General features: G+C 36.7%; 1 long non-coding RNA gene across 2 annotated transcripts; it reads left to right on the plus strand.

Annotated features, from left to right (window-relative positions):
• The first annotated feature begins 33,467 nt into the window (after positions 1–33,467).
• On the plus strand, positions 33,468–42,040 carry LOC130710008 (uncharacterized). 2 transcript variants are annotated; one of them, XR_009010254.1, is made up of 6 exons: positions 33,468–33,803; positions 33,883–33,946; positions 36,577–36,813; positions 36,986–37,415; positions 38,186–38,300; positions 41,356–42,040. It is a non-coding gene; the product is annotated as an uncharacterized LOC130710008 (long non-coding RNA). The 2 variants fall into 2 exon arrangements; XR_009010253.1 differs by having other exon boundaries at positions 33,471–33,946.
• Positions 42,041–72,089: the final 30,049 nt, after the last annotated feature.

A 72,089-nucleotide genomic window follows, 5' to 3' on the forward strand; every position in this document is an offset into this window, starting at 1 on the left:
GATTTGATTAGGATTTATGTTGTTTATTTCATGATTTTATCTTAATATAAAATATGTGATAAGTGATTTAAATCAATAATACATCCCAGGGCGGATCCAGACATTATATATTGGTGTGGCTAAATATAAAAGAAATTTTAGGCTAAAATACAAAGTAGAAATTATATTAGGTAGCAAGCAAGAAGTAGCTATAATCTCACATGAAAAGCACAAAAGTTTATTCAACCATGAAAATTTAAGACTAATTTGTGTAGTAAAAAAGATAGATTTTGATTTTTTGGGAGAAAACATTACAATGCTGCTAATTTAACATTATAAAATTTGCGGGCACGAATCAACAATCAAAACAGGAAAACCCATCAGCAAAAACAAACGGAGGTAGCTCCAAACCCAACATGGCTCCAGATTTTTACTTACCTTATTTCTCCTTAATAAAAAAAATACATTTTTAAATTTTAGATTTGATTAGGATTTAGGTTTTTTATTTCTTGATTTTATCTTAATTTATTTTTGATTTATTTTTAGAGTATTAATTAATTTTTATGGTATTTTTATTGAATTTTCGGATTTTTAATTAATTCCGGATTTTATGAGTTCTTATTGTGATTTGCTAGATTTTGATAGTTTTTATCTATTTTTATTTAGTACATTTTTAAATTTTAGATTTGATTAGGGTTTATGTTGTTTATTTTTGTATTTTATCTTAATTTATATTATTATTTATTTTTAGAGTATTAATTATTTTTTATGGTATTTTTATTGAATTTTTGGATTTTTAATTAATTTCGAATTTTATGAGTTTTTATTTGTGATTTGCTAGATTTTGATATTTTTATCTATATTTATTTAGAACATTTTTAAATTTCATATATATTAGAAAAGAACAACTTCTAGCATGACGTGTCGTTCTCACATGCCAAGTTAGTGACGTGTCGCTCCCAGATTAATTCTCACCTAATATTTTACATGTAAGCTCTTTCTCCTTGGCCTCACTTGCCACATGTGCCCTGATTTTTACTTACCTTATTTCTCCTTAATAAAAAAATACATTTTTAAATTTTAGATTTGATTAGGATTTAGGTTTTTTATTTCATGATTTTATCTTAATTTATTTTTGATTTATTTTTAGAGTATTAATTAATTTTTATGGTATTTTTATTGAATTTTCGGATTTTTAATTAATTCCGGATTTTATGAGTTTTTATTGTGATTTGCTAGATTTTGATAGTTTTTATCTATTTTTATTTAGTACATTTTTAAATTTTAGATTTGATTAGGGTTTATGTTGTTTATTTTTGTATTTTATCTTAATTTATATTATTATTTATTTTTAGAGTATTAATTATTTTTTATGGTATTTTTATTGAATTTTCGGATTTTTAATTATGTTCTAGCAATGAACATTGAGGAGAGGTATAGTACCTAGAGGTAGAGAGATTGTGCTAAGAGAGAATGAGAAGGAGAGAGAGAATGCTGAATTTCATGTATGATTTCATCAAATGAGCCAAAAAAGTCCCTTACAATTGGTAACTACCTCCTATTTATAGAGCTTGGGTACTACCTATTGGGCCAATTGGGCCTCCGAGATCAAGGCCCAACTTTAAGGCCAGGGCCCCGCCACAGGGCGGGCTACATGCTGGGCGTTGCCCCTCTAGGGGCTCGCCCAGTCCACTAGTCCACAAGACACCGAGCTCGAAGTATGAGAGCTAAGTGTGTCTTTTAAATGCCTTTATATGTGTCCTATTGTACACCGGGATCTAAGCTGTCAACATGACTTGAGAAAAGTGTGGTAAACTATATCGCCAACATGGCGTGAACAAAAGGAAACTAACATCTTTAGCCATCCAGTCCACTGACTTGGCGAGCAACCTGAGCCGGCAAGTCCACAAGTCCACAAGTCCACATGTACTGACTTGGCGAGCACCCGAGCCGGCAAGTCCACAAGTCCACATGCGGCGAGAGCGTTCACTTCGTCTTGGCGATTAATTGGAACAGGTGTATGATCGTTCGCCGGCGGGGAGGGTAACAGGCGATGGTGTTTGGTTTTTACAGTGGCGGCCTTTCGCGCTTTCCCTTGTTTTGAAAACCCTTTCAAATCCCTAAATGCCCCACGTGACTGCCCCACGTGATGTGTCAGTTACATCGATTTCCCTCTTTCTCCGGAACCGTCACTCCACTTTTCATAACTGTCCCATCGTGCGCAGTAACTCCCCCTTGCACGCGACCCACCTTCCCAAAACCATCATGACTTCCAACCTTCCACACGCGTCCAACACGCGTCACCCTTCCAGCTTTCCCCCTTCACCTATAAAAACCCTTCTTCCCCACGAACATCCCTTTCCGCGACCTCTCTTTACTTCCTTAATCGCTTACCAAACCCCCTCTGCCCACTTCCGTTCCGGAGCCGTCGCTTACCACCCTTTCCGCTACCCACTCTTCACCTCCCACTCCGGTGAGTTCTACTGTCTTTATCTTTGCATCATACACATACTCATCTTTTCCTTTCTTTCATTTCTCTGTCTTCTAAAAATGGCTTCAAACCCTACCTCCCCTAATCACTCCTCTTCCTCCTCCGAAAGCGACCCTGATTCCACTGCCGCCGGCGGCCTCCGTTTAGAGGTTCCGGAGATCCCTGCTTTCCGACTAAAAACCTACGCCACTCTGCCCCTTCCAGTCCAAGTAGCCCCCAAACACGAGGCTATAGACCAACCTTCCATCTTCCAAAATAGCGATCTCATCGTGCAATTCGTGAACTCCCTGGGTGGCTTGTCCTATGACGATGAGTTTAACGCCAAACTCAGGATCTGGATTTGTAGTCCCGGGGATCGCCCCTGGCTTCATAAGCCGGACGGCGACGTAAAGAGATCCCACTTTTTCTTTGCGTACGAATACATGTTTAGCGAGCTTGGAATCAGGCTTCCCTTCTCGCCCTTTGTCCAAACCGTCCTCCGCGACATCAACGTGGCTCCTTGCCAACTCCACCCCAACGCCTGGGCCTTCATTCGGTGCTTTGAAATTTTATGCGCCGCTGTTGGCATCGCCCCCTCTCCCACCAGTTTCTTCTACCTCTACGATGTTGACCCCAAGTCCATCAAAAACAAAGGATGGATCTCCTTGAAGGCCCGAGCCGGCCGGAAGTGCTTGCATCCCCACAAAAGTAACGCGAAGTCCTCCTTCGCGCGGAAGTACTTTCGTGTGGCGGTTCACCCTGCCTACCCAGAAGCATTCACCCTTAGGGACGGGACCGCCCTTTTCCCTCTTTACTGGACGGAGAAGCCCAATGGGATCACCGATCCTTCAGAAGAGTCTTTGTCCGCCAACGACAAAGCCTTTCTTAATCTTCTTGCCCCACTTCCCATCCTTGACTGCACAACAGTCCTTGAGGGCGCTGACCTCTCAAGAACTCCCAAATACTTAGGTTGTCCATAGCTTACTTTTTATTGTCAACATTTGCTTTCTTGTCTCCTATGCTGTCACTGATGTTTTTTTTTTATTGCTGCAGAAGATATGAATTTCACGAACGCCGAGCTCCTAAAGGCCCGCGAGAGGAGAATGGCTCGCTTTTCCCCAAAGTTCAACACTGAGGGCGACGTGAAAAAGCGAGGCGGCGCCGAGAATCAAGCTGAGGGCGCCAAAGCTCCCAAGAGGAGAAAATTAGTCAAAGCCTCCTCCAGCTCCGGCACCTCCAACCCTGGCGCTCAGACCACCGCTGCTGCTGCACCTAAGGGCAAAAACGTCGCTGAAGCCTCCGTCGCCGTGGCCACCGAGACAACCACCGTCTCGGCTCCTACTTCTGCCACCGTCGCTACCGAGCCTACCGCTGGCGCCGAGTCCACCGCTGGCGCCGAGTCCACTGCTGGCGCCACAACCACCTCCTCCGGTGCCGTAGCTACCTCTGCTGACACAAACACCAACATTTTCCAACCTCCAGCTGTTGAGAAAACCGCTGCCACCAATGCCGCTGCGTCTTCCGATACTCCCGCCGGGGAGAAAGAAAAAGAAAATGAAACCCCAAGATCTCCCACCCGCCAGGACGCACCTCCTAGCCCACCTCCAACGAATGATGGGGGCCCTATGCCCTCCCCGCCTCATCAAGAGGAAAGATCCTGCCCTGGCGCCACCATTACCTCTGAAGCGGCCCGGATTGAGCAAGCTCCCGCTCCCGAGGTCGGCTCTTCAAGCTATTACAATATGCTCCCCAACGCCATCGAACCCTCAGAATTTCTGCTCACTGGCCTCAACCGCGACGCCATAGAAAAAGAAGTGCTGAGCCGAGGCATCAACGAGACTAAGGAGGAAACCCTTGCCTGTCTTTTACGCGCTGGGTGCATTTTTGCCCACGCGTTTGAGAAATTCAACTCCACCGCCGTTGAAGCTGAGCGGTTGAAAGCCGAGAGTGCTCTGCACCGAGAAGCCGCCGCCGCGTGGGAAAAGCGTTTCGACAAACTGGCGACGCAGGCAGGAAAAGACAAAGTCTATGCCGACAAGATGATTGGTTCAGCGGGAATTAAAATCGGCGAACTGGAGGATCAACTGGCGCTGATGAAGGAAGAAGCGGACGATCTCGACGCAAGTCTTCAAGCTTGCAAGAAGGAAAAAGAGCAAGTTGAGAAGGACTTGGTCGCCAGAGACGAGGCGTTGGTTGCGAAGGAGTCAGATCTCGCCACATTGCGCGCTGAGCTGGAGTTAGTGAGAAAAACGCTGGCGGAGCAGGAGAAAAAATCTGTTGAATCCTTGGCCTTGGCGAAGTCTGACATGGAAGCGGTGATGCAGGCTACGTCCGAGGAGATCAAAAAGGCGACCGAAACTCATGCCGAGGCCCTCGCCGCGAAAGATACTGAGATTACCTCCCAATTGGAAAAGATCAAAGGGCTGGAGGACGAGCTGGCGACGGAGAAAGCCAAGGCCACTGAGGCGAGGGAACAAGCTGCTGACATTGCCCTTGACAATCGTGAGCGCGACTTCTACCTTGCCAAAGACCAGGCCCAGCATTTGTATCCGAACTTTGATTTCAGCGCCATGGGAGTGATGAAGGAGATAACCGCTGAAGGACTGGTTGGTCCTGACGATCCTCCCCTGATTGACCAACACCTCTGGACAGCGACTGAAGAAGAAGAAGAGGAAGAAGAAGAAATAGGGGAAAAAGATAAACAATGAACAATGTAATTTTAACGTCACTTAGCCTTTTCCGCCTTCTTGTAATGCATTTTCCCGCCATTTATGTATTTAAGCAACCTTTCGCCATAGCTTTTATATCGCCGTCAGATATTTTGTAAATCATGTTGGAGTACCTTCGCCAAATATTCATCCGCCGACCTTATATCTTGCGCCATTTTTTCACGCATCATGTGATTGAATTACGCCTAACGATTCTGTGCGTTAATTTTAACTAGGACTTGTTGCTTGGTATTTCCCCACCAAGACTTTAACATTTTCCACAAAGGGATAAATGGCCTCCATTCTCGAGGGCTTCGCCCGGGGCTTTGCCCGCTCGGGGCTTACAATGCTTGGGTCCCAATGGCCATTTGGGGATCCCAAGACTTTTGCCTAGTTAACGGCGCTCGTCGTATTCTGGCGAGACTTACCCAGCACATCGCTTACGGGACCGGCGATCACATCAGACTTTCCGGGGGGTGATTCCCAGGCGTCAAAGGCCATTTGTGGAATCGCCGCCTCCTTCAGGGTTCTAGCAGGCCCCTTTGGGGATCAAGCTTGTCCCACTTAGTGATCGCCGTAATTCTTTGTGTCGATCGGCAATTCCGATCGTCAGGGAATCCCTGGAATTTTTGGACATGAATTTCATGAATTTTCGTTTTATTTTATTGATGGAGCGCCTCATTAAAAAACTCCTTTCGGAGAAAAAGAGCACGCTTTGTTATTGCAATACATTGAAGAATTTGAAAACACTTCAAAAAATTTTAAAGATATCTGGCCCCGGCGACTCCGTCTTGTCCGCTTTCCCGCTGGCGATCAACTATAATAGTAGCGCAAGTTCAAACCATTGAACGACCGAGGCAACCGCCTTCCGTCAAGCTCTTCTAAATGATAGGCCCCATTACCAAGAACTTTAATAATGCGGTAGGGCCCCTCCCAGTTAGGAGTAAGTTTGTTTCCCGGGGCTCCCGATCGCCACTTGAGGACCAGGTCGTCGACCTGCATGTCTCGGACGCGAACCCTGCTGTTGAACTTTGCCGCCACGCGCTGCTTCATCGCTGTTTCCCTAATGTGCGCCTCGTCACGCATTTCCGACAAAAGGTCCAACTCCGCCGCCATATTGGCCTGATTCTCCCCTTCAAAATCTGGCTGGGTTCGCCATGTGAAGTTGTCAATCTCTACTGGCAACATAGCATCAACCCCATAAGTCATTCTAAAGGGAGTTTCCCTTGTAGTGGATTGCACAGTGGTGTTGTATGACCATAGCACCACCGGGAGTTCCTCCAGCCAAGCTCCCTTAGCCTCCTTGAGCCGTCGCCGTAACCCACGCAAGATTACTCTGTTTGCAGATTCCACTTGCCCATTTGCTTGCGGATGCTCCACAGAGGCAAACCTCATCTGTATGCCCATTTCCTTGCAAAATTCTCTAGTTTGATTGCTTGAAAACTGGGTCCCGTTGTCAGATACGATCGCCCTTGGAATCCCGAACCTGCAAACAATTCGCCTCCAGTAGAAGTTGACTATTTTTGCAGAGGTTATTTTGGCCAAGGGCTCGGCCTCAATCCACTTAGTGAAATAATCCACTGCCACCAATATAAACTTCATTTGTGACTTGGCGATCGGAAAAGGTCCGACCAAGTCCACGCCCCACATGGCGAAAGGCCACGGGGCGCTCATCGTTACCAGCTCCCTTGGCGGTGCCTTAGATAAATCGGCAAACACTTGACATTTTTTGCATTTTTTCACAAAGTCCATGCAATCTTTCCTGAGGGTGGGCCAGTAGAATCCCGCCCTCAACACCTTGCAAGCCAAAGATCTCCCCCCAATGTGGCTTGCGCACACCCCCTCGTGCACCTCAGACATGATCGCCTCATATTTTTCTGGCGGCACACATTTTAACAATGGCGCCGAAAAACCACGGCGATACAAGTGTCCGTCGATAAGAGTGTAGTGGCTCGCCTCTCGTCGCTGCTCCTTTGTGCATTGCTCTACTTCCGCCGGGTCCCCCGCCAAGATAGACAATATAGGCCCCATCCACGTCGCCCCTCTGTCCACACAGGCCATAAGCTCGCCCTCAATGCTGGGGAACGCCAGAGTTTCTTGAATCACACTTCTATTGTTGCCGGGCTTCCGCGTGCTCGCCAACTTGGCCAACGCGTCCGCCCGCTGGTTTTCAGCCCGAGGAACATACTCTACCACAACCTCCTGGAAAAGTGTCATCAAATACCTCACTCGCTCGAGATACTTGATCAGATTGGGATCTTTGACCTGAAAAGTGCCCTTCACTTGGTTCTCCACTAACTGCGAGTCCGTTATTATCAACAAACTTCTAATCTTTACCTCACGCGCCAACTTCAAACCGGCGATGAGAGCTTCATACTCTGCCTGGTTGTTCGTGGCCTTGAATTCGAACTTCAACGATTGTTCCAACACAAGCTCCCCTGGTCCCTCCAACGTTACTCCCGCGCCACTGCCATTGCTGTTGGAGGATCCATCCACAAAGAGAGTCCATTGAGTGTTCACTTTTTCAAACCGGTCCGGAGTCAACTCCACCACAAAATCCGCTAGTGACTGTGCGCCAACTGTGCCTCGCTTATCATACTGCAACCCATATTCAGATAGCTCAACCGACTAGGCGACCAACCTTCCCGACAAATCCGGTTTCTGCAACACTTGTCTCAGAGGCAAATCCGTCCGCACCTTCACTGGGAAACTCTGAAAGTAAGGTCTCAATCGCCGGGCGGTGACGAGGATCGCCAGTGCTGCCTTCTCAATTTTCTGGTATCTAACTTCTGCCCCCTGGAGTGTATGGCTAACAAAATAGACAACTCGAGGCTCGCCATCTATCTCCTGCAATATTACAGAACTCAGAGCGCTGTTACTCACAGCAAAATACAACTGCAGCGGGTGTCCCTGCAATGGCTTTGACAAGATCGGCGGTGACGACAGGATCTCTTTGAGGCGAATAAAGGCTTCCTCACATTCCGTCGTCCACTCAAACGCAACGTTTTTCCGAAGGCATCTGAAAAAGGGGAGAAAACGTGACAGAGCTATCGCCAGATTTAGGGAGAAAACGTGACAGAGCTGCAATACGTCCTGTTAAACGTTGAACTTCTTTTACACTAGAGGGGCTTTTCATCTGCTGAATCGCCTTGCATTTGTCTGGATTTATCTCTATTCCTCTGGATGTGATCATGAACCCCAGAAACTTGCCACCCTGAACACCGAAGGAGCACTTCTCCGGGTTGAGGCGCATGCTGTGCTTCCTGATCTCGCCAAATGCCTCCTCTAAATCTTGGTGATGATCCAAACCACGTATTGACTTAACTATCATATCATCAACATAAACTTCCATGTTTCTCCCCACTTGTCCAGCAAAGACCCTATCCATCAGCCTTTGGTAAGTCGCACCTGCATTCTTCAATCCAAATGGCATCGTGCGATAACAGTAATTGACCCTGGCAGTCATGAAAGCCGTTTTGTCTTCGTCCGCCGGGTGCATGCGAATTTGATGATAACCCGAATAAGCATCCATCAGGCTAAGAAGTTCATTGCCCGAGGCACCATCAACGAGAGCATCAATGCTGGGAAGGGGGTACGAATCCTTTGGGCATGCCTTATTCAGGTCCGTATAGTCCACGCACATCCGCCACTTCCCGTTCGCCTTCTTCACCATTACGACGTTCGCCAACCACGTCGGATATTTCACTTCCCTGATGAACTCTGCCGCCAGCAACTTGTCAACCTCCTGTTGCACCGCCGTCCCTTTGTCACCACCCAAGCGCCTCCTGAGTTGTGAAACTGGCTTGACACTTGGGTTCAATGCTAATCGATGGCAGATGAAGTTTGGATCAATTCCAGGCATGTCTTTGCAGCTCCAAGCAAACAAGTCTAAGTTCTCCCCAAGCAGCTTTGTCAAGCGCGTCTCCTGCTCTTCCGTCAGACTGGTCCCAATCTTCAAAGTGCGATCGCCGAACTTTAGCGCCTTCGTTTCCTCAATCGGCGTGGGCCTATTTACTCGCCCCTCGCCCCGCGGGTCAAGATTTTCATCCGAAGCTTCAATTTCGTAACACCTATGACCGACCAACGCACTTTTCCTGCCGTACAAGTTAAGGCAATTATTGTAGCACTCTCTCGCCATCTTCTGGTCTACCTTCAGCTTTCCAACTTTCCCACTGTTTAGCGGATACTTGACCGCCAAGTGGGCTGTCGAAATTACAGCACAAAGGCGATTTAATGTATTTCGCCCAATGATGACATTGTAAGATGCCACCACCTGGAGAACTAGATATCTCACCTTCAAAACCCTGGCACACTCATCTTCCCCAAATATTGTGTCTAGGTCAATGTACCCTCGCACCATTACTTGCTCCCCCGCAAAACCTACCAAGGTTCCCGCGTATGGAGTCAGATCATTGTCAGTTAGTCCCAACTTGTCAAATGCATCACCATAGATAATATCAGCCGAACTACCCTGATCTAGGAGTACCGTTCTAACATTGAAACTGTTCATCCTTAACTGCACCACGATTGGGTCATCCTTATGAGGCTTTATCCCCTCAAAGTCTGCCATCGAGATTGTTATGTTAGGATGCACGAATCCAAAAGCGACCTCATGAACGGAATTAACGGCGCGAACATGGCGTTTCCGCGCCGCATGTGTGTCGCCACCGCCGCCAAATCCTCCGGCGATGGTGTTTATGGTTCCGACGGGCGGTCCTGAGTGTTGAGCGAACGTGTCATCAGCCCCTCTTGTGGCGATAGCCGCTGATTCTTGTTTTTTCTTGCCCTTAGTGTCCGCTCGCTCCTCCTCTCGCTTATGCGCTTTGTTTTGATCGCCACCGTTGCGCCACGGACCTTGGCGATTTCCTTGATACCCCGCCCGAATCAGCTTATCAATCTCTCGCTGCAAAGTCCAACAATCGTCCGTATCATGCCCGGCGGACCGATGGAACTCACACCACTTCTTGGGATTGGCGTCCCGTGGCTGATATTTTGGGGCCTCCGGTTCATCCACTAGATTTGCGTCCCTCGCCGCTCGGAGCATATCCGATAAACCTGTGTTCATCACCATATCAGTTTCCTCCCGCTGGCGATGAGACTTAGCTTGCCAAGGCCGGCGCTGTTCATAATCATCGCGTCGTGGATACAACTGCTCCTTGGTCGGTTTGAATACCGCCTTTCCCTTGTCTGATCTCTGCTGCTTGTTATCCCTCTTATCTTCGCCGTTCCCATCTTTTTTCGCGCGCTTGGGTGAGGTGTCGCCTTTTTCCAGTTTCGCACGCTTTCGTTTGAAAGCATCGTCTTCTTCGTCAAGGATATAAGTGCTGGCGCGAGCACGCATCTCTTCCATCGAGCGCGCCGGCTTGCGTGTCAACTTGCTGTTCAATCCTCCCGGTAACAAACCATTCTTGAATGCCAGAGCGCAAGCTCGAGGTTCTTCGTCCTCCACCTTAACCGATGCAGCGCTGTACCGTGCCATGTATTCCTTCAGTGACTCTCCATCCTGTTGGCGAATGTTATACAAGTCATTGATCGTCACCGGCTGATTCTTATTCGCCGAGAATTGTACCAGAAACTTGGATGAGAAGTCTCTGAAATTTGAAATCGATCCGCGCGGCAAAGTCGTGAACCACGCCATCGCCGTCGATTTGAACGTCGATGGAAACATCCTGCACTTCACCGCATCTGACGCCGCGATTATCACCATCTTCGTATTGAAATACAGAAGATGATCCTTCGGATCGGAATCTCCGCTGTAAGAATCCAGAACTAACGTTTTCATATTATCCGGAATCGCCACACTCTCAACATCCTTCGAGAACGGGCGGAACTCCGCCACGGAATCTGCCTCTCTGCTTCCATCATCTCGCTGCTCGCGACGGTAGAAATCTAACTGAGCTTGTAGATGCTCATTCCGCTGCTGGATGTTGCCAATGCTGCGCATCAAATGACGCCATTGCTCATGTGTTACCGCCGGTTGTTGCTCCGGAGCAGGTGAATTCTCTGGTGAGCGCTCCAGAGATCCAACCTGTGAAGGCGATGGAGGAGGTGGTGATGGAGGAGGAGAAGGCGGCTGTACTCCTGCCGTTCGTACCGGAGAATCCAGAACCACACGATGAGGCCGCCGAGGCGGCGAAATTCGCTGTCGTGCTGGTGAATGATGCTGCCTCCTGCGTCGAGTCTCCATTCAAACCAGGAACGATTAAAGTCGATCGGAAAACGAACACCGGTTACATAATCCAAGTTAGGAAACCAGAGAATTGACTGCTCACAATCAGAGATAACTTCTTGCACAATCAATCCACGTGAATGGGAGTAGAAAGTTTACAGTCCCCACAGACGGCGCCAAATGTTCTAGCAATGAACATTGAGGAGAGGTATAGTACCTAGAGGTAGAGAGATTGTGCTAAGAGAGAATGAGAAGGAGAGAGAGAATGCTGAATTTCATGTATGATTTCATCAAATGAGCCAAAAAAGTCCCTTACAATTGGTAACTACCTCCTATTTATAGAGCTTGGGTACTACCTATTGGGCCAATTGGGCCTCCGAGATCAAGGCCCAACTTTAAGGCCAGGGCCCCGCCACAGGGCGGGCTACATGCTGGGCGTTGCCCCTCTAGGGGCTCGCCCAGTCCAAATTAATTTCGGATTTTATGAGTTTTTATTGTGATTTGCTAGATTTTGATAGTTTTTATCTATATTTATTTAGAACATTTTTAAACTTTATATATATTAGAAAAGAACAACTTCTAGCATGACGTGTCGCTCTCACATGCCAAGTTAATGACGTGTCGCTCCCAGATTAATTCTCACCTAATATTTTACATGTAAGCTATTTCTCCTTGGCCCCACTTGCCACATGTGCCCTGATTTTTCCTTACCTTATTTCTCCTTAATAAAAAAATACATTTTTAAATTTTAGATTTGAGTAGGATTTAGGTTTTTTATTTCTTGATTTTATCTTAATTTATTTTTGATTTATTTTTAGAGTATTAATTAATTTTTATGGTATTTTTATTGAATTTTCAGATTTTTAATTAATTCCGGATTTTATGAGTTTTTATTGTGATTTGCTAGATTTTGATAGTTTTTATCTATTTTTATTTAGTACATTTTTAAATTTTAGATTTGATTAGGATTTATGTTGTTTATTTCTGTATTTTATCTTAATTTATATTATTATTTATTTTTTTATGGTATTTTTATTGAATTTTCGGATTTTTAATTAATTCCTGATTTTATGAGTTTTTATTATGATTTGCTAGATTTTGATAGTTTTTATCTATATTTATTTGGTACATTTTTTTAATTTTAGATTTGATTAGGATTTATGTTGTTTATTTCATGATTTTATCTTAATATAAAATACATGATAAGTGATTTAAATCAATAATACATCCCAGGGGCGGATCCAGACATTATATATTGGTGTGGCTAAATATAAAAGAAATTTTAGGCTAAAATACAAAGTAGAAATTATATTAGGTAGCAAGCAAGAAGTAGCTATAATCTCACATGAAAAGCACAAAAGTTTATTCAACCATGAAAAGTTAAGACTAATTTGTGCAGTAAAAAAGACAAATTTTGCTTTTTTGGGAGAAAACATTACAATGCTGCTAATTTAACATTCTAAAATTTGCGGGCACGAATCAACAATCAAAACAGGAAAACCCATCAGCAAAAACAAACGGAGGTAGCTCCAAACCCAACATGGCTCCAGATTTTTACTTACCTTATTTCTCCTTAATAAAAAAAATACATTTTTAAATTTTAGATTTGATTAGGATTTAGGTTTTTTATTTCTTGATTTTATCTTAATTTATTTTTGATTTATTTTTAGAGTATTAATTAATTTTTATGGTATTTTTATTGAATTTTCGGATTTTTAATTAATTCCGGATTTTATGAGTTCTTATTGTGATTTGCTAGATTTTGATAGTTTTTATCTATTTTTATTTATTACATTTTTAAATTTTAGATTTGATTAGGGTTTATGTTGTTTATTTTTGTATTTTATCTTAATTTATATTATTATTTATTTTTAGAGTATTAATTATTTTTTATGGTATTTTTATTGAATTTTTGGATTTTTAATTAATTTCGAATTTTATGAGTTTTTATTTGTGATTTGCTAGATTTTGATATTTTTATCTATATTTATTTAGAACATTTTTAAATTTCATATATATTAGAAAAGAACAACTTCTAGCATGACGTGTCGCTCTCACATACATGCCAAGTTAGTGACGTGTCGCTCCCAGATTAATTCTCACCTAATATTTTACATGTAAGCTCTTTCTCCTTGGCCTCACTTGCCACATGTGCCCTGATTTTTACTTACCTTATTTCTCCTTAATAAAAAAATACATTTTTAAATTTTAGATTTGATTAGGATTTAGGTTTTTTATTTCATGATTTTATCTTAATTTATTTTTGATTTATTTTTAGAGTATTAATTAATTTTTATGGTATTTTTATTGAATTTTCGGATTTTTAATTAATTCCGGATTTTATGAGTTTTTATTGTGATTTGCTAGATTTTGATAGTTTTTATCTATTTTTATTTAGTACATTTTTAAATTTTAGATTTGATTAGGGTTTATGTTGTTTATTTTTGTATTTTATCTTAATTTATATTATTATTTATTTTTAGAGTATTAATTATTTTTTATGGTATTTTTATTGAATTTTCGGATTTTTAATTAATTTCAGATTTTATGAGTTTTTATTGTGATTTGCTAGATTTTGATAGTTTTTATCTATATTTATTTAGAACATTTTTAAACTTTATATATATTAGAAAAGAACAACTTCTAGCATGACGTGTCGCTCTCACATGCCAAGTTAATGACGTGTCGCTCCCAGATTAATTCTCACCTAATATTTTACATGTAAGCTATTTCTCCTAGGCCCCACTTGCCACATGTGCCCTGATTTTTCCTTACCTTATTTCTCCTTAATAAAAAATACATTTTTAAATTTTAGATTTGAGTAGGATTTAGGTTTTTTATTTCTTGATTTTATCTTAATTTATTTTTGATTTATTTTTAGAGTATTAATTAATTTTTATGGTATTTTTATTGAATTTTCGGATTTTTAATTAATTTCGGATTTTATGAGTTTTTATTGTGATTTGCTAGATTTTGATAGTTTTTATCTATTTTTATTTAGTACATTTTTAAATTTTAGATTTGATTAGGATTTATGTTGTTTATTTCTGTATTTTATCTTAATTTATATTATTATTTATTTTTTTATAGTATTTTTATTGAATTTTCGGATTTTTAATTAATTCCTGATTTTATGAGTTTTTATTATGATTTGCTAGATTTTGATAGTTTTTATCTATATTTATTTGGTACATTTTTTTAATTTTAGATTTGATTAGGATTTATGTTGTTTATTTCATGATTTTATCTTAATATAAAATATGTGATAAGTGATTTAAATCAATAATACATCCCAGGGCGGATCTAGACATTATATATTGGTGTGGCTAAATATAAAAGAAATTTTAGGCTAAAATACAAAGTAGAAATTATATTAGGTAGCAAGCAAGAAGTAGCTATAATCTCACATGAAAAGCACAAAAGTTTATTCAACCATGAAAATTTAAGACTAATTTGTGTAGTAAAAAAGACAGATTTTGCTTTTTTGGGAGAAAACATTACAATGCTGCTAATTTAACATTCTAAAATTTGCGGGCACGAATCAACAATCAAAACAGGAAAACCCATCAGCAAAAACAAACGGAGGTAGCTCCAAACCCAACATGGCTCCATCAAAGAACTCAGATCTGCTGAGTTCACAAGCAAAAATTCTCACCGAAAAAGTAGATCCAACTCAACGCGTGCAACAAGTTCATAAACAAAAAAAATTCTTTGAAAATTGAAAAAAAAAAATAGAAATAGGAAAAGAGCATCCAACATGAATTCTGTGTAGCGTAGTAAGGTGAATTACGAAGTTTATTTACCTGAGAGACAATGAATCAATTGAATTTCCTCTTGAATTGTGGTTGATTGGTGCGGTGATCAGGGTTATCCATGCGATTAGAAATTTAGGAAGGTGAAGATTGGTGGATTTTCAATTTTTGGGGAAAATGGTTTTAAAAGTTGATGAATGCCGAAAGCAGCAATGGAAGAAAGAAAGAAAGAAAAACCGCGTTCTGATTTGATGTTAAGAGTAAATTTTGGTTTTTTACTTATTAAGCTATGGCGGCGCTTCGATCGTTGCTATACATTAACACAAAACTTTTAGCAGCGGATGCCTAACCGCCGCTATATATGATATTTAAAAAAAAAACTCAAAATCTGGTGTGGCTAAAGCCACACATCCTACACATGGGTCCGCCCATGATACATCTCATCAGCAAAAACCCTCTTAAAACCCTACCTACCTCCACTATCTCCTCCATGGAATTCATCTCCTCCATGCAATTTTCATCTCATCTCTCCACTGAACGAAACTACCCCCACAAAATCGTCTCATCTCTCAACGGAACCGCTTTGCCATCGACTTGCAATCGCATCCCTCCGATTTGCTGCCTTGGACTGATTGGGAAGGTTGCAGATGGAGGTTTCAAATTATTTTCTTCCTTTGCTTGCATAATATGTTATGGTTTTTTTCAATTTTATTTTACTTTACCTTTAACTTTCATTCACTCATGTTTGACTTCAAGGTCAATTTCGTTCATCACTTGCCATGCTAATTTCAAATTCTTTTCTTCAGGTTTTTTTTTATAGATATTCCACCAAAAGAGATTCTTTGGAAGCCATGGATGGTGAGTCCATTTTATATTCTATATGGAATTTTGCAATATTTTGATTTGTTTTTTATGTTTTTTGATTCTCCTTTGTATGTGATTCTACAGGAAATATTTTATTCTATTTTAGAGTTATTTTTAGAGTATAAATCAATTAGGATTTAGGTTGTTTATTTTTATCTTAAATTATTTAATACTCTAAAAAAAATCCCAATTTTTATCGTATTTTGATTAAATATTTTTTAAAGATTTTGTTTTGTTTTTATTGTCAATTTGTTAGATAGCCTCTCTTATGTTGTGCTATTTTATCTTGAAACCTGAATTTTAAAATATTTTCCCTAATTATCTAAGATTTAAATAAATTATATTTTGAAAGAAGATTTACTACTACTCCTTACTAAATTTATAATGATGGCTTCGACTCCCCTCTTTGTCACGTTCCATGACTCAATTGGAGAGCTGGCCGGAAAAAGTGGTGAGCATTCTCCCTTTTCCTCTTCAAATTCCTTCTTTGCATAGTTTTGTTTATGTCTAATCTTATTTTGACTCGGGTTATAGGTGATGGTTCCGCCAATCTACCTACGCGTGTTGCTCCAAAATCAGTTTCTTGATATAATATTGTAGGTTGAAATGATTTTCTTGATCTAAGACATATTATGATTTGTTTTCTCAGACTAAGCTAAGGAATGAAGAATGCAGGAGATTTCAAAAAAAAATTAGAGAAGAATTGTTGAAGTACATTAAAGGCTCGAGATAGAGTTTGGGAAGGAAAAGCATGTGGCTTAATGCTTTTAATTTCTGAGGTAGGAGAATGAATCCTTTTGGTTAAAAGTTCTTTATGTCTAGCATTTGATTCATAAGATTAATGTATTGGTTTGAAGCTACTTATGTGTCTGTTTTTAATTTTATTCTTTATGTGTTTTGGTTGGTTCAATTAGGCTAATTTGAATCAAATGCCTTAAAGAAATCAAGGCACTACTTGAAATAAGGTATGAGAAGCTAGAAGAAGGAAATGAGTTGTAGGCAGGAGAATAGAGAGACAGAGAGAGAGAGGAGGGTGATTGCACACAAAGAATGCTAATGAAGTGCATATGTTACTTTCAAACAAAAGCTATATTGGATAAGATTTGAAAAATAATTTAAAGAAATTTTAAAATTATTTTCCAAGAACTCCTATGCCATTTTGTTATAGCCTTGCTAAACTATTCAACTAGGTTCTCTAATGCTTTGTTTGATATGGTAGTGAAAGAGAAGAGAGAAATAGAGGAGAGAGAGATAAGAGTTAGTGTGTTTGATTGGCAAGGGATGAGAGATAAAGGGGCAGATTTTGTGGGTCCAATGTATTTTTTCAATCTTCTCATTTTGAGTAGACATAGAACAAAGTTTGATCAATTTTTTTAGCTTTCCAATTGTAATCTTATTAATTTTTTTGGTTATTGGGAGGGAGTAATCTTATTAATTTATTAAGCCTATCATTGTTTTTATATTTTGATATTTTTATTTTTATTTAAATGTCGATTCATGGCAAATTAATTCCCTCTCTTATTCTCTATTTAACCCAACGATGGGAGAGAATCTACGTCATTCTTTCTCTACTATCACAGCTCTCATACAAACAACTTATATAATTTACTCTATACCACACGTATTTCTCTATACTCATCACATTTTGTTATATTTTTTTATTAATGTCAACTCCAACAATCAATTTGCCGTGCAACGCAGGGTAAAAAACACTAGGGGATAAACAAGGGGTAGTTTCAAACTCCAAGCGCAATGTTGTCTACCAAGAAGTTATTGAGAACATATGAGTGGTTAGTTTAATTTTTTTTATCTTAATAGTTTTTTTAATACAAACTGACTTCTAAGTGACCTAACTTTATTTCATTGTTAACATGATGTCTATGACATCTTATAAGTTGATGAACATCTGATGCAAACATATTATTGTCGGTTTAAGGTTCGTTCTATTTTCCCTTACAATGAAATAATTCTTTATTGATTAAAACAAGTATGTACAAAGTCTGATATATATCTTAAATTTTGTAGGCACCCTGCAATATTGGCTCAAACATGGATGACTTGAAATAAAAAAAATGAGGTCATACTTTATGATTTATCTTTCACAATTCAGATTTGTGCTACTATCACGTTCTTTTTTTTTTTTCCATGATTAATATGTATTTATCATCTACTTTATTGGTGATTCTTTTTTGTCAACTTTCCTTAGCATTTCAGACTCTTCTATTTCATCTATTGTTTAATAATCACTTTTTTTTTTAAAATTAAATATGTAACAGAATCACAGTTGTTATCTAATGTATTGACACGTTGAATTTTTTGAAAAAGAATCACGTGCTATTTCTTCCATTTTCAAAAAAAGAATAATTTTTTAATGAATGTACTAAGGGTGGAATCACGTTGTGGTAATAGGACAGTCGTCACCCTTAGACACAAAATTGTTACTTGATATACTATAAAAGATCATAAACTCCCTATATATTTCGGCTCTTCTCCTTTAGAAGACAAATTTCAAGTAAACGAATCAATATATATTTCTTACACATTTTATTATTATATGCAACTAAAGTAGTGTTGACAAACTACTAATAAAAAAGTCAAACTTTTTTTTTTGAAAGATAAATATATATATATATATATATATAATATCAAAAGGCTTGAGAGCAAACTCTTAAGCAGGAAATACAAACCAACCAACACCGGCGGAAAAAACCCGAAAGTACACCCAAAGATCGAGCCAGACAAAAACCAAACAGAAGAAACCCAAAGACAGAAAGATAGGAAAACCTAGAAAGTGCCGGAAAGAAAACAGGACAGAGCAAACAAACCAAAAAAAAATTCCGATATATTTCATAAATTTTGTAGGTACCTTGCAATATTGACTCAAACTTGGATGACTTGGTATAAACACAAAATGATGTCATACTTTATGATTTATCTTTTACAATCCTGATTAGTGTTACTATCACATCCTTTTTTTTCCATAATATGTGTTTATCGTTTGCTTTATTGGTGATTCCTTATATCTATTATTTGTGTCATTGTTTTCATGTTCATGAAGAATGTGAAACGATTTCATCTTGATCTCAATCAGGCTTAGATGACAAGTCTTTTGGTCCACTTTGCTTAGCATTTGAGACCCTTCTATTTCATATGTTGTTTAATATATTTTAAATAATCAAATAATTGATTGATGTATCAAATACGATAGACATATTCCCCGTGCAACGCGCGGGTAAAAAAACACTAGAATTTCCCCTTCTATATTGATTTATGAAATTTATAAGATTTTGTTTCTCTGATAAATGAGAATCCATTGAGTAAGATGATTTGCATTTAAGTCTGCTCTGAAACCTAAAAGTGGTTGTTGTTTGTATTTGCGTATAATTTTCAATTGTATGTTTTAATTTTAAAGTACTATAATGCTATCTACGTGAGATTTTGTTTTATATAAAAAGTATCATTATACTTTTTTTATACAATCATTATATTCTAAACTAATTAATTGATATTATTTTAATAGAATAAATTTAATATAATTAACTTTAGTATTATTTTCAAAATTTTAAGAGTGTATATTTATATAAGTATATAACTATAATAATTTGATAATAAGAAAAGTAAGAGGAATACAATATATTAATACATATGTACTATAAAATTATGACATGAATTTATTAGTGCTAACAAATTAGAGTTACGAGATCTCACGGGGAGAAACATTTTACATGAAAATGAAAATTTGTACGAGTTAAAAAAAAAATTCATTTTCTATAACTTAAGTGTATTTTTAATAATTTAAAAAATAATTATATATTTATGTATTGTTATATATCTAAAACACAAAAGCATTACCCTTTATGCAACACGAGTATACATCTTCACAAACAAAATTCAGTTATACCTCACATATGCAAAAATTAAAGCTTTTGGTTTATTAACTTCTGTGTTTTTCAAAATTTGTGCTCTTTAAATATCTACATCTTTATTATGATTATTCTTACATTCTTAGCATCTTAAATATTTATAATTTAAAATATGAATCGATGTATCAAATACAATAGACATATTCCCCGTGCAACGCGCGGGTAAAAAAGCACTAGTTATATAGTAAAAAACTCCTGCATGAGGATGATCAGTTTGCATGAAAATACTTTCAAGTCGAAACTAATATAAAAAGTTTTAATACAATTTTAGTAAATTTGATTGTGAATATAGGGCTCCCACGGGGGATTTGAGAAGAATTAACATATTTAGTCTATATTTATTAATTATATAGTACAGAGTTCCTGCATGATGAACATTTTATATGAAAATACTTTAATTTGAAACTAATAAATAATGTTTTAATAAAACTTTAGTACTTTTTCCATACTTTTAAATAATTCTAAGAGTAGATATACAAAACCTTTTTAATTTGATTGTGAAAATATAGATTTCACGGGAAATAACATCTATATTAAAATATTTTCAAGTTGAAAATAACAAATAATATAATTTTATAAATTTGTTCATAAGTTTAAATATATATATATATATATATATATATATACACGACAATTGGAATAATGAACATATATAGATTATATTTTTTTTATGTTTAGGTTTTTCGATGAGAAAGTAAAATAAATTTTTGAGTTGCTAAATTCAAGTTTTCTAAGCATCCAATCAACATAACAATCTCACAACATAGATTAATTTAGCACACAGAGAGAGAGAGAGAGAGAGAGAGAGAGAGAGAGAGAGAGAGAGAGAGAGAGAGAGAGAGAGAGAGAGAGAGAGAGCGCTATTTATCACACGAGGATTGAAAATATATAGTCAAAATTTGTTGATGTTTAGGTTTCATAAAAAAAGGTTGATATGAAGAGCAACATTTAGCATGAAGATACCTTCAAGTTGAAACTAATAACAAAATGTTTTTATATAATTTTAAACTTTTTCTAGACTTTTGAAATATTTTAATGGAGTAGATATACAGAAACATTACAATTTGGTTTTGCGAGATCCGAAAAACATGAGATTTTAGTGTGAATTTGTTTGGAACCCAAGGAGAGTATGAGTGCACCTTGAAGAAGGGGTGTTAAAATTTCATCAAAGTGAATAACCTTACAGAGAATCATTATGTTAGGTCTGGAATTCATAAAGATGATCCACACGTTATTCAATGTTGGAGTCATGAACGAATTAATTTCGTGAAAAAATTCTCAAACCAGAAGTCAACTATGAAATTTCTTTTATTGTGTTTTTTATTTATCTTGGTGGCGAACAATTAGATAGATTAGATTTTAAATCCAAAATTTTTGTATGCTTCACTGGAATGTGGTGTTTTTCCACCAGAAATATCTATTACGTTTTTTAATTAAATGTTATTGCTTTTTGATAAATATATTATAGTATTTTATATAAGAGAATTATTATTGCATCCTTTAAATTTTGAACACTCATCCGTATTTAGTTTGAGTTTAGGAAATCACGATGATATCGTGTAAAAAATGTAATTTAATATGTAATACATATTTTCTATCAAATTTTATAAGTTATAAATTTTGTAGACTTATTTGGAGATTGGAAAAATGAAAATAAAAGAAAAAACAAAAGTCATACAATTTATTATATTATTATATCATATACAAATTATTCAAATAAAAACTATATTTATATTTATTTTTAATTTATACAAAATAAATAATTATATATATTAAAAACAATTTATTATATACTCGGAAATATGCACCCGTGCATCGGCACGGGATGCACGGGTATACATATTAGTACAATATAAAAGAAACACTAAAAGAAGGAAAGAATTGACACTTGGCAAGCATTGACACACCTTTCACCCATTTTTCCAAGAATTAAAAAAAATCAAAAAGAAAATGTTATTTCTACTTTTAGAAACTTGAGAATGGCTCACTTGATAATTGCAATTTTAATGAAGGGTAAACATGTAATAGCACACCTTATTTATTTTAATTTTGAATTTTTTTAATCTCTAATATAGCTAACATTGATGAACCACCTCAAAAAAAGATGAACCACCTCATGGATGAACCAATCAGATTTAAACGTGATCAAGTCTCATTTTTATTTTAAATTTTTTTATGACTACTAGTGCTTTTTTACCCGCGCGTTGCACGGGGAATATGTCTATTGTATTTGATATATCGATTCATATTTTAAATTATAAATATTTAAGATGCTAAGAATATAAGAATAATCATAATAAAGATGTAGATATTTAAAGAGCACAAATTTTGAAAAACACAGAAGTTAATAAACCAAAAGCTTTAATTTTTGCATGTGAGGTATAACTGAATTTTGTTTGTGAAGATGTATACTCATGTTGCATAAAGGGTAATATTTTTGTGTTTTAGATATATAACAATACATAAATATATAATTATTTTTTAAATTATTAAAAATACACTTAAGTTATAGAAAATGAATTTTATTTTTTTTAACTCGTACAAATGTTCATTTTCATGTAAAATGTTTCTCCCCGTGAGATCTCGTAACTCTAATTTGTTAGCACTAATAAATTCAGGTCATAATTTTATAGTCCATATGTATTAATATTTTGTATTCCTCGTACTTTTCTTACTATCAAGTTATTATAGTTATATACTTATATAAATATACACTCTTTAAATTTTGAAAATAATACTAAAGTTAATTATATTAAATTTATTCTATTAAAATAATATCAATTAATTAGTTTAGAATATAATGATTGTATAAAAAAAGTATAATGATACTTTTTATATAAAACAAAATCTCACGTAGATAGCATTATAGTACTTTAAAATTAAAACTTACAATTGAAAATTATACGCAAATACAAACAACAACTGCTTTTAGGTTTCAGAGCAGACTTAGATGCAAATCATCTTACTCAATGGATTCTCATTTATCAGAGAAACAAAATCTTTTAAATTTCATAAATCAATATAGATTTAAAATTTTCAAATTAGCCAAGATAGATTTGTTTTGAAAATGAATTTTAGGTACAGAAATTTCTCCTCGTCATTTATATTCCCTCTGTCCCCTATTATAAGTCACTTTTTGTGAGTTTTTTTTGTCCCAAAATATAAGTCACTTTACAATATCTATGCAACATTAATTTTTTCTCTCCATGTTTACCCTTGTAGCATTTAAAGAATTTTCCTACTTTCCAATATTTTTCTTTGTTATCGAGGTCACTTTCATTTATATCTACTCAAAAAACTTCCAAAACTTATTTTTTATTGGTGGAAAGCAATAAAGACACCATAAAAATTAATTAATACTCTCAATATAAAATAAAAGATCCAAGCTACAATCAAGAAATAAACAACTTAAATCTTAATCAAATCTAAAATTTAAAAAGGTACTAATTAAAGATAGATAAAAACTACCAAAGTCTAGCAAATCACAATAAAAACTCATAAAACCCTGAATTAAATAAAAATCCGAAAATTCAATAAAAATACGATAAAAATTAATTAACACTCTTCAGGGAATATGTAACTATATGGTTTAAAACTTATGAAAGGTGCTGGTAGACTGGCGGTATGTTTTTCACGGGAATTGAAAACCTTTTACCATGTACATTATGAGAGGGAAGGTAACGTTTGACACAAAGAAAACTTATATAAGAACAGAGAGGGAAATATTGAATGGTAACATATTAACCATGTAATCAATATTTTAATTGTAAACATAAACGGGATGCCAATCATAAATAGATAAATATTTTTAATTTAAATTCACTTTAAATCTTTTGAAATATTAATAAAATATACAACAAAAAGTTCATATGCAAACAAATAAATGTTCTCAAGATTTAGGTTAAGCAAATAAGGGACCATAAAATTCTAAAGAAAATTCACCATTCCAGAAAAAAAAAATGCAACCTAGCAATAGGATTTGGCAATTCCAAATTAACACTAACCTATAGGTATTCAGTTGTAGAAGAATCCCACCAAAACTATGAAAAAATCTAAATTGCAAGGTGAAATGAATCACACTACTTTTCCACATACCTGGATTAATTAAAAAATATATATTTTCTATTGTTTTATATGCACAATATTTTTTTTATTGATCTCAAGTTAATTATATTCTCATAAAAAATACCTTTTTAAATTTTAGATTTGATTAGGATTTAGATAGTTTATTTCTTGATTTTATCTTAATTTATTTTTAATTTATTTCTAGAGTATTAATTAAATTTTATGGTATTTTTAGTGAATTTTTCTGATTTTTATTTTATATGCACAATATTTTTTTTTATTGATCTCACCTTGCTTATGTTAGTCACTAAGACTATGTTTGTATAAATGTTCACATACATTCAAATGCACCTATATCTCAATCTTTGTTAGTGAATAATGTTACCTACACACCTCTCTTAGAGGTGGAAGGAAGAGAGAGATAGGAAGAAAAGAAAAAGTAAGAGAGAGAAAGTATGAGATGTGATAGATGATAAGAGGAGAGAGATAGAAATAAAAATAGGTGGAAATGAAGTGTTTAAAAAGGGAGGTGTGTATATATCATTACTCTTTGTTAGTAGTACATGCCTCAAATTAAAGTACGTACTTATGACCATTAACCTTAAGATTTGGATAACACACTGCAGTAAGATCTGGTTAGCCTAATTCATAAGCTTACAACATCAAAGAAACTTTTAATCCCCCCTTAAAAAGTGAGAACAGATGGAAAACAATTCACCTTTCATGACCAGTGAGAACAGATAAATGTTGAAATAACATACATAACAATGAAAAATAAATAAATGGGATGTTCATCTATCAATGTTAATTTTTTTTATCAACAAACACATTAATACATGAACATTACAAAACAATAATAATGAAACATAGAATGGGTTATTAAGATTAAATCAAGAAGTAAACAACCTAAATCCTACTCAAATCTAAAATTTAATGTGGCAAATAGGGCCAAGGTGGAAAAGCTGATGTGTAAATTATTAAATGAGAATTAATAGGTGGAAAAGCTGACGTGTAAATAATTAAGTGAGAATTAATCTCGGAGCGACACGTCACTAACTTGGCCTGTGAGAGCGACACGTCATGCTAGAAGTTGTTCTTTTCTAATATATATAAAATTTAAAAATGTACTAAATAAATATAGATAAAAACTATCAAAATCTAGCAAATCACAATAAAAACTCATAAAATCCGGAATTAATTAAAAATCCGAAAATTCAATAAAAATACCATAAAAAATAATTAATACTCTAAAAATAAATAATAATATAAATTAAGATAAAATACAAAAATAAACAACATAAACCCTAATCAAATCTAAAATTTAAAAATGTACTAAATAAAAATAGATAAAAACTATCAAAATCTAGCAAATCACAATAAAAACTCATAAAATCCGGAATTAATTAAAAATCCGAAAATTCAATAAAAATACCATTAAAATTAATTAATACTCTAAAAATAAATCAAAAATAAATTAAGATAAAATCAAGAAATAAAAAACCTAAATCCTAATCAAATCTAAAATTTAAAAATGTATTTTTTTATTAAGGAGAAATAAGGTAAGTAAAAATCAGGGCACATGTGGCAAGTGGGGCCAATGAGAAAGAGCTTACATGTAAAATATTATGTGAGAATTAATCTGGGAGCAACACGTCACTAACTTGGCATGTGAGAGCGACATGTCATGCTAGAAGTTGTTCTTTTCTAATATATATAAAATTTAAAAATGTTCTAAATAAATATAGATAAAAACTATCAAAATCTAGCAAATCACAATAAAAACTCATAAAATCCGAAATTAATTAAAAATCCGAAAATTCAATAAAAATACGATAAAAATTAATTAATACTCTAAAAATAAATCAAAAATAAATTAAGATAAAATCAAGAAATAAAAAACCTAAATCCTAATCAAATCTAAAATTTAAAAATGTATTTTTTTATTAAGGAGAAATAAGGTAAGTAAAAATCAGGGCACATGTGGTAAGTGGGGCCAAGGAGAAAGAGCTTACATGTAAAATATTATGTGAAAATTAATCTGGGAGCGACACGTCACTAACTTGGCCTGTGAGAGCGACACGTCATGCTAGAAGTTGTTCTTTTCTAATATATATAGATTATTAAATGCTAACACAATTTGCCCACCATTTACTTTTTTATGGGGAATCAGATTTCGTAAGCAGTTAACTAAAATTTGAATTCTTTTCCTTTTGAAAACTCCACCTTTTTCTCAATTGGTCAAATCTTTTTTCGAGATATTTTTTCCCAACGATTTTTTTTTTGTTACAAGGAGGGATTAAACCCGAAAGAAAAACAGAACTACACCTGGGTAGACCTAGGGAACGCTACACCCAAAGCATCAACCAAGAGCAGGGAAGAGCAGTTGGGAGGGGGGTTCTCTAGAACATGGTTACCAAGAGTCAGCTCATGCGCCATATTAGCAAGACAATCCGCGACCTGATTGGCTTCACGGCAAACATGGACAAACCGAATCTCCCAATCCCTAGACAACCAATCACGAATTTGGTTCACAAGAGTGCCATACGGGTGATACAAGTTGCACCCAACATTAATAAGATGGATGGCAATCCTAGAATCACTCTCAACAATCACCTTAGTGAAGCCCCTTGTCCAAGCTAACGAGGCAACAGTGAAAATACCCCAAAGCTCCGCCCATAGGACATTGGAAGTACCAATATTACGACAAAAACCAAAGAGCCAATTCCCAAGAGCATCCCTACAGACACCACCGCAGCTGGCTAAACCCATAGAGCCCTTCACGAACCCGTCAGAGTTGCACTTGATCCACAAAGGAGGGGGAGGCTCCCAACCTATCTGCACTGTTCTGTAACCACGAGGACCTGGGAGGGGAGACGAGGACAAAGTAGACCGACTGTGAGCATGCTCTAGCTGCAGGCGAAGCGTCGAGGTTAGGACCTGGTGGAGATCAAAAGCCACATCCTGAAACACAAATTTTGCTCTTGCAGTCCAGATCATCCAAAGCAGGAGGCCAAAACTAGGAACCACCCCACTCCCTAGAGGAAGGAGCGAATCATCCCGAAGGTTATCTAGCACCCATGGCCTGAAGTCGCTAGCAAAAAACGACGCTTGACGATCAGGTAAGACACGCTGCTGCCAAAGGGGACGAACCATAGTGCAATCACGAAACAAATGTTCCACAGTTTCAGGCTCGACTTGACAAAGGGGACACAAGGCATCATCTGTCATTCCGCTTTGCCAGCGTCGGTTGTTCACCCAGATACCGTTATTCAGGACCCTCCAAAGAAAATTACAAACTTTGAACGGCCCATCCCAACGCCAAACCCGCTGCCACGCCAATTGAGAGTTACCTGAGTTTGTTCTTGCTCGAGCTTCATATGCCGATTTCGAAGAGAAGACACCATTGCTTGTGAGGTTCCAAATAATTCTATCAGAGCCAATGTTAGGCGAAGGAGGAGGCATAGCTAGGATCTCAGCAAAGACATGAGGAGGCAGAAGGTGTTGAAATTCATGAGCCTTCCAAACTGAATTAACGAAATCGTAGTAATCAGCAACCGTCTTAGATGCTTCGACGATACCGATGGGAGACACTGCGAATTCCCTCAACACAGCTCCCGAGTGTAACCATTTATCTATCCAAAACCCAACAGAGCTTCCAATACCAATGCGCCAGCGAAGATTGCTATTCAACTCCTCCCACGTCTTTCGAATTGCTCTCCAAATGTGGGATTCAGAATGCTTCTTCTAAACCACAGGCAGAGGCCCTGAACCACAAGCATATTTCTCCCTAACTACTCTAGCCCATAGAGCATTAGGATTAGAAATCAAACCCCTGCCCATTTTCATCACTAGAGAACGATTAAAATCATGCATGTGTCTTAGACCAAGCCCACCTTCATTCTTAGGACGGCAAAGCTTCGACCACGCCACAAGGTGAGAAGACCTATTGCCATCTGTGGATCCCCAGATGAAGTCCCTCTGGATCTTCTCCAATTTATTACAAACTCCCTTAGGTAGCAAGTCAGTCTGCATACAGTAAGTTGGCAAGGCTGCTATAACTGATTTTGTCAACGTAACTCTACCAGCAAAGTTGAGCACATGAGTCCTCCATGAAGAAAGACGTCGTTGGGTTCTGTCCAACAGATATTGATAGCTGCTAGCATTAACCCTCTGATGAACAAGGGGGACCCCTAAATACCTCCCCAAGTCCGAAGTAAGAGCCACTCCCGCAACATTAGAAAGTTGATTAGCCACAGGAGCCCCCAACGAAAATTCAACCTTTCTAATAATTGCCTTGAAAATTAATCCAACGTAATTCTCTTCATTCCCTACACACGTTTCAAAAAATTGTGTTTATTTTTTTAGATTATATCACAGATTAATTTGATTGGTTTATTTTGCCAACCCATGTTAATAGAATTCATGAAGCTTCACCTATAAATAACACATGAAGTTTGATTCAAGACATAATCCTTCTTTCTCAACCAATCTGTGTTTTGAGTTGCTGATTTTCCCTCTTGAAATTGAATGTATTTTTTTTGTTTCTTTTTATTTAGCTTGATGTGTTTTGAACCAAGCATGTTGCTCCCTTGCTTTCGCAGTTACTTCTTCTGCCACCGCTGCCGATGTGTCCGCTTGAAGCACCATTGCCGCTGACAAACGTGAGACCATCGCTTCTCCTCTGTTCTATTTTGACTATGTTATATTCTCTTTTGTTTTTTATTTTTGTTAGTTGAGCTTCTTAAAAAATCTGAGTCATTTGTTGCTTTATTTGGTTTGATTTATCTTCTTCACCATTGCTTCAACTTTTCAGGTTATATTCATGTTTTAAAAGGTAACTATGTTTCAAAGCTTTTGGTTACTAAATCGTTTTGTATTTCTCTGGACTCTGGTGTTGTCTTTGTTAATAGTAATTTATCTAACCTTATTTTTATTATTTATTAAAATATACCAGAGATGAATTTTCTCTTTCTCTCCTCAATCAAGCAACACATAAGTGATGGAAATTATGAAATCTATACTGAAAAAATTTCAATTACAAAGACTAATTATACTGGTAGACATTACACTATCTAATTATTCTCACTGTTTTTCCTTCTTAATAGATTCATGCAAACACAAGAATTGAAGATTGCTACATTGTGTCTGCTGATGATTCTGTTGCAGTAACAAGTGAATGAAACTTATGTGGAATTTAATTTGAAATGCCATATGCTAAGGTCCAATAGCAAGGTATTAATTAGACTTGAGTCCGCATTGAAAGTTGCATTTCTAATCTGCCTATAAAAATGAGTAAAGGTTGAAAACAACTTGAAAGAAACTGCACTTATTCTCTGTGAACTTTATTTTTTATTAGAATTTATAGAAACAATATTAGAAAAGATTCCATTTAGTGTAACAGTAAGAATAACAAAAAAATAATTTCAGGAAAGCTGTAATTCTTCTGAAATCATACTTTCTACTGAGTTTGAATAACAAGGAGGATTTGGACCTGTTTACAAGGTCCAAATTAGATAAATAATAATTTTCATATAGTGGTATTCACTTACTCTCACTTGTGATGTACATGTACATCAAACTGAAATATTTTCAGGGTAAGCTTTCCAATGGACTAGAGATTGCTGTGAAAAGGTTGTCTATAAATTCAGGACAAGGGGATACAAGATTCAAGAACGAGGTGCAGTTGGTGGCCAAGCTACAACCCATAAACTTAGTCAGGCTACTTGGTTTTAGTTTGGAAAGAGAACATAAGGTACTGGTCTATGAGTTTGTTCCCCATAAAAGCCTTGACTACTTTATCTTTGGTAAGAACTTTTCTTGATGTGATGGCAGTGGCCCCTTCACTGATAATTCAGTTCTGCTGAATGCTAAGTGCATAATTTCTGTAGACATGGTTAAAAATGTTATATCTTGACATGGGTTTGCAGATCCAGTTAAGCGTGCACATATAGATTGATCAGTTTTGGTTGTATGGTTTTGCTGATTAGCATGTTTACTGAATGTCATATAGGATAGCTACCACTTTTTAATAGCCATTGCTCATGTTATGCCAGATGGTTGATATATTTCATGATAATTCATAACTGTTTCTATTGAAAAAATTTAATTCTTCCCATATCATTAGCTCTAGAAGACTACAACTTAGATGTTCACAATATAAAAGTACCCAGTTCATAAAAGTACTCAGTTCATACTCAAGATCTCAGAAGGTATAAAATCAAAATAATAGAAAAGAATGGCTAAGCAGCTAATAATTATTGTTGTTCATTTGTTTTTAACTTTTTTATAATAATAGTAATTATAATAGTTGCTCTAGTAGATGAGAATTATGGTCCTAACTCATCAGGGGCGTGGGAAAGAGAGGTACATGCGAGTGAATGTAATTAGATTTTCACTTGGATGAACCATTAAAGAGGAAAAAATATTTGATTAGAGAAGATAGAAAAGGGAGGAGAGGACTGAAATTGAATTTACTCACTTAAAAATAGTGCATAGCGCCAGGCTGTTTCTTTGACTGAATGTAATTAGATTTTCATTTGCATTTAATACTTCTATTTTCCCTAGGTAATGCGCACAACTCAGAGACATGATTTAATAACGTGAAGAGCTGCTTAGAAACTACATCAAGGAAACTCGATGATTTCTTCAAGGAAATAATAGAAGGAAGGAAGAGCTTTTGGACATATGCACTTATAGGGAGAAATAATTTTGAATAGAGGAAATGAACTAGAAAAAAAATGTTAAAAAATGAAGCATTCTCATCTCTTTTTTAATGCATTAATCTTCAATGATGCATATTTTTTGTTAAGGCTTTTTGTATGTGTTTCATTTTTTTTGGAGCCATGTTTCTAGATGGATATTATGGATTAGAGAATCCATTATACAAAACATTAGTTTGGGGTTTAGACGTGACTTTTTCCAAACTACCCTCTGTTTTAAATGTATTAAACTATGTACATAGAGAGAGTCAGAAAGAAAGAACAAGGAGGTATAGCTCTGAATAAATGTCCTCTGCTCTTGGTTCTTTGCTATATTATTGAACTAGTATTTTTTACCCGTGCGATGCACGGGGGATATTCACTTTTATTTATTTTGTGTTTTTATTATTTTTGCGTTATTTTTAAGATATTTTTGCATTAATATATTATTTTATATAAGAATTTTTAAGATTTTTTTATAAATGTGTTTTTTTTTGTTTAGTCGTGGCGTTGTGATGGATTTAGTGTGTCTTTGGTGTCTTGTCTCCCCTAAGACGACACACCACGTTCTTTTAACTTGTCTTGTTTTACAACCCTTGTTGTTTGCACGTTACCTTGACAATATAGTGGGTTGTATTACCCATATGCAGGATTTAACGTTATTTGTTTTTACCTTGGTTGATGTTACTCCATTCAAGAGGATTGAAATACATGTTCCGTCACCAGCCTGTCGCTTCGTTGGGTTTTTCGTTGTGACGTGCTGCTGCATCACGTCCATCTTTGGTGACAACAAATACCCATATGCGCCCAACCTCTAGGGAGCTTCCTCTGGCCTGGGCTCGACCTTTTCCAGAAGTAGTGAAGATCGATTTTGATGCTTTTGTTTCATCATTTATTTCAGCTAGTTTTGACTTTTTGTTTTGAATTATTATTTATTTATTTTTAATTATGATACAATATTTTCATGAAGTTGAAACTTCCTGTTGTTATTGGCAGTCCACAACAACAACTTCTCCTCCAAAAGGTTGGTTGAAACTGAACTTATTAGTAAATATTTTAATATCTTTGAGTGTTCAGTCTACGACTTCAAAATAATGCTTGTGAATATTGAGTTCTTCGTCCTTTGATCTTATAGCTGTTGTTTATGCTCTCCAAATGAAAGTTTTCTCCGTTCCTCTATAACCATAGAAAAAAAAACACTCATTTATCTTAATTAATTGTTGACATGATCGTCTCATAAACACTTTTTTATTCCGGTGTCATGTTAGATAGAAGGTGTACATACTATGTTGTTAGATCTTGTCTATCATAATATTATAATTCATCCATAATAAGCTTATTTTGAAAAGTTGGTATTGAGGACCTATCAATTTAAGTCATTTGGGGGAAGCCGACTAATGACTTGTTGTTGCTTTGAATAAAGTGATTATATTTGCAAATGCAAAAATTTTTATTTGCTCCTTAGTAAGTTTTAAATCTACAACAATATAAGAAGTAGTGTAAGAAAACTATTGCATTGTCATTTTTATTTTGAATAGTGGTGTTTTTATTTTTTGATAGACAAATGTTAGTTGTTAGTAATGTTAGTAAATTAGTCACTCCTCAGGATTCGAACCCTGAAACCTTCATCCTTCATTTTACCCAACCCTTATGTCTCATAACTCTTACCACTTGAGCTAACCCTGTGGAACAATGGTGTTTTATATAGTCTTTGTTTTAAATGCACTCACCTCTACGTTATATAAGAAGTCTTTGTCTTGCAAAATAAAGCATCATTCTAAGAACCTTTTTTTAATTTTAAAATGACATTGTTTGTGATAAAACACCAACTTTCACCTTGTTTGTGATCTCACACCTATGAGAAAGTTCTTACTTGAGAAAGGATAGCTATGTTTGTCATACTTTTGAAGCAACAGGACCTGTGTTCAAGGAACCAAATGCAAGCTTCACCACCCAAAAAACAAAGCAAGGGAAAGAAAAGAAAGAGATCTCAAGATCAGAACAATAGAGTAAATTTTCCCCCAATTTTCTGCCTCATTGATTTTGAATTCCTATTGTCATTGTACACACTCAATACACATGTCACTTTAGAATTCCGCAAAGCTATTAGTTCACTTTAAAATTACATTTATAAGTACTTTGTTCATCATTTCATTTTTTACTAATGTGAATTTGCAGTTCTAAAGTTTAGTGTCATTTTATATGATGTGTATTCGAATATATGATTATAGTTTTCAAATTAGACACTTAGACTTAGGTTGCTCAGGCTAAAAAAAAAATCATGGCTCCGGCTTTGTGTTCATTTGAAAAATTTGAACCCCCTGATCCTGGGGTCCTAGATCCGCCACTGGGTACAACTGAACTTGCAGTGCCACACAAATTGCTCTGCAACTCAAACATTATTGGTTCTTTAGTTAACATCCTCTCACCAAATATCCTTGCAACCAATGATGTTCCACCCTTGTCCACTTGTGGCCCTCACGTTATCCCATTTGCTACTTCTCAATTGAATCTTGGCTTTGACTTTCCGTGGGGCATGATTCTCCAGAATAATTTTGCTGCTCTATTGTTCTATCATGCTGTCTTGGGTCCTTCATTCAACATGCTGGCTAATTCTTTTCCTAGATTTAGCCTAGGTGGTGGTTCTCTCCTCACATGGCTTCTACACATTTCTTGGACAGTCCAAGGCATTCTTTTTTTTTTGTCAATGGTTAAACTTGTATTGAAACGTGGCCCAAAGGAGGCAAAGCTCCAATACAATATGCTAGGCAACATGACTCGGTTTACACTTAAAAATAGTCAACAAGAATAAAGCAACAGGCACTAGCAACTGGCAGAGAAAACAAGTAAAGATAGACAACTACCAAGGCACTTACTAACCACTATTGTCCTTTACAATAACTAAAACACAAATGCAGAGAAGTGGGTTTAGTTTCCAAAAAGGAATCTTGCACATGGAGCTTGGACAGAACCGAGAAGGAAAGTGCTAGAGTAAGAGAGCTATCCCATAATTCAACCTCCATAGCAAGCTATCATAGCATCCTTAACTAGAGCTCTTCTAATGGGGTCAGGTGGGTTAAAAATCCATAGTTGAGAGAGGCATCCCCTTCTACATAAATCAGCAATTGTATGGGCAGTTTCATTGCTAGATCTTCGGGTCCAGGTGAAGGTAGAGGTAATTAAATTCTGACTTAGCTTTCTTATATCTCCAAGAATGTTCTGAATTTCACCAATGCTCTTGTTTCCATTGCAAGCATCAATGAGGGGCTTGTTGTCAGACTCAAAGATTACATGTTGCTATTGTAGATTGTGGGCAAGGTAAAAATATGAATTTTTTTTCATTTGATGTCACATTTTTTGTTATAAAAATGGTAGAACAAAGAGAAACATCTTCAAACTATTGGGTAGGGCGTCAATAACATTTTGGGGAGGTCAGCAGAGGCATACTCCTAGAACATCAGTAGAGGTCCACTCCTAGAAAAAGCACAGTGGGATCTTTCGTAGGAGGCTTACCCACCAGCTGAGTAGGAGATCCAAATCATCGACCTGTGGGGAGGTGAGAGTTAAGCCAAAAACCTAAAGTCAGTTGTGTCGACCCCTGTTGGCTTGATGATACAATTTTTGTTATTACAAGTTTAAACTAAAAATATTTTGTAAAATTACTATCCAAAAGTTTTTTCCTCAATGTCCAGCTGCTATGGCAATCTGGTATGCTTCTCCTCTTTCCCTTCGAGTCGAGAGCGTGCCTTCTTTCCATGCTTTGTGGACGTCGATCTTACAGGAGTAGCAACCCGAGGTGGTGGCCATGGCACAAATGTTGATATATCAGATATGGGAGGCGAGAAACCGGGTCTTGTTCCGTGATGGCAAGCTGGTGGTGGCGGAGGTTATTGACCGCGCACTTGGTATGGCTATGATGGCTCCTCCTATGGCTAGTGATGCGTCCACGACAACCATGATCGTGTGGCGGAGGCCACAAGAAAGAGTGGTAAAATTCAATTTTGATGCTTCTTTTGTTGATGGGAATGTGGCAGGTTTGGGTATGGTTGCTCGCAATCATTATGGCGAGATTATGGCAGCTGCTACTTCCAATCCGGTGCCCACCCTTTCATCTCTGTTAGTGGAGGCGTGTGGTTTGAGATGGACGATGCAATTTGCGATTGAGCTAGGATTTAGGAGAGTTTGTTTTGAGACAAATTGTCTTCAGTTGTGCCAGTGGTGGCAGAAGGAGGTGGTGGGCCGATCTTATTTAGATAATATTATTAGTGATTGTCGTTCTTTTGTTTCATTGTTTGATTTATTTTCGTTGTCTTTTGTTAGATGCTCTGAAAACTCGGTTGCAGACTTTTTGGCTAAGAACGCTTCCACTTATGCAAATTCAGTATGGGTGGAAGAAGTTCCTGAAGCCGTTTTGGGATTGGTAAACTTGGATGTAATTGCTTCTCAGGCGGTTGGCCCTTAACAATATTCATGGTTTATTTCAAAAAAAAATCATTATCATCCCTTTTTATTTTAAATCAATATATAAAGTTCATTAAATAATAAATTAGGGTTAGTCATCAAATTAGTCCATATGTTTGTAAGCTGATTTGAGTTTAGTCCTTCGCCGAAAAGTAGTTTGTAAGTTGATGGTTAGGTTTTTCTGAGTGGTTTGTTTTTTTCTGGGTTATGGGAGAGGAGTTTTGGCAGGGACGGATCTATTTAGTGGAGTATGAGGGCAAGTGCCCTCACTTAAATATGGAAAAATACATTAGAAAAAAATTTGAGTAGTAAAAGTATGTGGTTTTTTATGATTCCTTTGATAAAAATTGCCCTCACTTATATTCCACATTGTTAAATGTCCCCACTTGTGTTCTACATTCCTAAATGCCCTCACTTGAGTGGTAAAAGTATGTGGTTTTTTATGACTCATTTGGTAAAATATGTCTTCACTTGTGTCTCCTTTGGTAAAAAATGTCTTCACTTCTAATATAATATGTTAATTTTCTTATTACGAATTTATATGTATATATCGCCCTCACTACATAAAATTTCTGGATCCGTCACTGAGTTTTGGTGAATAAGGAGGAAGAGGAGGGGATGAGTGAGATGGAGAAGAAGGATGTTGCTGCAAAACTTTGTACAAGATGAAGAACATGATAAAATAAAGTTAGTGGTTAAAGATTTTAGATTGCGTAATTAAATTATTTAAGGATGAATATATTTTGTTTACTTAATTGCGTAATTAAATTATTTAAATAAATAGATTTAAAATTTAATTAATTATTAATTAAATAGGCGAAAATCAAAATGAATAAAAAAATGACGTGGAAAATGACATGTCAGCTCTGACCTGTCACTCAACAGCCTCACCGGAACTCCGCCCTCCGATGAGGACTAAAATCAAAAACTTCCAAAATTGTGAGGATGGAAACAAAATTATTTTTTGGAGAGAGACTAAACTCAAGTTAGCTTACAAACACATAGACTAATTTGATGATTAACCAAAAGGTTTATATATATACCAAACATTTATATATTTGTGCAATTAAAAATTATAAAATTTGCATAAATATAATATTTACATAAATTGTAAATATTATATAGTAATAGTAACCCGTGCATTGCACGAGTGATTCCGCCAGTTAATATCTATAAGTAAGATGAAACATCTATATCTATCTATACTATATATAAAAGCAAAGTTTTGCAGCCTTAAGGGTAAAAGTGTAGTTCAATAGATCATTGAACATAAATTAGGATTTTTCCATGAACAATTTAGTAAATCTCAATATAATTAGTTGAAGATCAAATCTTGGCCGTCTGTGGTGTTCAATCTTGGCCACCTGATTTTTTTTTTCCTTTTCACTTTAGATCTCCTCGCAGTATTTGCACGTTCGGTTTTCCATTTCATGGCTCCTTTCCGTTTTCGTTTTTCGACCCCTTTAGCTTTCTTCCGTTTTCATCAGCATCAACATAAAGAGAGAGCGAGAAAAATCGTGGGAGAGGAACTAGCGGAGCTCAAGGCAGAAGATGGTGGCATCCCTCTAAATCAAGATGGTGGTGTCTTTTCCGTTTCGATTCACGTTTCTGAATCAAGTTTCTGTCACCTCCGTTTCCTCACAATCTTCTCCGTCGTTGGATTTGTGAGGTAGTGTGCCTGTGATGAATCAACGAGCCTTGACGAGCTCTAGAGCGATCTTCAGGTAACTGACTTTGATTGAACCTGTGTTATCTAGGACTGGATTTTCGTAGGATTATTTTGTGTTTCAATTCTTCTCTAGGGGGTTTGGCCCATACTTTAACAGGTAATTAATTTTGAATGAATTCTTACTTTTTCTTTAACGAATCCACCACTCCTATTTCTCTCTTTGATAGGTTTGGTGAAGGTAAAGAGCAATTTCTTTAGGAATGAATAGAGAAGAGATGGATGTGACATGTCGTTGCTTCCACTGCAAATTGCAATCTCACCGCAGCTTTCACTCTTCCATTTCATCTATCGGAAAAGTAATTTCTTTCACTCTAATCCTTCTCTATCAATAGGCAATTTCCTACCCCTTCACAGCTTTCCCTTTCACTCTCGAAATCTCCAGATCCCCTCCTCCCTTCACAGCTTTGATGACTGTTCAAATTCCAGACAGAACCATCATAGTCACCTCCTCCTTCTTACCTCCATCAATAGCCACCTCCTCACCTTTCCATATGCACCCTGTCGAGAGCTTCCATCAAGCCGGGCACGACAGAAGCAACTCCACCGTGCGGTTGTTCCATGACGCCACTTTGGCCGTTGCCCCATAGACTTTTCTAGGTGATTTTTATGATTACTGTTTTCATAATTTTGTCTCTCCTTTTTACATTGTTCTTTATGCTGTCTGTTTATTTTTACACATATTAAATTCATTGTTTTATTTAATTTTATCTTGATAGAGTTGTCCTATCTATTTCCAAATGTCCGGGTGTTGTAATATTGCTTTTCTTTTGCTTCTTTTGGTGGCTTATTGGTTTGCAGTGTCTGCAGGGTATGTTTCACACCATTTTTGTGTTAGTTAAATCCTGTTGTCCCTTTGGTCTTGGATTGCATATCTAACTGTTGCAATTGCAACTTTAGGATTTTAGACACCAATCAAAATGATTGTTTTATGATTTGGGTAGATAGTGGTTCAATTCCTTAAAAATCAAACTCATTTAGAATTTAAGATACTGCTTTTCTTATAGGATTCAAGAACACTTCTATCTCTTCTTTCATGCCATCCATATCTGGCTCTTCTGACATAAAATTTAGCTCCCTGCCATAAGTTTGAGGACAAATGTAAATATGTTGCAGTTGGCTAAAGGTTATGTAGATGAACACAGACATACAACTTTTATTTATAATATACATTTCTTTGTACTTTCACATATTGCATACTGATGTGGTCCTTTATCCCTTCATTATAACTGCAAAGAGAAAGTTGAGCGTCCTTTCGGCCTATTTATAAATTATTGTCTCTTTTTTTTTTGATGAAAAAGTATCATCTCCTTACTTTCATGACACCATGATGATAAATGAACTTGCATAACTAATCCACATCAATGCAGGTATCGTTCTAGAAGCAACACTTTTGCCATTTAAGAAATTCTATGGAGATGTCATTTGTGCTTTATAAGGATTGGATTTTCCCAAGCAAGTACTGATCACAAATCTTCTGAAGAGGTAAACTACACATGCAATGACCATTTGATACATATGCGCTAAGTTACCTATTTCACGCCTTCGTTTTCAAATGCAGCATTTACTGTATTGGAGTTTGTGAGTCGAAGTTGCGAATTATTTTTCTTTCTAATATTGCAAGCAATTAAATACATAACTGATTAGAAAATCTTAGGATTCCTGCAGACAAATAAATAGAATGTACTCTCAGTATCCCTTAATCTAGATAAATATAACTCTTCTATCTATGTAATCAATTAGAGCTAGCATAACATGAGGCAGATTTGAGAGATTTAACATTGGAATTTTGAAATCTATTTGTATATTGTCTAAAATATATAGATAACTGTATAGGAGAAAATTTTGAAAAATAAGAGATCGAAGAACGGAAAAGGGAGATACTCTTGAATAAGAGGAACAACAACCTCATTGTATAATTAACGCCCAAAGAAGAGTGATTTTAGTATTGAGAAAATGTCGAGAATAAAAAAAAATTTACAGTTTGAACTAGAGTTGAAATCTTTAAAAGTGACCAATGGAATACTTGAGGATCAAATAAGATATCAGAAATAGAGAAGTTCAAATTTATGTACAAAGCTGAATTGAAATAGGCTCATCACAAAGTTTTGGCATTAAAATCATGAAAATAACGAGAAAGATAGAAGCTGATTATGACTAGAATGATAGGAAAGAAAAACTAAGTGAGTAATATTTCTCAAAGTGACTAATTTTAAGGCTACATACTGATTTATATTTAATAGTTTTTGTAAGACCTGGTTTTAGGGCATACTATTTAAATAATAATATTAAATAATATTCTGTGAATGCTTGTGCTATATGTGATATTAAGCCTTTTAAAAAGGTGATTAATTGTTAGAAGCAATATTAAGTCTTAGAAACCTCTAGACGTAGATGAGCGCGACGATACGAGCACTTTGACAGTAATATTGCTAGGGTTCTGGGACGGCGACTTTTAGGTCAAAATCGACCCGACGGCAGCAATGAGTTGGCGAATCGAGTCGACAAGGACGTTTTCGTGGGCCACACCTTATGGGGAGGTGCTGGGCATGATTTTAAGAATATTCTAGGAGAGAATATTCCTTGGTTTTATTTTTGAAGGTTTTATTTAAATAAAATGGGGTTTTATTTAAATAAAATGCATTTAAATAATTTTAACCTATGGTTTAATATCAAAATTAATTCTGAAAATATTTTTGAGGCATCATGGAGCTGGAGCACGATTTTTTGGAGCAAAAAATTATTGATGAGGATTTTTGATTTTAAAATTGAAATTTTGATGCATTTAGGAGGGAAATGGTGCATTTAATGCATTAATTATTTTGGGGTTTTTATTTAAATTATTATTTTAAAAATTTTTGGTGAAAATCTGAGCAAGGAGAGTGTGTGGTCGGCCAAGACTTGTGGAGGAAGGAAAAAGAAGACTTTTGCAAAAATTTCCTTTTCTAGCTAGGTTTTATGATGGAGAGAAATTAGGGATGTGATTCTTTGATTTTCTATTTGATGGGGGATTGATTTCTAAAGTTTTAAAACTTCCAAGGATCCCTCCAAATCTGATTTAAAACTCTTGTGACTCAGATTTTATTTCTTTAAATAATTAGGGATTTAAATGCTAATTTTTGTGGGGTTTAATTTAGGAAATAGACCTAAATTTGAGGGCTAAAGGTGGGGAGTTTTGGAAAGTTCTAGAAACCCTAGAATGGGCTGAAGGAGGGGCCGTTTTGGGCCTCACTTGGGGAGGAAGAAAAGCAATTAATGCTTTGCTCTCACATCTCACTATAAATAGAGAGCTCCTCCTCCTCATTTTTCACAACAAGCTCACTTGCTCTCCTCTCTCCCTAGCCGTGAGCTCTCTCCCTCTCTTGTCTTCTTTTATTTATTTATTTTTTATTTTATTTCTTTAGTTTCTAAGCCTTGAGCAAGGCCATTCTCAATATGCTCTATGGTTGCGGCTTAAGCTGATCTGCCAAAAACCAGAAGAGGATGATCTTGATCGGGTTGCTTAGGAATGTTTATGTTTTTGGGGGTTTTTCTTAAGAAAATTCATGATGTTCTTAAAATGTTCTTATGATCTTCAAACAATTATTTTAGAAAAGAGGTTTTGATCTTATGAAAGAGAAAGTTTTGATTTTTCGAGGTTTTAAGATAATATTTTTGAAAAGACGGGGAAAGGATATATTATCGCTAAAAGACTACTAATTCGTACCGTTACTCTTTCCACATGACTAGGAAGTTCGAAGTGAGCGTGATCCCGCCAAATCCAAAGTCCTAGGACGTGTTTTTGCTGTGACAAAGGTAAGGGCACTTCGGCCTCGGCCTAGATAAATTGTTTGTGGTTGTGATTGTTAGCAAGCATGATGTATGTGCTAGATATGCTATATGATGATGCAATAAATGCTAGCTAGTGTTATTATGAACATGCCTATATGCCTAGGGTGTTAGCTATATTTATTGCTATGCATGCAAGTTATTATGCGATGATATGTTGTTCATAAGAGATGAACGTGGTGGGCTTAGGGCCTAGTGATGATGACTGACTTGCATGACATGCATTTGTGGGCCAAGTGACCTGGACTGGGCTTGGTTGGCCACGGCCGGTGACCTGGATTGGGCTAGTCAGTGGTGACGTTCAGGGGATGGACCTGAACAAAGGACGAACGTGAAACGGCAGTGCGTTGGAGAGGTCCAACCCCGATCATCAAGCTGTTGGGCAGCGGTGCGTTGGAGGTGTCCAACCCCGATCGTGGAGTCGTGTACGTCCTGCCTTTCCATGAGGGATTGGCTTATGGATATCCAAAGCGTCTGCATGCATGTGCACAAGCATTGACTAACAATAAACTATGAGATAGTTCCCTATACTTGTTGATAAGTGCTCATTTTACGTATATTTGAATATCATTTTAAGCACTTATTTAACTTGTATGCTTGCATATTGTATCATTTTATCCCCAAAGTAATTAGTTTAGTAAATACATAATTTTAACTTATAAATTGTGTAAACATTATATATTTCATGTGTTTAACTTGGATTTTGATGTAGGAAATAAATTCATGAAGAATCCAAGTTTAAAGTAAAAATGTGCAATTTTAGAGAGGCTAGGTGCTGAGCACCAACTTGGAGATGTTGAGCACCAACTTGGAGATGCTGAGCACCCTAAGAAGCTGAGAAATCTTTGTCCTGAAGAAAGCAGAGCGCTGAGCGCCCAAAATATGGCGCTGAGCGCCCATGACGGTGGAAACTCTTCAACTTGAAGAAACAGGGGCGCTGAGCGGCCTCTGAAGGGCGCTGAGCGCCTGTGGCCGCCTCAAACACGTATAAAAGGCCAGAAATCATATTTTTGAGGGATCTCTCCCATTCTCTTCGAATTTCTCCCACTTTTGGCACCAAAACAGAGCTAGGGACTTGGGCTTCATGGAGGAGAGGTCCCTGGGTTTAGGATTGATGGATTGAAGCTCCGGAGCATGGCGACGACCGCCGAAGGACCGTGACAACCTCTCGGAGGCGATGGAAAGCTTGGGAAAGCTTCTATCGTCGTGGATCCTTCGCCGTTCTTCTGGGTTTCATCTTTTCTTCCTTATCCCTTGTACTTGTTGTTTCTATTTTTGTATTTAGGATGTCTCTTTCATCAATGTAAATGATAATCTTTCATGTATTGTGTTTTTCTTTGCACTTCATGCTTCTAACCAATCAATTGATAATCAAAAGAGTTTCACTAATTCATAAATAGATCGGAAGATTATTGTGAGTTTGTGTATGCTTAGTTCAATGAAAGTAGACACCTGTGTCTTAGGTTACAACACCGTTGTTAAAGTTCTGCTTTCTGTGCTTCAAGTATCGATTGATCCATGTTAGATTTCAGGGGACTAGCATTAGATCGAGAGATTGGTGTGGGTCCGGTCCAAGAGAGAAACTTCTTAGTGTATCAATTGTCTTAGGGTGAGAATATCTTGGGTAGGAACAATAGTGAATTTCTACGTGACAGGTGGAAGTTATGAGTTCTAACAGGAGTTTCCGGGTGAGAACGGAGACTTGCAAGCCTAGGATACCTTGTCTTAGGATGAATTGGTCATTAGGAATGTCTTTGAGAGAGAAGTTGAGCTATATTATTCCTTTTGGGTTTTCTAGATGGTAAGGGATTACGTCTAGGAATTCCAATTGATAGATTCACCTAGGCTAGGGATAGTTAGGTGGATAACTCTCGGCATCGTAAATGAAATGAACCATTGCAAAAGTGTTTGAGTTGAAAGCAATTAGAGGATTAGGGAAATGCATTCTAAATACGTTTTCTTCTTTGTTATCCCTGTAAACATTCTTTTACCGCTTTCCTTATATTCAAAACCATAAAAACAATTTATCCAACATCTTTGTATCCGCTCAGATCAATGTTTAACTGGTGGAACTAATGTTCACACAATCCCTGAGGACGATAAACCCGTATCTGCTTTACTATGATTGAATCATAAAGGTTTAGCCAAAAGCAGTACAAGCAACGAGGAAAAAACCTTTATCACTTGTGAATCTTAGAATTATGAGATAGTTCCCTATACTTGTGAACCTTAGAACTTAATATAGTCCTCATATTTGTGAATGTTAGCTTAGTGAAGAACTTGTGATGGATAGGGTAGTATACCCTACTTATGATGTGTGTGTGTTAGAAGTTGACCCTTGCTTGTTTGTTGTTTGTTGTCTGGGGCGCTTAACGCCTAGACAACAAGAATGCTTGTGATCAGTCGAGATGCGACCCTATATCTGCTTGATGTGGATGACGGCAAGGCTCGAGGCATCGACTACGCGACTGATGGTTCAGCTATGGGATTGGCGAGAGCAGAGGATGCAAGACGATATGATGCGAGCGCTGGAGGAGGCCTTGGAGGGCACGTGACCTATGAGTCGGGTATTGAGTGTGATAATTGAGTCTGTACTTGGGGGTGAGCTGAGTTTGTTTATAGGGTTCGAACCTAACCTAGAGACCTTCTTATTGTGTTGGCTCGGGGGCGGTCGAACACTAGTTTAATCATTATGTTGTAATTTGTAAGAATCATTGTACGCTTCCAAAGCTTTTATTAATAAAATGAATTATTCAGTCTACTTCTCAAGTTACTACTTTTTATTTGTAAGCAATGTTTCGAAAAGGTTTTTATTTCAGTTAAAATTTACACACGTTTTTGGAAAAAGGTTACTAAAGTGACCCTCGAGAAATTGAGGCGTTACAGTTTTGATGTCTAATTATGACTAGAAGCATATGTGTTTTAAACAAGGATGATATATGCACCTGACATGTGCAAGTCTTTGAAGGTCTGATATAAACCTGATATGCTTTTTATTGTTATTACGTAGTTTGCTTTCCATTTGCCTCTTTAATTATGTTGGTTGACAAGCATATGTCTTGCAGAATGCTAGCGAGGCTTTCTAAATTGGCTTATACCTTGATGAGGTGATTTGCCTTTTTTTCCTTCTCTATTTGGCACTTTATTGCTCACCTTTGCTCGAAGTGACTAATTTTAAGGCTACATATTGATTTTGCTCACATTTTCCGTCTTTGTTCTCCTTGCTTTTTCACTACTCTGTTCTTACACAATGTGTTGTTTTGTCGACTGTGTACTTCTAGGATTTCAGTGTCATAAGCTTTGCTCTTCTGCTGTGCCGTTTCCCGTTTCTCGAATTCATCTGTCTGTAGCCTTTTGTTTTTTGGTGAGTAGAAAGACTTCTTTCCTTCTTTGGTCTACATAATCTATGAATCATTGATACATGTGTTTCCTTCATGTATTCGTATTCATATAGGATACAAGTTCTCTTCAGGGATGTTAATTAGATCCTTACAACATGTATTCATATCTTCTTCATGTTAATTAGTTCTATTATTTCGACGCACTTAAAAAGCCTTATTTAGTGTATAGAGGATAATAAACCGAGCAAATTATGAACAAAAGACCTTTTATGGTAGCAACAACGATGTCACTACCCAATTACTGTCCTGAAAGCTCATGTGGCCAGTGTAAGTTCGAGGCTCATATATACATATATCTTCAAGAATTAAGAAAATCAGCTTTGTTTCTCCTCTTCCATTTAAAATAGTCCTGATATTTAATCATTTTTCAGCTTCTGTTTTGAGCACTATTAAATCACTTAAATGGGAGTTACTGTTAGTAATAAAGTCACTTTTAATTAAAGGTTTGACAGTTACAGAAACGAATGGTCATGAGTTATTATGCATTAAGTGCGTTTAAGGGTCATCATTATTTGTTAGCTAACCACTACGCATTAGCTTTATGTCTATTTAGTATTTTTAATTGAGGAGTATCATGTCATGTAGCATGTCCAAATCTACCTTCTCATGTAGCATGCACCAATTGAGGAAATGATAAAGTTTCTTTCTGGATTAAATGATGATTCATAAGGGAACATGAAGAACTTCATTTTTGTCTATGTGGCTGTGGGCCTAATGTTCCACTTTATTTAGCACCAATTAGTTTGGATGGGCTACTAAAATGTTGACAGAAGAATGAGCCTTGAAACACTTCTCACCCCAGGTTGGAAGTAGAAGAAAGCGTATATTGTTTTGATAACTAAAATATGTTATGTGAGCTATTTACCAAAAGAAACAAAAGAACTCTGCCATGTAATATGCATCCTCTTACAATACGACCATTAGACCCCTTTATATAGACTAAACAAAAATGTTACTGAGGACAAGTCTTATCACAACTTTCTAAAAACTTGAGCCAATTATTTTATAATTTGATTCTGAAAGTACCTCATTTGATAGATAAGAGTTTTAGTTTTCAAGCTGAAGAAGTTCAACAGGTTCTAATATTATAATATTAGAAGTAAGGTTGTTGATTCTATTAAAATGTAACTCTTTTCAAGCTGTGATTACCATTTTTTCTTGGTAACCTAACGTTACTAATTGGCCTTTAGATGGCGTAGCTATGGATGTTGTACTTTGTGAAAGCTTGAGACATGCTAATGGCCATGCTAATACTGATCCTGGAATGGCTTATCAGTCTACTGGATTTTCTGGAAATATAAATAGCAATTCAAATCTGCTTTCTATTGATGATAACTTGGATAAGCATCAACGATTATCATTTGCGTGTCATTTTTGTTGTTTATCCTATTTTAGTTGTCATCATTCTTTTAAGAATTATACTGAATCATGTGCAGATTTGTATTGCCTTTGGAATGAACATCTGCAAGCTTCCTAAATGAATCTATAGATACTCCTCCATTTTTCAAGGAGTTGCGAACTCGAGTACTGCTATGCGTTCACCTGTTCTTCCAGCTCCAAGGTCCTATTCTGAATGTTCAATATTAACAAATTTGTTTTTTTTTTACCCTTGAATTTAATTGTTGTTCTGGCGCAGTCTGAGGTAGTAGATCGGAGAGACTTGCATGCGGGTCATGCGATTTAATACAAAACATGCTTTGTACTAAAAGCTGTTTGATACGTTGAATTTTTTTTTGAACATTGATACTTGGATATTATATATCAGAAATGTTTCACTTTTTTTAATTTGGCCTTTTTCAAGTCTCATGTTGATAATTACATATTCTTTCAACTTTCTCTTATATGTAGAGGGTGGGTTATTAATTGACTGAGGCATCCAGGAATAAAAAAAATCCATAGGCAATGACATGATATTCATCATTATATTAAGGCTTAAATACTCTAAGGGTCCCTGAAATTGTGCCCCGTATGAAAATAAGTCCCTGAAATTTTTTTCCGATTTCAGATCCCTGAAATTGTTTTTTTAATCAGAATAAGTCTCTACTCGAGTTTTAAGCCTACCTGGCATATTTTTTGCTGACTCACTATTTACAGGTGGATTTTTACTTTATTTTAAATACACATGGAATTAAAAAAAACTATTTTACTTTATTTTAAATATAAAACCTTTTTTACCTAATTAACCTAACTCTAATTAAACCCACTAACCAGAAATCCCTAAATTCCCAAATTAAAATCTATCAGAACTCAACCTAAGAGAAGGAAAGGAAAGTCGAAGAAGGAGAAAGAGAAGCAGAGGTAGAAGGTGAAGGAAGGAAGCTTCAATGTTCGACGGCGAGAACGGTGACCACAACGACTTAGGTGAACGACGTGATGGCCCAGAACCAAAAGGCATGGAGCGGGCACGGTGGCCTGACAACGAGGATGAACAACCAGATGTGCGAATCGACCCAGAACACACGATTCAGTGCTCGATCGTCCTGCTCCTGCACCCCATGCCAAGAGAAAAGTTGTGGTTGTGGCAAACAAGTCATTATGTACAAGTCCAATTCCAAGCTTAATCCTGGAAAGCTTTTTTGGAGATGTCCTGATTGGAAGGTAAATTGGACCTGTGGTTTCTTTGAATGTCCAATTCCAAGCTTAAGCTTATAATTTCATCCTATAAATTCCCTTTGTCTACCCCTTTCAATGATCTTTTGGTATGTGTTTCAGGAAAATAGGACCTGTGGTTTCTTTGAATGGGTCAAAGCTTCAGGTGAAGCTGAAAATGAGGCTGAAAATGAGGAATCCTCTAAAGTGAATGTAGAATTGAAGATTGTTGAAGATCTTACTGAGATGATGGACAGTAAAATTGGTAAGCTGAGGGAAGAGCTGCAGGGAGACATGAAGGAAATCATGCAGAGTGTGATTGGCAAGATCATGGAAGACAAGAATGAAATGAAAGACAAGAAGATTGCCAAGTTAAAGCTCAAACTGAAAATAAGGGCTTGAAGAGCAATGTGCTGTTGGTGTTGTTAGTTTTAGGGTGTGCTGTAGCTTTGGCAAAGTATTTCTAGGTTTGGTGATGTTGTGGAATGAACTTGAATGCAATGTCCCTTGTGTAATGAATGTAGCCATGAATGTAATGCAACCGTTTTTCAATAGCTCCTTATGTAATGAATGCTATGTTCACTTAATGAAATGAATTAGAAATGGTTGTTGGCTCCATTACTCTCTTTTGTTCCATTCAATAGCTTTGCTCTGTTAATTTAAGACATCAGTAGTATAAATAAAGGCAAAGGAAGCCATAAACAAATCCACCACTTGTAATACACATAAACAACAATTTAAGAGCACATGCTTCATGCAATACTTCCAGACTTTAACATTAAGAAACATAATTCAAGTCAAGGGTACATAGAAGACATCAAGTACCAACAACAATACAAAACAAACCTAGCAAGTAGCAACAACAATGTCATTAGGGCCATGCCCATTACAAAATGATATTAAGTGGTCCCCCATTAACTAAAGCAAACACTAGTCCCCACTAATACTATTACAAAAAGATAGTGGTGGTCCTGTTGTCCTATGTGCCAGATTTCCTTCTTATTTCTTTGACATCCTCCTTTTATTTCCCTGTCCTTCAATGCCAACAGCTTTGGCTTTTCCTCCTCTAATTGTAGATCTAGTTGCAGCATCTTTGAAGTCATTTAGAACCCAATGGCTGAAGGTATGAAAAACGGTAGAAAGGGGGGGTTTGAATAACGTTTTCAGTACAAAAACTACCACCTTAAAGATTTTAACAAATCTTTTCGAGAACTAAGTGCAAAAGATAGAGATAGAAAAGCACACAAGGATTTTATCCTGGTTCACTTGATAAATCACTCAAGCTACTCCAGTCCACCCGTTAAGGTGATTTCTTCCTTCTTAGAATGAAGGCAATCCACTAATCAGGTAAGAGTTACAACTGCACTTGAAACCTACAAGTGACTAACAATTACACTGACTTAGCTCACACTAAGATTCACTCTCTTAGTCTTCTCTAGGATCCGATCAACCTTGATCTCCTAAAGGAAAAATCAAACAACTGTTTGAGGTTGGTGTTTACAAGGGTTTGCTTCTGAATAAGCTGAGTGTAAACTAAAATAAATTACAAGATAAAAGAAAGCTTAGAATATGTCTTGCGCGTGTGTATTGCTTCTTGTATATTTTTTTTTTTCTTCTTCTTGTAGCCACTTCTTTCAATCTTCAGCCTCTATATATACTCCAAGGATTAGGGTTGAGCGTTGCATGGAAATGCTACCGTTGGAGGGCAGTTCTGGAAAATCCAGCTTCTGCTGTGGCTGAGAACGTTAGGTAGGTCGTCAGGAAGGTACACTTGCTTTTGTACTTGGATAGCGACTTGACCTTTTAACCTAGGAGACTTCTGATCAGAGGAATGCTTCGTATTGGAACTTGTGAAGCAGGTTGATCAGAGTCAGAGGGAAAGCACAGATCCTCTGACCATTGTATCTTCTGATTCTGAACTCAGAGGGAAGAACATGGCCTTCAGAGTTTCTTGCTTCTGGACTTCAGAGTTTCCACTATTCAGCTTCTGGATCTTCAGAGTCTTCTACACCATCGGAACATCTGAACCTTCAGTGTTTCTTGGTTGTCAGAACTTCTGGATCATCAGAGCTTCTAGCGACTGAGTCCTCATCAGAGTTTGTATAGCTTCAGATCTTCTGAAGCTTTTCCACTGTTCATACTGAACATGGTGAATGCGAAAGCGTTGCTTGGGTTACCCTTTATACACAGTGCTTCTGATTTGTGTGAAATTGAGTCAGGGTCAGAGCCTGTAAATAGCACACTCAGAAAAACACGTTAGAGTACCACAATTGTTCATATCAAAAGGTTAACTTGTAATCATCAAAACATAGAGTTGTACTACTAGATCAAAACTTGATCTTACAATCTCCCCCTTTTTGATGATGACAAAACTAAGATTTTTGATGAACAATTCTTAAACATTAAACTGAATTCACTCAGAGTTTAGAGATATAGAATAAGACTTATCCTGATGTGAATAGTTTATCTTGCTCATTCTGAATTCAAGTCACTGCTTGATTCTGAGCTTAGCTCCCCCTGAATCTAATACTTGATGAAAACGTTAGTAAAGTCTAGATTCTGAGCTAAATCATATAAGAGTTCAGAGTGAAAAGCTTATGACATAGATGAAAAACGAATAATCAGAGCGCATAAGTGATCAGAGTCATGGACAAGGTATCAGAGTCTTGGGTATCAGAGTCAACTTAGAATCACTTCAGAAGAAGTGAAATGTATTCCTTGTATTTGCCCAGTGACACATCTATGGTCATGAAGGTGGAACTCTTAAAATCTCCAAAAGAAAAATAAGTCACACTAACACATCTTACACATCAAAAACTGGGTTTACTCCCCCTTTTTGTCATAAGCAAAAAGCTTGGGGTGTGAAAACCTTAGCTTGAAGTACAAGGTACTTCCCCCTTAGAGAAGGTCTAAGTTGAAAGAAAATGAAGACGATGTAAGAATCAGAGTGAGGCGATAATAAATAGAAGAGTTAATGCAAGGGATGAACGTTTACCACCGGTCAAGTGAGGAAATAGAAGGGTCAGTTACCAAGTACTTAACCTCGAGAAACTGTAAGAGCATTAACTTTCAGAGAGAAAGTGAAGCCTATAAAAACGTTGGAGAGAAAGGTAAGCTTCACACCTCGAATAATATTCAGAAAAAAAATGGCATCATACAGAATGGCATTAGAAGAGCTCAGAAGGAAGGCGTTTGAGGAAGATATGTTCCTCAATATTAGGCATCCCGATGGTACAAAGACCATACAAGAGCTGACGAAGACACTGCTTGAAGAAGATCTTGGTCCAGAGATGGAGAAAGATCTGAAGGAGTTCCTCTGCTTCGTGGAAGAGATTCAGGAGCTTTGCCAGCGGGAGCTGAATCTGCTGGAAGAGAAAGAGACTGTGGAAAAGAGACTCAAGACGACAGAAGATAGTCTAGAAAAAGATGATCTGAGCATCAAACTTGGCAACATAGAGTATGCATTGGATCGTCTGGAGAAGGAAAGAGTGGAGCAGCGCCAAGAATGCAGAAGAATGAGGAAGGATCCTCCATTCTAGATATAGGGAATAATGTATGATGGAAAGAATTATGATGTAAACATAGAACAATGATGAATAAAACAGGTTTTGCAAACATATGTGCCACAAATATATATAGATATATGCATATAGAAACACAAATGAACAAATTAAAGTAAGTAAATAAGCAGAGTTTAAATAAAACAACGTTAAATAAAAGGAAAAGGAAGAAAAAGAAGAGATCCTAAAAACTAAGATTTATCAGTACGGCGCAGAAGTTCCATCATCATGTGCTTCATCTCAATCAGCATGGATTCATGAGTGTCAAGACGTTGTTCCATGATGTCGAGTCTGGATGAGCTTGTCGGAGTAGAGCTGGAAGGAACGTTCTGAGCAGCTTGAGGTTCTGGAATGGAAGCAGAAGCAGCAGGAGTAAACAGAACTGGTGCAAGTCGCTCTGCCTCAGCCTCAGCTTCAAGACGTTCTGCCTCAAGTCTGGCTTGTTCAGCCTGAGCTGCTGCTTGACGGGCAGCTTCTTCTTCTTGTGCTTTCTGTCTCTTGGCTTCTTCAATGGCTTCAAGAAGCTTGGTTCTCTGTTCGAGTTCATGAAGAGCCACCCTCCTAGCAAACCTTTGCTTTGCAGCCTCAATGCTCTGACTTCCCTCGGCATGCAGGAGCTGCAGCATAACGGGAAACTGAGCCACCAGCCAAGTGCTCAAATTGTTCCACTCATCAGCCACATTTTCAGCATTCTCACTGAGGTCAGTCTGACCGTGCACATTGCGGAGCCTCAAGGAGGCTTCATGATTGAAAATATTGATGCACTCAGAGAGAGATGTGGGTTGAAGGTGAGTATAGGGAATGATGGAGAGGTTGGGTGCAGGAGAGGCTGGGTGATTGCTGCTATGAGCTTCAGAGGCACCTTGTGGAGAACCAATGTTAATTATGGGAGCATTGGGTTCAGAGGTTCCACGGTGAGGGTCTGAAGTTTCAACCAGAGGGTGAGGTGATCTAACCGAGGATTGGTTAGATACTGATTGTTCAGGTTCAGGGTCTGGTTGAATTGGCTCTTGTTGGTCAGGGACAGGGTGAGCCTGTTGGACTAAGGGGTCTGCCTCTTGGATAGGATTGGCCAAGATAGGTTCATCTGGGTCAACTAGACGTTCAGGTCTAGGGCCAGGATATTGCCTAGGGCTTGGACAGGTAAGGTAATATTCTTCCAAGGCAGATACCTTCTCTTTCCTAACCTCCATGAATTTTCTAAGTGATTCAGAGGTATTGGAGGGAGGAGAGTCAAAGACATTGATGGGGAAGGATACAGGTGTGAAGGCTGATGAAGAGTCTGTATCCGTGGTTCTGACAGCAGGACGTGCTGATGCTCTGGGAGCAGAGTGATCAGACGTTCTGGGTTGTGGTTCTGTTGGTTTGGGTTCTGGTTGGTTGGGGATGATGGGTTCAGAAGTTAATGGGTCGTATGGAATGGTAAGGAGAGAGGTTGGATCTTCTGACCTAGAGGGTTGGTTCTGAAGCAAATTCCAGAGTGGTGCTTCAGTAGGAGAAGGTTGAAAGAATGAAGATCTTGGGGAATGTGGTGGAGAGGTGGTTTGTGCGGCTGGCTGGGATTCATGAATAGGAGTGAGGGGATTTGAAGAGTGTTGGAGTAAGGCAGAAATTGGGAGTGCATCAAATAAATTCAAATCATCATCAGAGGTAAGTGCAGGCTTACTTGTATGTGCTGATGATCGAGTCACTCTGGCAGGAGGTTCAGTCCTTCTGACCTCTGCAGCAGCTGGTTCCACCCGAGTAGGCTTCACCACAATTCTGACTTTCTTCTGCTTCTTCTTTGGAGGACCATCCTCACTATCATCACCATCATCATCATCAGGCTTGCTCTTCGCCTTCTTGACCAGAGGGACATCAGATTCCTCTGAGGATTCGTCCAGAACCATCTTCCTCTTGGTTTTCTTCTTGGGAGGAGAAGGAAACTCTGGAGCTGGTGGAAGTCTGCTGACGAAATCATCAAGGTCAATCTCGAATCCTTGAGCCCTGAGGTCTTCAACATAGCATCTGATGGCTTCAGGATGGTCTGCTTGAGTCCACAGAGGGTAGTCATTCAGAGGCATTCTTCTTCCTCTGATCTCAGAAGATGTGTCCTCATGAGCAGGAGCAATCTTCTTCTGGACCAAACCCATCTTCTTCAGAGAGTTGGCAGTGAAGACATCGCTAACAATTGTGCTCAAATCCTCTGTGCAACCAGCATTGATCAAATCTTGCACCAAGTTGCTTTCAATGAGAAAGTCTGAGATCAGCCTCCCAAAAGGGATATATTTGATGGCTGACTTGATGGAGGAGGTGGTGCGAGACTTCCGGATGCATTCCTTCAAATAGGAGAACAGGAAGTAGGGAAGGCAGATCTTCTCCTTGTCTTGAATGAAGAACAGCATCGCCTTCTGATTGAAGTTGATGTAGTCTGGAGAGCTGCCCTTTGGTCGTTGATTGATGCAGTTGAGCAGGATCTTGTGCCAGACCCTGAGTTTGGGTTGAAGGTCCATCACTTTGTAGCTCGTCTTGCCCGGTTTGAAGGTGGTGTACAGGGCCTTGTTGACGATGTCCTTGGTTCTGGGTTTCAGCTTCGATTCCGTCAGTGAGAACCGATACCCATGAGCAGTTTCTGCACCTAGCAGATTCACGAATGACTTCTCCGTGATGATGATCTTCCTACCCAGTATGTAAGAGACCACCTGAGTGTCATCACAATCAGCGTGCTTCCAGAATTCCTTTACCAGCTTCTCATACACCGGTCCTCGAAGTCGATTGAAGTAGTTTCCCCAACCTTGAGCTTGGACTTCAGGACGGAGATCAAACCCATTTGCAGCCAAGTTGTCGAGGTTGAATCTCCATTCTGCAAGGACTTGGAGTTCCTCAGGAGGAAATACACAGTGAACGGCACAGCCCCGTTCTGCAATAGGAACAATCTCCTCTTGAGCTTGAGCTTGTTCTTGTGCTGGGTTCTCAGAGCCCCGTTGACCCGTTGCCAACCCGACTACCATGTGAGGGAACTGAGGTGCATCTGCAGTAGATCTTCTGGTTTGTCTCACCATTTTGAAGAGGTTGAAGGTTTGAGGTAGAAGATGAAGTTTGAAGGATGAAGAGAGATCGAGAGAGAAATCACGAAGGAGGCGGTTTTGAAAAGCAGGGAGTGCGAGAGTGAAAACCGGAAGTGAGAGAGAACGTGTGTGTATAGTGGGTTTTATCAAATAACCGTTGTTGATTCAAAAAGCACTTTAAGATCAACGGTTGAAAATTAAAGATAGACAGTAACAGTAAAATACACAATCACACACAGAAGATAAGCATATCTACACGCAATCACAACAGACTGTCACACGGGCACAAGGAACTATGCATCAGAAATTCTGACGCACGTGTTGTTGTCTCAGCTTCAGAGTCAGTACCAGTGGGCACACACACTCTGATTGAGTTACCTTCTGGACTAGACATCTTCTGATCAAGAAGTATCATAGTCAGAGGTTCTGATCTATCTTCACTCTGGACAAAAGTCCATGTTTAGATTTTTCAGAATAAAATTAAATCTATCTTCAGCTAAGGGCTTTGTAAAGATATCTGCCCATTGATGGTCAGTATCAACAAACTTCAGAAGAAGTACGCCCTTCTGCACATAATCTCTAATGAAGTGATACTTTACCTCAATGTGCTTTGCCCTTGAATGCAAGATAGGATTCTTGCTCAACGAAATTGCAGCAGTGTTATCACAATAGATTGGGATATTGCTCTCAAGGATCTGATAATCCTCCAGCTGATGTTTCATCCAGAGCATCTGAGTGCTGCATATTGCTGCTGAGATATATTCTGCCTCTGCAGTTGATAGAGCAATGGTTGATTGCCTCTTGCTTGCCCATGAGACTAGATTGCTTCCCAGAAATTGACAATTTCCAGAAGTACTTTTTCTCTCTGTTCTATCTCCAGCATAATCAGCATCACAATAACCTGAAAGCTTATACTCTGATGTTTTCTTATACATCAAGCCAAGGTTAGTGGTGCCTTTCAGATACCTTAGGATCCTCTTAACAGCAGTTAAGTGGGTTTCCCTTGGATCTGATTGGAAACGAGCACATAAATGAACACTAAATAATATGTCTGGCCTAGATGCAGTTAAGTACAGAAGTGAACCTATCATGCCACGATAGAGCTTCTGACATACTTTACCACTTATATCTTCTTTTTCCAGAATGCATGTTGGATGCATTGGAGTCTTGGCCACTGTAGATTCCAGCATATTGAACTTCTTCAGAAGTTCTTTAGTGTACTTGCTCTGATGGATATATGTTCCTTCTGGTGTTTGATCAACTTGTATTCCCAGAAAGTACTTTAATTCTCCCATCATACTCATCTCAAATTCAGCCTGCATCATCTCAGAAAATTCTTTGCATAGAGATTGATTAGCAGAACCAAATATAATATCATCAACATAAATTTGCACAATTAAGATATCATCTTTATAAGTCTTGCAAAAGAGAGTTGTATCTACTTTACCCCTTACAAACTCATTCTCCAGAAGGAATGAGCTAAGTCTCTCATACCATGCTCTGGGAGCTTGCTTCAGACCGTAGAGTGATTTCTTCAATTTGAACACATGGTCTGGTTTCTTTTCATCTTCAAAACCTGGGGGTTGATGAACATAGACTTCCTCTGAGATATAACCATTTAGGAAGGCACTCTTTACGTCCATCTGATGTAGAACTATGTTGTGATTTACTGAGAAAGAAATCAATAGTCTGATTGCTTCCAGTCTTGCTACTGGAACAAATGTTTCAGTGTAGTCTATTCCTTCCTGCTGGCTGTAGCCTTGAGCAACTAGCCTTGCCTTGTTTCTGACTACATCTCCTTTCTCATTTAGCTTGTTTCTGAATACCCATTTCGTTCCAATAACATGGACATTCTCAGGCTTCTTCACTAAGCTCCAAACATCGTTCTTGGAGAATTGATTCAATTCTTCTTCCATGGCCAGAATCCAATCCTTGTCCTGAAGAGCTTCATCTATGGACTTGGGTTCAATTAAGGACACCAATCCTTTCAGACTCAGCAAGGTCTCTTCAGAGGGTCTGAAGGCAGATCTGGTTCTGACTGGTTCATCTTTGTTGCCCAGAATCAATTCCTTAGGATGAGCTGCAGTGATTCTGCTCTTCTTCAGAGTTTGTGAGTTAGAGGGACCAGCTTCTTCCTCTGGTTCATCTTCCTCTGGCTCAACTTCCTCTGGAGCTTTGCCTTTGTCAGAAACATTAATGCTTAAATCTGCAAACTTTTCAACTAGCTTTGACTGGTCAGAGTCAAGCTTATCATCAAATCTAACATGAATAGATTCTTCAATAGTCTTAGCATCAGTATTATAAAATCTAAAACCTTTAGATCTATCAGAATAACCAAGTAATAGACACTTAGAAGATTTAGCATCAAATTTATGCAATCTATCCTTAGTATTGAGAACATAACAAACACAGCCAAAAGGATGAAAATAAGAAATGTTGGGTTTTATGTTCTTCCACAATTCATAAGGAGTCTTTTTCAGAATTGGTCTCACAGAGATTCTGTTCTGAATGTAACATGCTGTATTTACTGCCTCTGCCCAAAAGTGCTTAGCCATGCCAGTTTCTTGGAGCATGGTTCTAGCCATCTCCTGAAGAGTTCTATTCTTCCTCTCAACAACACCATTTTGTTGAGGAGTTCTGGGACAAGAGAAATCATGTGTAATTCCATAGGAATCAAACAGACTCTCAAACTTGTCATTCTCAAACTCTCCACCATGGTCACTTCTGACACGCACAATTCTACAAGCCTTCTCGTTTTGCACTTGAGCAATGAAGGTAGAGAACACAGCATGAGACTCATCCTTGCGGGTTAGAAACTTTACCCATGTCCAGCAGCTATAGTCATCAACGATAACCATCCCATATCTCTTGCCACCTATAGACTCAGTTTTCACTGGTCCAAACAGGTCGATATGCAGAAGTTCTAACGGCCTTGAGGTTGAGACAACATTCTTTGCCTTGAAAGGGACTTTTGTGAATTTGCCTTGCTGACATGCTTCACAAAGAGCGTCTGAAGCGAACTTCAGATTGGGTAAGCCCCTGACAAGGTTTAGCTTGCTCAGCTGAGAAATCTTTCTCATACTGGCATGCCCTAACCGTCTATGCCATACCCACTGCTCTTCATTAACAGACAGAAGGCACTTCACATTCTGAGCCTCCAACTCAGATAATCTGATCTTATAAATGTTGTTCTTCCTCTTGCTGTTAAACAGAACAGAGCCATCGATCTGACTTACAGCCCGGCAGGACTTTTGATTGAATATAACATCATAACCCTTGTCAGCTAATTGACTTATAGACAATAAGTTATGTGTTAAGCCGTCTACCAATAAAACATTATCAATGCATGGACTACTATCTACACAAATAGTACCAGTACCAATAATTTTACCCTTTTCATTTCCTCCAAAGCCAACTTCGCCTCCAGGCTTAAGTTTCAGCTCTCGGAACATACGCTTTTCTCCCGTCATGTGACGCGAGCATCCACTGTCCAGATACCATGATTGGTGTTTCAGTGGAGCTATCAAGGATATCTGCAACATAGATAATCTTGTCCTTAGGTACCCACTTTCTGGGTCCTCTTTTGTTAGTTACCCCAAGGGTTCTGATCACCTTGGGTGTCTCAACATGATATTTTAAAGGAATATTTGCATGATATTTAGTCATAGAGAAAGATCCCTTTTTAAGAGGGTTTTTAGCAACTTCAGCAGGTACAGAATCAGGCAATATGGTACCAGAGGGAACAAAGCATTCATACAAGGATTTAGCTTTAGACACAGAAGGCTCATTTCTAATTGGTTTAGAATAGCCAATGCCATGCATTCCATTTCTGCTTACACCATAGATCATTGAAGCCATTAAGCTTCTATCTACGCTTTTAGCCAGGAATCTTTGAAAAGATTTTTCATACTTAGATTCATGCTTACTATCAGAGGCATCGCAGGCAATAACTTCTTCTAACTTTGCAATTTGATTCTTAAGCACAGAGTTAGAATTAACTAAAGCATGGTTATCATTTTTCAAATCAGATATGATTTTCTCATGTTCAGAAGGAGTTTTAGAAACAGCAGATAAGTTCTTTTTCAGCTTCTTATGCTTAGACAACAAGGAGTTATACTTATCCATGATATCAGACAAAGCATGTTTCAGTTCAGAGGTAGAGAAGGAAGCAAATACCTCATTTTCATCGTCAGAGTCTGGATCTCCTTCTGATTCTGAGTCAGAGTCAACAGCTTCCTTTGACTCTGTTCCTTTGTCTTTGACAATAGCCATGAGTCCTTGGACTTCACCATCAGAGTCAACATCCTCTGACTCTGATTCATCGAATGTCACCATCAGACTCTTCTTGGTCTTGAAGTGCTTCTTTGGCTTCTTGTCCTTCTTCAATTTTGGACAGTCACTTTTGTAGTGCCCTGATTCTTTGCACTCAAAGCAAGTGACTTCCTTGATTGATGACTTCTTCTGACCTGAGGATTCAGACTTTCCTCTTGCCTTTCCAGAGCCTTTGAACTTGCTCTGCCTGTGCTTCCAGATGCGGTTGAGTCTCTTGGAGATCAGAGTCAGCTCATCTTCATCAGAATCTTCTGATGCTTCTTCAGATTCTTCTTCTTCAGCTTGAAGAGCCTTTGACTTCTCAACCTTAGCCTTTTCAGATTTGGATTTCAAGGCTATGGACTTTTTCCTCAGATCTTGCATCTCTGAGCGCTTCAGCTCATGGCATTTCAAAATGCTGATGAGTTCTTCTAAACTCATATTCTCAACATCTCTCGTGAGCTCTATTGAAGTCACCAAAGGCATCCAACTTTCAGGAAGACACCTGATGACCCTTATGACGTGATCTTTTGTTGTGTAGCTCTTGTTGAGAGGACGTATGCCAGCTACAAGCAGTTGAAATCTGGAGAACATTTCTTCAATGGACTCATTTGGCTCCATGATGAAGGATTCATACTTTTGGATCAAAGACAATGCCTTTGATTCTTTGACTTTCTTGTTTCCTTCATGAGACATCTTCAGAGAATCAAAAATGCCTTTAGCAAACTCACGATCTGTAATCTTCTGGTACTCCTCATAGGAGATAGCACTTAGAAGAATTGCTCTTGCTTTATGATGTTGTGAGTACAGCTTCTTTTGATCTGCAGACATCTCTGACCTTGGGATCTTTTTGCCATCTGCATCAACTGGACGCTCATAGCCATCCACAATGATATCCCAGAGATCTGCATCGAAACCCAGAAAGAAACTTTCCAGTCTATCTTTCCAATATTCGAACCTTTGACCATCGAACATAGGAGGCTTTGCGTTGTAACCATCTCTTTGAGTTTCACTGGTGGTGGCAGCCATTGTTTTTCACACCGGCCCGGATCACTGAACACTGTTAGGTGTGGTAATCAGAACTTGCGCTCTGATACCAATTGAAGGTATGAAAAACGGTAGAAAGGGGGGGTTTGAATAACGTTTTCAGTACAAAAACTACCACCTTAAAGATTTTAACAAATCTTTTCGAGAACTAAGTGCAAAAGATAGAGATAGAAAAGCACACAAGGATTTTATCCTGGTTCACTTGATAAATCACTCAAGCTACTCCAGTCCACCCGTTAAGGTGATTTCTTCCTTCTTAGAATGAAGGCAATCCACTAATCAGGTAAGAGTTACAACTGCACTTGAAACCTACAAGTGACTAACAATTACACTGACTTAGCTCACACTAAGATTCACTCTCTTAGTCTTCTCTAGGATCCGATCAACCTTGATCTCCTAAAGGAAAAATCAAACAACTGTTTGAGGTTGGTGTTTACAAGGGTTTGCTTCTGAATAAGCTGAGTGTAAACTAAAATAAATTACAAGATAAAAGAAAGCTTAGAATATGTCTTGCGCGTGTGTATTGCTTCTTGTATATTTTTTTTTTTCTTCTTCTTGTAGCCACTTCTTTCAATCTTCAGCCTCTATATATACTCCAAGGATTAGGGTTGAGCGTTGCATGGAAATGCTACCGTTGGAGGGCAGTTCTGGAAAATCCAGCTTCTGCTGTGGCTGAGAACGTTAGGTAGGTCGTCAGGAAGGTACACTTGCTTTTGTACTTGGATAGCGACTTGACCTTTTAACCTAGGAGACTTCTGATCAGAGGAATGCTTCGTATTGGAACTTGTGAAGCAGGTTGATCAGAGTCAGAGGGAAAGCACAGATCCTCTGACCATTGTATCTTCTGATTCTGAACTCAGAGGGAAGAACATGGCCTTCAGAGTTTCTTGCTTCTGGACTTCAGAGTTTCCACTATTCAGCTTCTGGATCTTCAGAGTCTTCTACACCATCGGAACATCTGAACCTTCAGTGTTTCTTGGTTGTCAGAACTTCTGGATCATCAGAGCTTCTAGCGACTGAGTCCTCATCAGAGTTTGTATAGCTTCAGATCTTCTGAAGCTTTTCCACTGTTCATACTGAACATGGTGAATGCGAAAGCGTTGCTTGGGTTACCCTTTATACACAGTGCTTCTGATTTGTGTGAAATTGAGTCAGGGTCAGAGCCTGTAAATAGCACACTCAGAAAAACACGTTAGAGTACCACAATTGTTCATATCAAAAGGTTAACTTGTAATCATCAAAACATAGAGTTGTACTACTAGATCAAAACTTGATCTTACAATGGCCAATCTCATTGTCACGACCTCTCTTTCTTCCTCCTAGGCCAGACTTAGCAGTTGATCTTGTAGTGGGCTGTGATGTAGCTTTTGGTGGTTGTTTTGCACTAGCTTTTGGTGGCTGTTGTGGTTTTGGTGGAGGTGGCTGGGAAGAAGCTTTTGGTGGCTGTTGTGGTTTTGGTGGAGGTGGCTGGGAAGAAGGTCTTGTTGGATGTGGTGGTTTTCCAGCAGGTTTTGTAGGTGGCTGGGAAGAAGGTTTTGGTGGTTGTTGTGGTGTTACAGCAGCTCTTGGAAGTGGCTGTGAAGAAGGTTTTGGTGCCTGTGGAGGTTTTGCAGAAACTGTTGGTGGTGGCTGTGAAGATGGTTTTGGTTTTGGTGGTGGTTGTGCAACAGCTTTTGGTGGTGGTTTAGAGGTAGGTTTTGGGGGTGTTTTTGAAGTAGTTTTTGAGGGTGCTTTGTCTTTTGGCTTTGGGTTTGAAGAAGTTGCTTTTGCAGCAGCTTTTGGTGGTGGTTTAGAGGTAGTTTTTTGGGGTGCTTTGTCTTTTGCCTTTGAAGTAGGTTTTGGCTGTGATGATGAAATTGTAGCAGCAGTGACTTGATCATTTGTTCCAGCTCCAGCTTCAAGGCTTGTTCCATCAATATTAATACCAAACACCTGCAAAAAGAGTAATGAGGTTAGTTAATGCAATTTGTGAATTGATTAAAAAATGCAAGTGTATGTATTTTACCTGTGATAGGTTATCTGTTTCAGTTCCATTATCCTCATCAATGTTCTCAGAGATTGGTGGTGGTGGGGGTGGTGGCAGATGACACTTTCTCTGATTGTGCCCTTTCTGGTGGCATCTACCACATGTGTATCCTGATCCTCCTCTAGGTAGTTTTGTAAGGTGTGGTTGTTCATCAGGCTCCCTCCTCCTCAACCTTTTAGGCCTACCAGGCCCTCTTTTGAATTCAGGAGGCAGAATTGGATCCTCACACATCTTTGGCCACATCTTCTCACCATTGATAGGTGAGATCATATTCCCATAGCAGACATTATAGGATTCCCTAAGATAATACCTATGGACATAATCCTCATGCTTCCCACCAGCATCACAAATACAAGCCACTGCATGCCGACAAGGAATCCCAACCAATTCCCAGAAATTGCATGTACATGTTTGTTTATTAACATCAACAACAAACTTCTGGATTTCATAAATAGAATGCTCAACTTCATACAGCCCCTTACCAACTGCAAAAGGCTGCCAGTTCCCAGTATGGTCAATCTCTCTATCCAACCTTTTCCTAGGTTTGGGCATAACATTCCCCTTCCACCTTTTACTTTTTTCATTCAAACTTGCAAACCTAGTCATCAAATACTTTCTGATCCACTCCATCATGGTGATGATGGGTTTATCTCTAGCCACTAGAATAGTATTATTGAAGGCTTCAGCTAAGTTATTCATTGTCACATCACACTTAGAGTAAGGAGAGAATGCATGCTTACACCAATATTTTGTGGGGATTGCATGAAGCCAGTTGTATGCAGCTTCATCCATCTCTTTGATCTCTTCCATCTTCCCTTCCCAAAGTGCCTTGTATGTTGCCTTTGAAGCCCACATAAGCAAATCTCTTATCTCAGTACCCCCACCAAACTTCTTCTTGAAGTTGCTGTATAAATGTCTCACACAAAATCGATGCTCAACTCCTGGGAGCTCCTCATCAAATACGTGTAACAAACCCTAAGAAAAAATAAAGACATAGGTCAGATGATTAAACAAATTTAATAGATAGTCTAAGAGAAAACAGTAGCAATTTACCTTTTGTTTGTCACTTATAAAAACCCATCTTCTATCACCAATGTCCCTAAGCAGCTTGTGTAGAAACCACCTCCAGGACTCCTTACATTCAGACTCTACCACTGCAAAGGCCAGTGGGAAGTACTGATCATTTGGGTCCCTCCCCACGGCTATCAAAAGAATTCCACCATACTTTGTTTTTAGGTGACAACCATCAACCCCAATGAAGGGTCTACAGGCAGTGGTAAATGCAGTTTTACAGCCCTCTAAACACATATAAAAAGACCCATATCTGGGTTCAAGTGTCACTAGAACATATTTCAGCACAATGGAAGCAGTATTTTTAGGATTCACCCTCATTAACTCAGCAGCATAAGACCTCAGCATTGTATATTGTCTTACTGCATCCCCCTCAACTCTTTCCTTAGCTATTCTCATTCCATTCCAAGCAGTTCCCCAAGTAACACCAATAGAGTGTGTGGTCCTCAGGTCATTAATCACATCCTTCACATGAAATACTCCACCAACATTTTTCACCCTGTCTTGAATAGCATCTGCAATGAACTTAGAGCCTGCATTTTTGATATTAAAGACTCTTCCACAGGTATGGGTTGAAACCAGTGTCTTTATTCTGTAAGTTGAAACCCCTCTAATCTTGGCACAGTAGACAAGAAACCCATAGTCTTCTTGTTTGCATTTAAACCTCACCCTTTCCTTATCATTCTTCTTGAAAATAACTTGCTTCCCATTCAACACTGAGTGTTTTAGGATAGCATCCTTGAACTGTGTGGTGGTAGCTAGCAAATTCCATCCCCAACTTGAACACACAGTCTTTAGTCAAATCTTCTTTCCTGAACCTTTCATACCTCCTGACCTTCCTACCATTATCTTCTTCACCACTTGAGGGGTCACTAAACAAATCATCACTGTAATACTCATTCTCCATATTATGCTCATCTCCTTTCTCACTCTCACCTTCAGCCAATGCCAACACCCTCTCTATGTTCCTCCTTGAAGGCAGTTTCTCTCTTCTTCCAGTTTCAACATTAGCATTAGTGTTTGGCTCATCCCAATCTTCAAAGCCATCATTGGGTAAGTCCTTACATCTCTCAGTTTCACTATCTGAGATGTCAGATGCACTAGGACTAGGACTGGACCATGAAATCCCAGAGTCAGATTCATATATGGAATAACAGTCATCTTCCATGACTTGTTTGCCTTTCTTAATTGCATCCAATGCACCCTCCCTCTGGTGTCCCCCTTTATTCATCACAGCAGCAGGTTCTTCCACTGGAATTTCAACATTCACAGCAGCAGGTTCTTCTTCCACTGGCATTTCAACATTCACAACAGCAGGTTCTTCTTCCAATGGCAACTCAACTGTATGTTCAAGGTAGACATCCACCTGCCCTGCCCCAGACTAAACATACCCTGCAATTTCCATAGCATCCTTGTCCAGGCATATTTGCTTCAGGTCAAGATCAAAGCATTCTTCTGGCCTTTTCCACCAAAGCTTGTAGTGATCATCAGGATAACCAAGAAAACCCCGCACAAGGTCTCTGACACAAAAGAACGAAAACAGATCCAACTCCACTCGAGGTACTTCACATATCTGACGTCCAACATACTTCATCGGTGTGCCGAAAAACCGACCCCTGTGGTGGAAATGTATGTTGAAATACACTGGTTCCATTCCTACAATAGCAACAAGAGCAACTCACTATACAAAACGAAACAAGAGCAGTTCACTATACAAAATGAAACAACAGCAGCTCACTATACAAAATGCACAACCATAGCAGCAACAACAACTCGATATGTAACCTAACTTTTAACCAGAGCGAACACATCAAGCAGAAGCAACACATTTAACCTAACTTTCGATGATCGTGAATGACATACCTTGCACTTTCGATGACCGTCAAAGCTTCGTTCGTCTTCTCCACGTCGCAGAAGGTTCAGGATCAGTCAATCTCCTTCACTATTTGCTCTACCTCGTATTCATCGTCGATCCTCTTCACCCTGGCTCCCTCGTGTTCGTCGTCGCTCTCCCCCTTTCTATCTTAGGTTGAGTTCTGATAGATTTTGATTTGGGAATTTAGGGATTTCTGGTTAGTGGGTTTAATTAGAGTTAGGTTAATTAGGTAAAAAAGGTTTTATATTTAAAATAAAGTAAAATAGTTTTTTTTAATTCCATGTGTATTTAAAATAAAGTAAAAAGTCACGTGTAAATGGTGAGTCAGCAAAAAATATGCCAGGTAGGCTTAAAACTCGAGCAGGGACTTATTCTGATTAAAAAAACAATTTCAGGGATCCGGAATCGGAAAAAAAAATTTCAGGAACTTATTTTCATACGGGGCACAATTTCAGGGACCCTTAGAGTGTTTAAGCCTTATATTAATCATGATTCTTGATCTTATTTTTCATGATGTTGTGGTTGAATGTAAGTTGGAAAAAAAAGAGGATTAGTGTGAGGGAGATTAAAGCTTGCGTCATTTTTTATTAACTTTAAAATTGTCATCAACTAATGACCCTAAAACTTTGGCCATAAAAAGAAAATGTTTCACATTTTGCCTAAGGTCAATAGTAGAAAAAGAGCGAGCATAGCCCCAAGCGATGTTAGTTTAATTTTTTGTTTGATTAAATGATAAGAATTTAATTGCTATGTACCATTTGTGTAAACTTTCTTTACACATACATCCAATTAATTTTTGTTACATTGGCAATTAAAGATCTAATTTAATTAAAATAAAAACAGAAACATAACTACTAATCCTACATGACATACAATAATTGGATAACAAGCTAAAGATTTTTTACACCGTCAATGCATCAAAATTAAACTCAAAAGAGAATCACATTTTTAGTTAAATATTATTTTCTCAACTTTTAAGGTAATTATTTAATTTTTAATAAATAATTATTTAAAAAATTGTTTCAAAAAGGTATTTTGAATAGCATTTTACGTAAAAGTGTTGCTATAGATGAAAGAGAATGGAAATTGAAAATAAGATAAAAATATCTGTACAAAATCATAATTTGACAAACAAAAACCTAAATATTTTTTTAGATAAATGCAAATCACTTTATGATTTTTTATAAAAAACTCTAAAAAAATAATATCATCTTATTTTACAGTTACAAATTATGATTTAAATATTAAACAAAAGGTACTCTTATTTAGATGTTAAAATATAATTAATTTTGAATTTTAAATATGAAGAAACATTTATTGAAAAATTCTTACTCACTTAACGCAATCTCTGAGGCTTGAGAAATTAATCTCATGGTTATCCGTTGTTGGATATAACGAATAATCTTTGATGTCATTGGGATGAAAAAGATGTTCTTGGAAAATTTATTTTACTCATGCCAAGAAAAATATTTAACAAATTTTTGTTTGCTAAAAGTAAATTTTTAAATTAATAAATTATTTAGTAAATAAATATAGTCAAATATTTAAATGAAAATATAATATAGAAAATATCTTAATAAGCAAAATTAAATTTAAAAGGAATGTACAATATTAAAAATGTTCGTTTGTGACAAACAAATGAGGAAAAAAATAATTCCCAGTTTTAATCTCAATTTAATTATGGCGATGGGAAAAGAGAATATATGACTATTTACTCAATGACTTTTATAACCTTATATATGTTACTTTAAGTATTCAACTTTTGAATAAACTATTAAATTTTTATATTGAAAAATTTAAAAATGCAAACATTTAAAAAAACAAAAAAAATTATATAATTATTGTGCTTCTAAAAGACAAAAAAAAACACATTTATCACAAAAAAAAATTTAAAAATCTCTGATACAATAAAAATTTATTCTTTTAATACCAAAAATATATTTTAAAAAGTAACACACAAATCGTAAAAATAAACATAATAAACAAAAATGAATATCCCCCGTGCATCGCACGGGTCTAAAATACTAGTTAAGATATAAAGGGAAGATAATAATAACAATAAGTGTTTTAGTAATTAAAATTGTATGTTTTAGTAAATATATTATTAATTTTCCGCTGCAACAAAAAAAAGTAAATATATCATTGTATTATTCATTATATATCAAATACTTAGTAATTATAATATACAATGATTTGACAAAAAATTATCCGTGCATCGCACAGGCAAACAGACTTTATCCTAGTAAATAATAAATTGTACCATGATAGATTTCACGAGATGACCTCAAATTAAAAATGAGATGAAAGAATGTAATCCTGTAAACATCCCTTCCACAAAGATGTCACCCCATTTATTTAGCATTGGTTTCCTCAATAAAACCTGTTATCTTCCCACCCTTCACAAATGAAGACAAAAATTAAGGTATGATTAGTAAGTGAAAATACTACTAAAAATATTTCAGAATCTCAATAAATGTAAGTAAAATATAATTTAAGTTAACTTAGATATGTACAAATCACAAAAATTCATCATTTAAGTCACCATAAACATGAATCTGTAAATTAGTTACATACATGTTGATCGAGGAGAACCATCTATGATGAAAACGGTGACCCAGATCCACTACACCCACTACAGTCCATCATAGCCCAGAGTCAAATTACTCTGATAGATACAACTCTCTTACATTTTTTTTCTTGTTTACTTGATAGTTACATTTTTCGTTGGTAACACTCTATGTAGTATACTAGGTAGTTACCCGTGGATGCACGGTTGTTGTTTTGTTTTTTAAAAAATATATATTGTATCTTATTATAAAATATATTATAATATTAAATACATTTAATTTACATGTTTTAAGGTTAATGGTCAAATTAGTCGCTGAGTTTGTAAATGAAGTTGATTTTAATCCCTCTGCGGAAAAATGATGTTTAATGACGATCATTTTTACAATTATTGACAGTTTTTTACCGTTACTAAACGTCATTTTTTCTTAAAGATACTAAAATCAAACTCGCTTACAAACTCAATGACTATTGTACTAATGACCATTAACCCTTAATTTTAATACAACGGATTTTTTTAGAAGAAACCATCATATTAATTTCTACAAAATTAAAATAACTTATAATAGTTAAAATCATCTTTCTATTTAAATTTAATGAAACAAAATGAGAGATACATTGAGAGGTCTAAATCAAAATCGAAACAGCATCAGCCATCAGTAACTCCGCCTCACACATTTTCTTCAGGTGTTTTTTTTTTCATTTGTTTCTCCTTTTCTCCATTTGTTCCTGCATTTCTCGCTTTCTTCATTAAAATTATCTCAGAAGTTCCATTTTTCATCTCCTACTCCCACTGTGAAAATAAAGAAATGTTTTTTTTTTTTAAAAGTAAAAATAAACAATTTTTTGAATTGATTTGAAGGGCTTTTATGTCACTAAGTTCTTGGTTTGTCGTGTTAAGTATGTTTGATTTTGTATCTATGTTATACTATATTAGTGTGTCTTACCGTGTTCATTGTTTTCTATGCGGTTTGACTCAAATTCATTCATATGAAAATCAACAACAGCGTCACTCACATGTTTCTTACAAGCTTGAATTGAGATTTAACTTTGGAAATAAGTATTCCAAGTCATCTGAAACAAATAAATAAATTTGAATGTATCTATGTTATGTGAAACAAAGGTAACTTTTAATAGTAAACCTGACTAAAATTGCATCCTGATACTATAAACATGACTCAAAAACGTTAAATGATGTTAAAGGAAAATATAGTTAACAAATGCAGAGACCCCAATGTACAGTTGTACACGAGTCTAGACAAGGCTATTCTCTATCATGTCTGATTTTATAGTATCACCATTCCATCAAAATTTCCTAAGTATTATCTGTATAGAACAAATAGACAATGAATTTCCAAAGCATGCACAACACGAGTATTATATCACATTCATGCCGTGGAAAGAACCTCCACAATGTTTGCTTAATACAAAAACAGAGAAAACCAGAGCTTAAAACTAATTTTCTGTGACAATTGGATCAGCTCTAAGAACTTGAATCGGAGTCTCCTTATTGAATTTAAAGGATTTGGCTTTCGTAAAGAATCTGAAAATTCTGTAGCATAGTTGTCTTTGCTGTTCTTTAGACACTTTGGCTTCAAAGAAATGTTAGAAATTTCAGGGGCACTTAGTCATCCCAAGGCAACATTTGAAATAGGGCCACTTTCTTGGCCTATTATTGGTGTTCTGTTCATGGATTTTTAAAGGTGTTTAACATGCAGAGAGATTGGCATGCCTTGGGGTGTATCATCATTCTATACACTGCCCCCGTAAAAGTAGAGCATCATCAAGTTTGGGAAGAACTTATGGCATGGATAGAGCAAACGTGAAGCCACTTCCGCAGTAAACTCTGATTGATGCAGCTTCATTCAGATCATACCCGAGACTTACTGTAACAGGAGTGATCCTGTCACAAGTATCTCCCAAGCCAAGTTGACCATGCTCACCCCAACCCCATGTCTTTACTTCTCCATTCTCTATAAATAAGTAAGAAAGACAGAAGTCAGCATGTTTTCATTGTAAAATTGCTTAAGAACAAGAAGAGAACTACATATTGCCTGTGACAAGGATGGAGTGCTCAGCTCCCGTAGCAATATCAACAATCTTTGCCCCTTCAAGGCCAAGGACTTTCTCCAAATTGGCTTCTCTTGAATCTACTACAGAATGACAATGCATTATTTTTTAAATTGGACAATGCATCTATATCTATCTATATCTATCTATCTATCTATATCTATCTATCTATAAAGGAAGAGTTTTTGCTACCTTGAGGGTAACTTTGTCATTGAACAATTTATTGTACATAACTCTCAAATTAAGCATGAACATTTGTGTAAAAATACTACTTATTTTCGTTAGATTGGATCAGGGTCGTTGATTGCATCTCAATATTATTGACTTTTGCCCTTCTTTCAAACGTTAATTTCTCTTCATCTTCCACATTCAGCAGTTACAACTTCTCATCAACCTTTTGAGCTTCAAAAATCTTCCACCTTCTAACAAATTTAATTCACATAGTTTCTTATTCTTCCACCTTCTCAAGTTCCACCTTATCACCCACCTCTTCAGCTTCAACCATCTCCCTATAAAATCTCTTAAACAAGTTTTCCTCACATCAAAGCACACACACAATAGAGAAACACCATTGTACCAGTCCTTTGCACCACATGCGCCGATTTCGACATCAAGGTATGACTCAGTCTCCTATGCTTTAGTCATTTGATTATTTTCAGTTTCATATCTCAATAATCTTTCTCACTTCAAAACCAACTTTGCCATCATTTGCATTCTTTTGTTCTTGGTTTATGTATTTCCTTTTTTAACTTCTTGCTTGATGAAATACTCTTTTTTCCCTTAGCATTTAATTATGCTTGCAAGTCATACTCTCAACGAAGGAAGTTGTAGTTTACTTGATGATGTTCAACTTTAGGTTTCACCTTAACGTTTGATAATTTTATTTGTTCATTTCATATATTTAAGTACTAATGTCTTCAACCAATGTAAGTTTCTTGCTTTTTTATTTTGATTAATTTATTATCAACTTAGTTGATCCAATGATTTCATATGTGATTTTTCAGAACCCGTTCGATATTCAGCAGACCTTTAATCTTCACCGTTTAATATTCCCCTTGAACTTCCTCCATCATGTTAGTATATAATTTTCTGCCATTAAAATTAAAGCTATTTTAAATGAATTTTTATTTATTTAATTTATATGAGTTATGGAATGTGTTAGGTAAAAATTAATATTAAATATGATATTAGTTATGAATTTCATAAGAACATTTATTAGTTTAGATTTGTTGAAATATTAATCAACTAATAATTAATATTAAGAATAAACCTTAAAAGTTAAAGGTCACTCAATAAAAAAAACTCTCGTGTCCCTTCCTTTTGAACTTCCTTCATCATTGTCATTTTATAGACTTCTACTATTAATTGAAAATTATTTTAAATAAATTTATTATTATTTATTTTATAGGAGTTCTAAAATTCAAAAAGGTAATTATATTTATTTGTATATAATATTATGGATAAGTTTAGAAACCTGGAGGGTAAAATAGTCTATCAATAAACAATGTTTCATATATTTTTTTTTACCTATGAACTTTTAAGTAATTATACATAATATTTCATATGAGATTTTTCAAAACCGTTCGATATTTAGCAGACTTTTAATCTCAGTCGTTCGATATTCCCCTTGAACTTTCTCCGTCAATGTTTGTATATAACTTTCTACTATTAAGCTCAAATTATTTTAATTTTTTTTATTATTGTTTAACTTATATGAGTTATAAAATATCATAGGTAAAAAATAATATTAAATATGATAGTAGTTATGAATTCCATAAGACACATATTATTAGTTTAGATTTGTTGAAGTATTAATCAACTAATAATTAATATTAATAATAAACCTTAAAAGTTAAAGGTCACTCAATAAAAAAAAAAACTTCCCTATCCCTTCCTCTTGAACTTCCTTCGTCAATGTAATTCTATAGACTTCTACTATCAATTGAAAATTACTTTAAAAAAATTATTATTATTTATTGCATATGAGTTATGAAATTCAAAAGGTAATCATTAATTAATTAATCTATAATATAAATGAGAAGTTTTTGCAACCATTAGGGTAAAAATGTAATTTAATACTTTAATACACATGAGTGGAAATTTTCCCATGGTCATATACGTAAATTTATGAGTAAATTAATATGAAATCAATCTTGGTCATTCATTACTTCTAATCCTAACCGTTGATCTTTTTATTATGAAACCTTTTGTACAAACTTTTTATATTCTTGGCTGTTTTATTTGCATGCTTTTGTAACTCCTGATTATAGATTATGGAATGTCATAGGATAAAATTAATTTTAAATATGATGTCACTAAAAAAGACATATAAGTGTATATTAGTTAAAATATTATTCAACTAATAATTGATATTCTTAAAGAACCTTAAAAGTTAAAGATCATTCAATAAAAAAACTCTCCTAATTCTTTCTCTTGATCTTCCTTCATCAGTGTCATTAGGACTTATACTATTAACTTAAATTATTTTAAAAAAATTATTATTATTTATTTCATATGAGTTATGAGTCTCAAAAAGACAAACTTAATATTAAATAAAATCTTAAAATACTACTTTTACTAGGTATTATACCCGTGTGTTGCACGGGTTTACTTAAAATACTATAAAACATTATATATAAATTATTATAGTTTAAATAAATAATTTAAAATAAATTTAATTATAAATAGAAAAAAAAATTGTGTTAATTAAGTCATTTCAAAAAATATAGTTAGAGTTATTTTTGTGTAAATAATTAATAGTACTCAAATTTAATTATTGATATATAGTTAATAGCATAGAAATAATTTTAACAACTTAAAAATTTATTTATTCAATGACATAAAAAATTATTAATTTACTTTGAAATATTTAATTAAAGTAATAAGTTAATTTTATTGTTTAATATATTTATTACAAAGAAAATTTGATGTTTGGTACAATGCATTTTAGTATGAGTTCTTTTAGATATTATACCGGTTGAAATATTTAAAATCGACTATATATGAGTGTTTTTACTTCTACCTCAAGGTAGTAAAATGTAATTTTACGTTACTAAAAAAATGTATTTTTAAGTTAAATCATCATTGATTAAATAAAAAGATAAATATTTGTTAAATATTTTTTAGTAAGAATAATTCAAATATTTATCATCAATAACAAAAGTAAATATTAAAATTATGTTTTAGTTTTCTAAATAGAAGAAAAAAAAATTGCAAAATTAAGAATTTTAAAATATGAAACCATGATAAATTAATATTATGGTTAAATATTTTTTTAAAAAAAAATGCAGCCACACAATAGGAGTAAGTCCACGTTAAATTAAAAAAAAAATTGACCAAAAACAATAATTAAAAAATAAAATATATGAGTAAAGGAAGGGTAAGACATGTTTCCCCTTTTTTGGTCTCCTCATCTTCTGTCAAAACGAAAACCCTAGCCACCACACCTGGCCTCTCCTCTTCTCCTCCTCCTCCTTACGACCACGAAACCATCGGCCATGCCTCCGACAGCTTCCGTCGGATTTGCGACTCACACCGCTTCCCATCCAAGTAGTAGTGTTACCATGATATCCTCACTGCCTTTTGTTCTTTGTGGGCTATTCTGTGTTTACCTCTTCCTCTATAATTGAATTATTTCTTGTTTGTTGGTTCTTATTGTCATTAAATTAAATAATAGTATTTAAACCTTAAGGGTAGAAATTGCTATTGAAATGAAGGAGTCTTGAGGTTTTACTTGCTTTTGGAGAATTTGTAGTGAGGAGCACTTAGCTGTTCATGATTGTCTCCCCTGATCTGCAACCAAGAAGTGCAATTTCTGCAATGTCTACTCTTCCCGGGGTTCTAATTTTACTTTGTATTCTTTTAGGCTTCTACTACTTTTATT

Source organism: Lotus japonicus, chromosome 4 (assembly GCF_012489685.1).
Source record: "Lotus japonicus ecotype B-129 chromosome 4, LjGifu_v1.2".
Taxonomy (NCBI): Eukaryota; Viridiplantae; Streptophyta; class Magnoliopsida; order Fabales; family Fabaceae; genus Lotus; species Lotus japonicus.